This window comes from Amia ocellicauda, chromosome 21, assembly GCF_036373705.1.
Source record: "Amia ocellicauda isolate fAmiCal2 chromosome 21, fAmiCal2.hap1, whole genome shotgun sequence".
Classification (NCBI taxonomy): Eukaryota; Metazoa; Chordata; class Actinopteri; order Amiiformes; family Amiidae; genus Amia; species Amia ocellicauda.
In genome coordinates this window covers 3,942,259-4,014,347 of record NC_089870.1, presented here as the reverse complement: position 1 = coordinate 4,014,347, position 72,089 = coordinate 3,942,259, and the positions used below count along the sequence as shown (strand labels likewise).

The following is a 72,089-nucleotide window of genomic DNA, read 5'->3' as shown; positions in this document are numbered from 1 at the left end:
CATAATGTATTGGATCCCAAAATTACATTTGGCCCAATCGAAGAACCTGTACGTCATGTAAATGTCCTCAGTGACATGATAGAAGCATTTTCAGACCCAGAAACAATCACCAGACCACTGTTGGTGATGTGCATTCTCCCAGATAATTCTGTTGAACCAGGAGCTGGTTCGGGGGTTCTCAGAGATACCTACAGTGCTTTCTGGCAGGAGTTCTATGAACTCTGCACCCTAGGAACAACACTCACTGTGCCATTGGTCAGATTTTCTTGAGAGGGTATCAAGATGTCCACTACCTTCCCATCAAGCTTGCACCACCTTTTGTTGAGGAGATGCTATATGGAGTAGTGTACAGCAAACTTAATAGATAGCTTTCTTCATTTTGTAAGAACAAGAGATCCTGAAGCAAGCCTTACAAGACTTCACTTCTGTTGACTACGAGGACCTCATAGAGGTGCTTGACAACTATGAATGCAGAAAAAGAGTCACTGCTGATACACTTTCAGCAATTTTGATGGAACTTGCTCACAAAGAGCTTGTTCAAAAACCAATGTTTGTCATTGACTGTTGGAGGGACATCATAAAACCATGCATTGCAGTGGACTATGAAGAACTGAAAAGGCTCTATGATGACCTCCATCCAACATCAAAGAAGGTGTTGAGGCTGTTGGCGTTCCCAGCTGAGATGACAGGAAAACAAAAAGAAGTGGAGAATCACCTGAAAAAGTATATCCGGGAACTAGATGATGAAAAACTCCAGGCTCCAATCGTATTGTCTCACGCAGCATCAGCATCGAATTTGAGATGATGTCTGATTTCAGTCGATGGCCAGTTGGACGCACATGTGGCATGATACTGCAGCTGTGTGACCACTATGACAATTATCCACAGTTTCGTGCAGAGTTCAATATTGTTCTGGAGAGCAATATTTGGGTGATGGACATAGTCTAGTTTATGTAGCAATGTGAGGTTTTGAAAAATTGCAGGCTTTTACATTAGAGAGGAACACGAGCAGTCATCCCCTCCATCTACAGCCCTCTTAGACATGACGGTATCTTTTAGCTGGTCATTTTTCCATTATGTGCGTTATTTCAGACTACATCGACGCTACAGCTTATCCTATCCTTAGAACTTCTCCTGAACTATACCTATCTCTGGCCTAACAAAAACCAGAGGAAAAATACACCTCACCTCATCTGCTGTCCAAAAGAAACATTAGGAAGACAATGAAAACAATCAACTGTGTTGTCAGATACACAAACACAAAAATACACTGTAGTGCTTTTATGGTGTTAATTATGCAATATTCCTTCACATTTTATTTACATTTTGTAAATTTTACATTTACATTGTTGAACATTTCCAGTGTTTTATTACTACCTCTTGTGTTTTAAGGCTATACACTGCACATTTCAGATTAAAATGTTTATACTCCCCATGCACTTTTAGCTTATAGCTTTACCATGTTGTGCTATTCATCTCCAAATCATTTTGAAGGGAGTTTTACTTTTTTTTTTTCATTGCTGATGCTCTTAACACGTACATTTACTTTAACATGTCTGTTGGACATACAGGGTAATTAAGCAATACTTTGTTACTAAAACAACTTGTTTTTTGTATTTGAAATGTCCTTTCAAGTCTGGATGAGCCACAATGGTTTATTAAAAGAGGTTAATTAAACTAACAAACTTCAATTTCTTATAGTGTGCCCATAGAACTTAATTTAACCAATTAACACACACACACATTAACATAGCTAGGAATACATATACTCACATACACTTTAAATGTGTCCTCATGTCTAAAATCCATGAATGTTGTTGCGTATGTTTGCAAAGTTATTTTACTATTCAGTGTGCTTGCATGTTGCATTATTTGTTTGTAAGGATCAACTATTCAACTATTCACATACCATATGCGATTAACTCTATCCTCATTTTTTTCATAACTTAATACAGAAAGCAAATATGCAAAAAAACTGTAGTGCTGCTGTTCACAAGTGTACAAAGCCTGTTCAAACTACCAAAACTAAATATGTACACCTGGTAGAAGCTGAGTAATATTACAGTAACTCTAATATCCTAGATACTATTTATTATTTCCATTCTCTGCAAGGTGTACAATTCTGCTGCGGAAAATGCATCTTTAGGAGCATCCCATCCTTTTTCCTGCATTAGAAGACAGCATAACTCAAAAACAGTTTCATCACAGGGGTACTGACTTTTAGCTACACATTCCTCCTTACACACAGCCACTTCCTCTATGTCAACTGGCTTGAGTGTGTCTTCCGCACCATACATTTCTGGGAGTGTATACATCAAAACAGGACGGCCTGTAATCACACCATGACCCATTGGTCGGATTTTGTGAGAATTCCATGTTCTCACCACTTCATCAACTTCATCCTGCACAATAAACAAAGAAATGAGTAACCAAGGTTAGAACTGTGTCTCTCTGCTGTTATTCTCTATGGGACAATGGTCCTCTCTCTCTCTCTCATATATACACTCACCTAAAGGATTATTAGGAACACCATACTAATACTGTGTTTGACCCCCTTTCACCTTCAGAACTGCCTTAATTCTACATGGCATTGATTCAACAAGGTGCTGAAAGCATTCTTTAGAAATGTTGGCCCATATTGATAGGATAGCATCTTGCAGTTGATGGAGATTTGTGGGATGCACATCCAGGGCACGAAGCTCCCGTTCCACCACATCCCAAAGATGCTCTATTGGGTTGAGATCTGGTGACTGTGGGGGCCAGTTTAGTACAGTGAACTCATTGTCATGTTCAAGAAACCAATTTGAAATGATTCGACCTTTGTGACATGGTGCATTATCCTGCTGGAAGTAGCCATCAGAGGATGGGTACATGGTGGTCATAAAGGGATGGACATGGTCAGAAACAATGCTCAGGTAGGCCGTGGCATTTAAACGATGCCCAATTGGCACTAAGGGGCCTAAAGTGTGCCAAGAAAACATCCCCCACACCATTACACCACCACCACCAGCCTGCACAGTGGTAACAAGGCATGATGGATCCATGTTCTCATTCTGTTTACGCCAAATTCTGACTCTACCATCTGAATGTCTCAACAGAAATCGAGACTCATCAGACCAGGCAACATTTTTCCAGTCTTCAACTGTCCAATTTTGGTGAGCTTGTGCAAATTGTAGCCTCTTTTTCCTATTTGTAGTGGAGATGAGTGGTACCCGGTGGGGTCTTCTGCTGTTGTAGCCCATCCGCCTCAAGTTTGTACGTGTTGTGGCTTCACAAATGCTTTGCTGCATACCTCGGTTGTAACGAGTGCTTATTTCAGTCAAAGTTGCTCTTCTATCAGCTTGAATCAGTCGGCCCATTCTCCTCTGACCTCTAGCGTCAACAAGGCATTTTCGCCCACAGGACTGCCGCATACTGGATGTTTTTCCCTTTTCACACCATTCTTTGTAAACCCTAGAAATGGTTGTGCGTGAAAATCCCAGTAACTGAGCAGATTGTGAAATACTCAGACCGGCCCGTCTGGCACCAACACCCATGCCACACTCAAAATTGCTTAAATCACCTTTCTTTCCCATTCAGACATTCAGTTTGGAGTTCAGGAGATTGTCTTGACCAGGACCACACCCCTAAATGCATTGAAGCAACTGCTATGTGATTGGTTGGTTAGATAATTGCATTAATGACAAATTGAACAGGTGTTCCTAATAATCCTTTAGGTGAGTGTATATATATTTGGAGAGAGATAGAGAGCGCTATTCTCATAAGTAACCTATTACCCACGTAAGCACATATGCGTACTATTACGCACATAGGCACATATACAGCACGGACGAAAACAATTAGGGTGTGCATTGCTCACCGACACATGAGGATGATGATTTGTATATTATGAAAGCTAAAATGAAAGGTATGTTTACCTGAATAAGGTTGAGGAAACAGAACTGGATAAGACTTTTATCCAAGAAATCACCCGAGAAGTATCCGTCATGGTGGAGTCTTTGGAAAAGATTAATCCAAAACTGTGCACTTTGCTTCCTTAAGATGCCCCACCACGACTCAATCCTTTGATTTGCTGTGCTGCGTCCATACATGAAACTCGCCTGAGACGTCGCATCCGCCTTAGCTCCACGCCCTGAGGATCGATCAACTTGATAAGTTGTCTTATTGTGTCTTGAGATACAACATATCCTCTCTGTATCGCCCGCAGGTGTAGCCATCGATATCCTTGCATCTGGCCATCGTTCGCTAGTTCACCTTGCACGAATGAAGCCACCTCGTCCACATTTGATGCATTCTTCCTTCTAAACAAATTCAACTTTTGGCACAATCTTGTCAAAGTCCTAATGCTTATGATTACATGATGCCTATGTGCTAAAAGAGAGAGAATTTCCTTATTGTTAAATCCCATATTAAAGTAGGTTTTCACTACATCCTCTGTAGACGGCATTATGACAAGACTCAGATGCCATATGACGTTTTAGACCTTATTAAAGTGCTGACTTTATTCTCTAAATTTCTATTTTAATCTTGGAATTCCGACTTTATTCTCAAAACTTAATTCCGACAATAAACTCGGAATTCTGACTTTAAAGTAAAAATGCTGACTTTATTGTTGAAATGTTATTTCGACTTTATCCTCGAAATTTCTACTTTAAACTTGGAATTCCGAGTTTATGCTCGAAACACAGGGGTACTTTTTTTTTTTCCGTGGCCCTAATACTCTTCCGTACTACCCAGATACTTCCAAACCACAAAATAATACCTGCATATCGTAAAAACAAAAGTCTAGTTTCGTTCATAATAAATGTCAAAACACAAACCAAAAACCCAAGCCCAAACCTATCTACTTCCGTCAGCTGGCCTACATTACAAATACAATATATAAAAATACACACAACATTCCGCCAGGCATCTCACACACAACCAAAAATGTCATATCTTATTCAATGCAAAACTTGTAACTTAAGGTGTATAGGAGAAACAAAAAAAACAGATCACTACCAGAATTAGCCAACACATTTACAATAATAACAAACAAAAGGATACACACATATGCATAGTTCAACATTTCATACAACACCATATACAACAAATGACAGTCACAGGATTAGAAACCGATCATAACTTGAACACAACACAACAACAAACGAGAGAAAGACATTGGATTCATAAATTAAACACAATCTATCCCCAGGGACTTAATGAAAGATTCTAAAACAAACCTTCTTTATTATTCATTCATCCTTAAGCATATTCAGAATTGACCAAATCCTAACCCAAACCCCAAGCAATCACCTTAACCTTAACCCCAATTTACCCCATGTTAAACAGATCCCTCTATCTCAACCCTAACCCTAAATTCGGATGCACTAACCCTTATCCCAAACCCTGGCCCCAAAACCCTTATATTAAACCATAATTTCACAATATACCCACAAGCCCCAACCTAGGCCACAGACCCCAACAATCCTAAAATTAAACCCCTAAATCTAATGGCCCCAATACTTCTATACCTAACCCTAATTTCATCATAACAACCCAGATCTCCTAAACCTATGCCTCAGACTTTAAGACCCTATAACTGAAACCCTGAATCTAATGGATGGCCTTACCCCAATCCTAACCCTAACCCAAAATATAAATGCCACCCCTATTCCTATCGTTGACCTAGGGACTTGAACCCTAAGATTTAAAAACCACCAGGAACAAACCATCTGTTTTTGGAGGGGTCTCATGTGATGAAATTCAGATGTAACATTTAGTCCCGATATGTAAAATTAGGAATGGGATTAATTCATATGCAGCTCCTTACCTTTTTATTCTTAGAAACTGGTTATATAAGATATTTTATACACATGGTTATTAAGTGACCTGAAGGAGGGTGTAAAAAACACTTGAAATACTAGAGAATGTAAATTTAATTATTTAGGCACGTATATCAGGCTTTTAGGCTGTGTGTCTTGACCACACTGCACCAAGCTACCTTCAGTCACTTGTCTCTCCATACATCCCCTCCAGACCACTGCGCTCCTCCAGTGCCAGAAGGCTAACTCCTCTCCACTCTCCTTCCTCCAGAGCCCGCTCCTTCTCATCCCTGGCCCCTAAGTGGTGGAACGACCTGCCCACCGAAGTCAAAACAGCAGAGTCTTTGACCTCATTCTGGCGCTTACTCAAGACGCATCTCTTCCGACAGCACTTGTAATATTAGTCCTCTATCCCTGCTAGATAGCACTTCAGCTTATTATGCTCCTCGCATTCTTGATTGTTTTCCTCCTTGCTCCCTTTCCCGTAGCCCTCGTGTGTAACCCTACATCTTGACAGCACTTAGCTTTCACCGTCCAGGATGTAGGAAGTCTCTTACTGTACTTGTGTAAATTGTAAATTGGAATTTGTAAAATGTATTATTTTGAATTGCTATGTTTTAGCTAAGTTGAATTTGTAATGATTGATGCCTTGTACTTCTCTGTATTTTTGCACTTATGTTGTAAGTCGCCCTGGATAAGGGCGTCTGCCAAGAAATAAAAATAATAATAATAATAATAATAATAAAAATCATCCCCTACTGTTTTAGCAGGATGAGAACAAAATATGATTGAAAGCCTCTCATTTGAACATCAGAAGAGAGACAAGGACTTTGTCTTTACTGCTCAATACTCTTTCAGGTGCAAATTCTGTTAGACGTTAGACAGGAAAGGCAGCTTCCAGCTCTGACTTGATCGTACACCGAAGCCCCAGGGTACAGAGGCCACCCCAGAAATACCTCCGCAATGATGCAGCCCAGCAACCTATCGATGGCTTGATTGTAGGGCAGGCCAAGGATGATCTCTGGAGCCCTGCAGAGACAGGACATAAAGAAGCAGTGGGTCAGTGTGGATGAGGCAAGAAAGACGTGATTTCAGACAGGTTTTATTTCTGAGAATGCACAGTTTGCGCATTTTCATTAGTCGTCAATGTGCCTCTTTTAACTACGTTTAGTGAAACTATGGGAAACATACTTTCTGTTTGGAAAGATTAAAAATTTTGATTTGTCATCCACATTCTTTTTTCTTCCCCTGGTCTCCTATAATTAAGTTCACTCCCATATTTTACAGACACTGGCCATATTGTGCTTAACAACTATACATCTTCATGTGTTCCGTGCAAAGCACATTAAGTAAACACAACAGACTGAACACACAGGAGTATTTAGAAAACGCAATGCCGCGTGGCCTTACCTGAAATATCTGGTCTGCTTGCAGGCAGAGCGCACTGCCTCCGAGACATGGGTGGCCAGACCAAAGTCGATCACCTTGACTCTGAGGGGCTGCCTGGCCACGTCCACCAGCATAATGTTGTCAGGCTTGAGGTCAGTGTGGATGATCCCCAGAGTCTCCAGCTTCCTCAGGGCAGTGGTGACCTGCTGCAGGATGGGCCTGATGTACTTGAGGGGCAGGGGCCGGAAGCGGAGGACGTTGTACAGATTCTGATCTAACCATCTCAAACACCAGGCACAAGTGGCCCTTGTACCGGAAACACTCATTACCCCGGACAAGGTTGTATTGATCAACTCCTCAGTGGTAAATTACATTAAAGTAAAATAAAATTAACCATTTTATTCCCTTCCCCATTTTTACCACATATTAGCACATATTAGCATAAAATTGTCAATGAATCTGTTAACAGTTCAATTAAGTATCCATTTAAAAACAACGTGAAATGACAGATTCAAACAAACCAATCTTTTAGCATTTGTACTAAATGTTGTGAATCTGAAATTGAGCCTGAGTGTGCATGTCTTTTCAGAGGACAGGAGCGATTTTCTTTTCTTTGGATTGGGTTGTAATGTTCTCTAGGCTTTTCTTACTGGAGCTCATGACCAACGCATGTTATATTAAAGGCGATAGTGTTGTGTGTCAGCTGAAAGCCTTTATTGCCCAAACTAACAGAAAACAATTAGACAAAATAAATTCACATTGGAAAATATCTATTATCCTGTACTCAAATGAAAGGCTCAGTGAGCGTGCTGTTGGCCTTCAGAACGTCAGCTAAAATTCAGCCAAAATGAAACTATCCTAAAGAGAGATTTAGGATATAGTGAATCCTGCAAATTTTGTGATGGGAATAGTTTAGATAAATTCAGGTAAGTATAAAAACAAGCAAGCAGAATATACCCGTGAGAGAGAGACATTTGAAGACTCCATACACAGGGCCATAGCCAGGGTCAAATTCTAACTGAAACCATGTGGGCAGGTCCAGGAACCAACCCCCCCCATTATTGATAAAACAATGTAGAAATTAGGAATTGCATATGATGTGAGCAGAGACAATCATTGTTATTCTCTTGAATATTCCTTTTTTGTTGGACACATTTGTAGGCATACATCACCATCCACTGAATGAGAATATAACACACAAAAACATCCAATAGATTTATTAGGTACATTATTTCCAACAGCAAAGGGAGCCCTATATTTCTAGGGTGTAGTGTCACAGTGTCACGGGTGGTAGTGGCACTACAGATAAAACCAACCGACCACGCCACCCCCCCCCCCATCAAGTTTACCTGAGGCGGGGGACCTCGACCACCCAATATTGCCCGCACAGGCAGACACGTAATTATACACACAGCACCGGAGGATAGCAGATACAATGTACACTTTATTTGTACAATAATAAGTTGAAGGTACAAACTCAACCAGGGATAAAAACCTATAGAGGGCAGGCACAGCCCAGCAGGCAAAATACATTAGAAACAATGTTGTTTCAACGTCATATTTCAACGTTGAATATACATTGAAAATTGATTGTATTTGCAAATGGAATCGATGATGATGATTCAACGACGGATCAACTTGGAATAATCTATGTAGATTCAAGGTTGGATAGGCAATGTTGAAATTTCATTGAAAATTGGTTGTATTTGCAAATGGAATCGACGTTGAATCATCAACGTTGATTCACCATTGAAAATTCAACGTCGATTCCATTTGCAAATCCAATCAATTTTCAATGTTTATTCAAGGTTGAAATATGACGTGTTGTTTCTAATGTAATCTAATGTATACAACATTGAAATTTAGTTGCAAATTGGTTGCATTTGCAAACGGAATCAATGTCGAATTGTCAACATTCCTTCAACATCAATTTAATCAGCAAATACAAACAACCACAGAAAGAGAGAGAGTGAGAGATAACGGATAACATGATTAATCTGGGGGGAGAAGAATAGAAAACAACTTCTTGGTGTTAAATATACAAAAACGGCAGAGGAAAAAAACACAGGATGAACGTAGAATGAAAACTCCAAACATTGTTTGTTTGGCTGAAATTACTTTATTGTCATGTGTTAGAAGAAAGACAGTTCCCTGCACATATTGTGTAGAAAATAACACAAAACGTGTTATATGCCCCGTTTCCACTGGCGGACACGTCCTTGTTCTCCGGGTTCCTTGTTCTGTCTCTCGCTCGCTCAGTCCTGTGTCTCTCTTGACCTCCTTGATCTCGACCATAGCCTGTGACTGTCCCGTGGATGCATATGTAGAGGACTTTTGCGTGCTGGCAGCCGAGGTGGACTTTAACGAGGTTTGCCTAAAGGACCTTTTTCGTCGGGGGCTGAGCGAGCCCATAGCCTTCTTGCTGCCAGCAGGTATATGTGACTTGACCCTGGTCACGTACATTGACGTGGCGCTGTGGTTGTGTAGCTCGGCCTTTACTGTTGGAGTTGTAGAGGAAACCCTGTCCGTCCAGCCAGAGGTCCCGAAGAAAAGAAAAGAAAAAGGTACCTGCCCCAGTCCCGGCCGCGCCCGCCGCGGACCCAGAGGTCCCGACCCCAGCTGCGCCTGCCGCCGACCCAGAGGTTCAGTGACTCAAGATTCAGTGGATCAGGGTTCAGGGGTCTGCGTGCAGAGAAAGATCCTGGCTTGGTTTGACAAGTGTGACTCCGCTGGGCTCTCGGAGCCTGCAACCCCGCAACCCATCTGACTGATTGTTCATCCATAGATGCATTTGAGTGCTCAGAGGTCAGCGCCCTGTGCTCCATGGGGAGTGAGGACACAGAAATCGTCGGCAGTGCCCACCTCTCATCTGACAGCGCCGAGCAGGAGAGCCATCTGATGCAGGGCTGGAGAGAGGGCTACAGTACACTGCTCTCAATGCACCACAGGAGAGGCCAGCAGCACAGGGGTCCCCAGGGGTCCAGGGCTCCCAGCAGCTCCCAGGCTGCAGTCCACATGGCACAGGGTAGGACTGGCAGGAAGTGCAGGGCAGAAGAGCAGGGGTACCTATGCTCTGACTACGCCCAGCAGCAGAGCCCACATTGTGGCCCTGCAGAGCTCCCGGCCGCCAGCCAAGATGAGAGCGGGCTCAGCAAGGCCGGCTCCTCGGTCAGCAGTGTGGGGCTGGTTATCAATAATAGTGCTTACATGGACCTCAATCAGAGAGAGGGTGGGCAATGTGCCGCGGTACAAGTGTGCTGGCTGTCTGCGGTACTACTACAGTATAGCCTAACTGCAGGTCCATATAAACCTGGGTTGGATAGATGGCTACAGTTGCAGGGTTTTCTATCGCACACTGCTTTCAGTCCACCAGAGCAGAGGCCAACAGCACACAGGGCACTTCCAGCTTTTCAGAAGCCGGCTTCAAGCCTTTTTCAGGCGCTTTCGAGGTGCTTTGACAAGGCTTTTGCTGCGCTTTTAAGGTTCATTGTCAAGGCTTTATAATTACCTTGTAGCTTTAGGTCAATTAAACCGTCTTTTTTTATTTAACCTCAATCAAAATACAGCAGCCATACCATTCAGCACCAATAAATAACCCAAATAAATACAGCTACAATGAAGAAAAGAAACAATTTTAAAAACACTGGCAGCAGCCACTGGAATATGCTTTTTTATTTTTTATTGTTTCCCCTTTGACATCTTCCTTGACTGACAGCTAACAGTGTCATGATTCCCAAGCACTTACACTCTATCCCCGCTAGAGGCTGCCATTACCCTGCCTTTTCTATCACTTCTCCCTGCTCTCATCTTTCTATTATCCTATCAACACCCTTGTGCACTCTTGTTATCACCCTCTGCTCCCATTCACCCTGCACCTCCCAACCTTGTTTACTGTGCCCGTTATAATCCCCTCACTTCCCTCAGTCTGGGTGAAGTTTTGAGGGTCCCGAGCATTCTCCCCGAGCACGACACTGTCTCTCACTTGCTTGCTCTGTTTACCTAATCCTGACCCTCGTCTGTGACCACGACTATGTCTGTGCCTAGCCCTTGATTGCCCTGATCTACCACCTGCAGTTGGGTCCCCTGTTCCTGTGCCCCACGGTTCGTGACACCGTGACAATATTTCACAGAAACAGAACTGACCCTTAATTTAATACCAATTATTTTCAAAATCTCAGAAAATTCACAAATAAGCTATGCAGCATGTATAAACAACAGTTTAATTATTAATTTCAAAGGCCAACCTTCATCCCTAAGTGCTAAACCTATACCTTCATAGACACATGACTTTCTGATCATCAGGGAGAGATTATAAAACTTTAATGAGCTATCTGAAATAAACCAAGCAACGGAGATTTATGTATTATGATTTTTGTTAAAATAGCATATTTAGATTAATATGCATTGTCTTTTAAACCTCAATATCTGTTTACAGTACTTTGAAACTTAATGGTCTAATTGCTCAATCTTTCTGAAATAAACTTGCTTTTTGGTACCTTTATGTTTGAAGATATGCCAAGATAAATGTCCAACAACCCCCTTGTAATAGCAATCCCAAATGAGCTCAGGTGTAACCAATCACCTTCAATCACACACCAAGTTAAGTGGCCTCCACCTGTGTTAAACTGTAGTGATTCACACAATTTCAGGATAAACTCAGCAGTTCCTGTAGGTTCTCTCTGCTGGGTAGTGCAAAGCAAAGACTCAACCATGCGAACCAAGGAACTTTCAAAAGAACTCCAAGACAAACTTGTGAAAAGGCACAGATTAGGCCTTGATCAGAGAGGATAACAAGAGGCCAATGGCAACTCTGCAAGAGCTACAGGCTTTATGGCTAAGACTGGTCAAAGTGTGGATGTGACAACAATATCCCGAGAGCTGCACAAATCTATCCTGTTTGGTACCACTTTGAATCCTGTTTCAAGTATGCAAAAAAACAAGGAGAATATCAGGAGATTCTGAAAACATGTGGCAAAACGTATTTTGGTCTGATGAAGCTATAACAACACAATTCCTGTGAAGCACGGTGGTGCAGCATCATGTTATGGGGATGTTTCTCATGGGACTGGGGCATTTGTCAGAATTGAAGGGAACTCCCTCAGCCGTGCTCGGGCGGCCTCCCTCTCCTCAGTCATCATCCTCCTTGACCTCTCTGCAGCATTTGATACTGTTGATCACTCCATCCTCCTCTCCTGCCTCGCTGACCTTGGGGTCTCTGGGACTGCTCTCACCTGGTTCTCTTCCAACCTCAATGACCGGTCCTACCAAGTGACATGGCGAGGCTCCTCATCCACCCCCCATCCTCTCCTCACAGGCGTTCCCCAAGGCTCCGTCCTGGGCCCGCTCCTGTTCTCTCTCTACACTCGCTCCCTGGGTCCCCTCATCGCTTCCCATGGTTTCTCCTCCCACTTCTACACTGATGATGCCCAGATCTTCCTGTCTTTTCCCTCTTCTGACCCTCTCATCCCCTCTCGCATCCCTTCCTGCTTGTCTGCTATTTCCGCCTGGATGCACTCAAGCTCAATCTCACCAAATTGGATCTCCCATTTTTCCCCCACTCTTCCTCACCTTCTGCTGACTTCCCCATCTCAATCCCCTTGGAATCCACCACACTCTCTCCTTCTTCTTCCGCTAAAAATCTAGGAGGCACCCTCGATCCTACACCCAGCACATCACCACGCTGACACACACCTGTAGATTCTTCCTGAGCAACATAGGCTGGATCCGTCCCTTCCTCTCCGACTACTCGACCCAGCTACTCGTCCAGTCACTGGTCCTCTCCCGCCTGGACTACTGCAACCCCCTCCTGGCTGGCCTGCCTGCAACTACTACCCGCCCACTCCAGCTCATCCAGAAATCTGCGGCTCATCTGGTATTCTCTCTGCCACGGTTTGCACACGCTACTCCACTGCTCCGCTCCCTCCACTGGCTCCCGATACCGGCACGCATTCAGTTCAAGACATTGACACTCACCTACCGCTGTCTCGACCACACTGCACCAAGCTACCTTCAGTCACTCGTCTCTCCATACATCCCCTCCAGACCACTGCGTTCATCCAGTGCCAGAAGACTAACTCTACCTCCTCTCCACTCCACTCTCCTTCCTCCAGAGCCCGCTCCTTCTCATCCCTGGTCCCTAAATGGTGGAACAACCTGCCCACCGAAGTCAAAACAGCAGAGTCCTTGACCTCATTCTGGCGCTTACTCAAGACACATCTTTTCCGACAGTACTTGTAATATTAGTCCTCTATCCCTGCTAGATAGCACTTCACAGTTTTTATTATGCTTCTTGCGTTCTTGATTGTTTTCCTCCTTGCTCCCTTTCCCGTAGCCCTTGACTGTGACCCTACATCTTGACAGCACTTAGCTTTCACCGTCCAGGATGTAGGACCTCACTTACTGTACTTGTGTAAATTATAAATTTGGAATTTGTAAAATGTATTATTTTTAATTGCTGTTTTAGCTAAATTGAATTTGTAATGATTGATGCCTTGTACTTGTACTGTATTTTTGCACTTTGTTTGCACTTATGTTGTAAGTCACCCTGGATAAGGGCGTCTGCCAAGAAATAAAAATAATAATAATAATAACTGAACCTTTTCACCCTGGGACAGAGGAGACTACATGGGGACTTGATCCAAGTCTTCAAAATCATGAAAGGCATCGACCACATCAAACCAGAGGAGCTTTTCCAGATCAGCAGGGACACACACACCCGGGGACACAAATGGAAATTGGGCTTCAAGGCATTCAAAACTGAAAACAGGAGACACTTCTTCACACAGAGAGTAGTCACAATCTGGAATAAACTCCCCAGCGATGTGGTAGAAGCTCAACGTTTGGGAACATTTAAAAATAGACTGGATAGGATCCTTGGATCACTTAGATATTAATGGACACCAAACGAGCATGATGGGTTGAATGGCCTCCTCTCGTTTGTAAACTTTCTTATGTTCTTAATGATTAAGGATAGGCAGGGCCACCTATAATCTAGTGTCTAGTAATGCGTGTCAATTTCAGATTAAACAGTTAAACAGGAATGAGAAGATATTTCTTGGCGTGGACAGATTTTATTTCTAAAATTGTCAAACAAAACTGTTTAATGCAGCACTCATTTATATTTAAGAAAATACTAAATAATATTACACATTCTAAAGTTTATGACTCAGAGAATAACATTTCTAATTGATTTCTCAAATGTCATGAATAATAAACTCCAAACTGTTAAACTTATCTGAACTTCGTCGCAGAGAGGCAGGCGCAGGTTCTAAAGTTCTTTACTTAGTAAAGTTCTTTAAAGAATTCTTCGTACGGCTCAATCTCCTTCTCCCAGTTAAACTCTTCTGTTGCCGGCAAATACAGTGAGGGAAAAAAGTATTTGATCCCCTGCTGATTTTGTACATTTGCCAACTGACAAAGAAATTATCAGTCTATAATTTTAATGGTAGGTGTATTTTAACAGTGAGAGAGGATCCACATTTGTTGTGCCCATTAATCCAGTTATGGATTTGCCAAGTTTTAAGGAGAACGTCTTGTCAAACACGTCAACATTAGGCAGCTCGGAAACTAAAAGATAAGGATTACACACAGTAACCAACTTTTGGAACAACTCATTCATCCCCTATGTGGCAAACATGGTCAAGATCTTCTTCTGCCCATGAAAAACATGAATTTGATTTAATATCACTGCAACTAAACTGTTGGCCACACATTGTCTACAACTATTTTCTAAAAATAAAAACTCAAAAATATCAAAAATATGTATTTTTTTCCATATGGCAACCATCACAGTAAATTGCCTTTTTGTTTGATAAATATTGACCCAATTCTTTTACACTTTCTACATACACAAGTTTCCTATTAACAGATACAATTTATATAGAGTGTGGAGTAGTCATTTTAGGGGGTTTCCAGACCAGTGCTGGGCACTCGCAGTCCTGGAGGGCCTGTATCCGTCCTGGCTTCTGTTCCAACTGTTACCTAAATTACTGAATTAGACCAATGATTGGTAATAACTGGTCCACCAAAGACATTCAGGGCGAAATGTGAACAAAAGCCAGGAGGGACACAGGCCCTGATGGACCAGCAGTGCCCACACCTCGTCTGCACTTTTGACCACAGCGTCACAAGTTCAGTCCCAGGTGTGAGGCATGCTGCTACTCTACATTTTTCCAGTAAAAACCCAACTGTATCAAATCAGTAACTGTATAAAAAACAATGTGGTATATTGTACAGATTGTAAGTAACCCTGGATGAGGCTATCTGCTAACAAAAAAAAAAATCAAATTACTAAAAATCAAACAATTTTAAATATAATGAACTATTACAATAGTTTAAAACACTTTACTAGTAGTGTCATACACATTAATAATTATAATTATATATAATTGTTTTTTTAGTTATAGTTTGCGATTAACCAATGTACTACCAATAAGTAACTGCTTTACACAGTATTTATATCATTGTTTAATATTGTTTTAATAAATGGTTAAATGATTACATGTTAGAGTTTGAAACTAAAATTACAAGAAAAAGTTGTGCTGTGGGTGTCCTTGTTTTGCACAGGAATTTCAATTTAAACATCTTGGGATCACAAAAAATAAATATATATATATACACTCACCCAAAGGATTATTAGGAACACCTGTTCAATTTCTCATTAATGCAATTATCTAACCAACCAATCACATGGCAGTTGCTTCAATGCATTTAGGGGTGTGGTCCTGGTCAAGACAATCTCCTGAACTCCATACTGAATGTCTGAATGGGAAAGAAAGGTGATTTAAGCAATTTTGAGCGTGGCATGGGTGTTGGTGCCAGACGGGCCGGTCTGAGTATTTCACAATCTGCTCAGTTAAATGGGATTTTCACGCACAACCATTTCTAGGGTTTACAAAGAATGGTGTGAAAAGGGAAAAACATCCAGTATGCGGCAGTCCTGTGGGCGAAAATGCCTTGTTGATGCTAGAGGTCAGAGGAGAATGGGCCAACTGATTCAAGCTGATAGAAGAGCAACTTTGACTGAAATAACCACTCGTTACAACCGAGGTATGCAGCAAAGCATTTGTGAAGCCACAACACGTACAACCTTGAGGCGGATGGGCTACAACAGCAGAAGACCCCACCGGGTACCACTCATCTCCACTACAAATAGGAAAAAGAGGCTACAATTTGCACAAGCTCACCAAAATTGGACGGTTGAAGACTGGAAAAATGTTGCCTGGTCTGATGAGTCTCGATTTCTGTTGAGACATTCAGATGGTAGAGTCAGAATTTGGCGTAAACAGAATGAGAACATGGATCCATCATGCCTTGTTACCACTGTGCAGGCTGGTGGTGGTGGTGTAATGGTGTGGAGGATGTTTTCTTGGCACACTTTAGGCCCCTTAGTGCCAATTGGGCATCGTTTAAATGCCACGGCCTACCTGAGCATTGTTTCTGACCATGTCCATCCCTTTATGACCACCATGTACCCATCCTCTGATGGCTACTTCCAGCAGGATAATGCACCATGTCACAAAGGGCGAATCATTTCAAATTGGTTTCTTGAACATGACAATGAGTTCACTGTACTAAACTGGCCCCCACAGTCACCAGATCTCAACCCAATAGAGCATCTTTGGGATGTGGTGGAACGGGAGCTTCGTGCCCTGGATGTGCATCCCACAAATCTCCATCAACTGCAAGATGCTATCCTACCAATATGGGCCAACATTTCTAAAGAATGCTTTCAGCACCTTGTTGAATCAATGCCACGTAGAATTAAGGCAGTTCTGAAGGCGAAAGGGGGTCAAACACAGTATTAGTATGGTGTTCCTAATAATCCTTTAGGTGAGTGTATATATATATATATATATATATATATATTAATAATAATTTTTTGGAGCGTTCCCAAGATGTTCAATCAGGATAACTTCGATTAATCGGGTCTATTAATCAACTAATGAATTGACGATCAATATTTTCTCAATTTAATTTTTATTCCTTCATTATGACTGGCAATGATACGGTTAACACTATAAAGCGCCGATAGCTCTTTCAACGCTGTGGCATAATGGATGGCAAACAATCACAAATGTAGTATTTAAATAGAATATTGACATCAAACATTAAAACGATTGGTATAAATAACAAAGCGCTTTTCTATAATTGAACACGTCACTGCACAGTCAAAACAGTAAGACAAGTGTTTATTTACTGCGTAATCACTGAGTGTTCACTCAATCTGACTACAGTTGTAAGAAGACACTTGCTATGCTAATGTTATGCAATACGTCTGTTTTTCACGCACATGAAGGATTGTAGACTGTAGGTGGGGTAAAGATTGCGACTTGAACTTGATTTGCGTTTATGCAGCTAACGCTGTAGGCGTGTTTTACACTAGATTGTTTCTTAAATATATGTGTATTAAGATACACAGAGTAATTCAAATGAAATCGTTCATCCCTGCGCTTCTATAGTGTTACATTATAAAGGCGAGTCACGCAAGAGATCACAAGAGTACAGTACAGTATCTGCGCACAAACTGCAGGGTTACAGCCGCTAATAGGAAAACTACAGTCTAGCTTTGGATTCAGAAGGAAATATTGAAGACAAAGTAAAGGTAAACACATTGGTTTTCTGTTTCATTTGAAATAAATGCTTTTCTTAAAAGGGCAGTGTGCGCAGTTCACAGTATCATTTGCGAGCAAACACCATTTGGGGGAAGGAGAATCCTCTGCCGTGTTTCGGCTCAACAGTATTTATTTTTGGATTATAATTATTTAACATAACTCTCAAACGTTAAGACCCCATGTCAAACTGAATAATTATTGCTAAAATCACACGCATTGGGCGGGCGATAAATAATCTGTGTGCCCCCCACTGTCACGCATTTTCGATAAAAATTTCTATGATTAAAAGAAAAAAATAAGAATAATATACATTTCGATTTTATTTTTCTTACCATTGCGTTGAGCATTGTTATAGGCTACTGTAATATCAATGACTAGTATTTACTACAGTATAACCCTGCAGCACAACCACTTAAAGACCATGAAACTTATTTTAATAAATGCCCGATTAATCGACCGATTAATCAAAAAATGGCTATCGATTAACCGATCTTTTTTTTTTCATGGTCCTGCAGTAACGTGGTATTCCCATATCCCTAACAAACACAAATCCAGTTTCACATATTTACATGGGAAAGTAGCTCTCAAATCGGGAAATAGGCTACACATATTGTGATGAAGCCGCTTTGCCTCTCATCCCTTAAGCAGGAAATGTCCGTGCATACTATTATTGCTATTGTTTTCATTTGTCATTTGTTTTACTGTTGTTTTTGATTTGTTTGATTGTTCAATCTAATGAAAGTGTTCGTTAGCATTATACATAACTATGATAGCGGTATGGCATTTACATAATCAATACTTATCTGGTTTGGTTACGTGCGAGAGGGGTTTTCCTGCCCGGAAACCATAGGAGGATCACGTCTTAAACAGCATTTTCTTTTCTTGCAGCGTTGAATCTGGTAGGGCATTTGTTTGGTTTGTTTTTCTTTACTGGTATGTGTAATTTCTTTTGTTTGTTAATGTTTCCTCTTGGTTATTTCTTTATCATTTTGTTGCGGTGATGGGCTTCTAGTGTCCTTTGATACGAGGGCAATTTGCATCTCGCGCGAGGACTATTTCCTGTTTAAATGCCTTGCTCCACTTCCATATGTGTGTGTGTGTGTGGGGGGGGGGGGGGTATCGTGTTGATGTGTGTTTTATATAATATAATCGTACCCAACTCTCATTAATGGGAATAATTATGCTAGTTTTATGTATGTAGGTTGTAATTCTACAGTTTAACCCGGTGTATTTGATATAATGTGGGTTATTTATTTATTGCCTTGTTGTTAATAGCAACTGGGTTCTCCTTACTATGGATTGATTGGTTTAATCCAAAGCTATAAAGGTGTGGTTATTACTTTAGACTGATCACTAGGGGGTGGATTTGAGCTCACAAGCAAATTGGATATGTTTTTCTATGTGTATGGGTGACTTGATTGATATACATGGATTACAAATACAATTTGTGTTTTTTGTTTTCATTAGCTTTCAGCCATGTTTTGTTTTGTTGTGAACTGAACTTGCCACCTAATTACACCTGGGCTGCTCGTCCCGATTATTATAGGGGATAACTTCCTCATATATATATATATATATATCTATATATATATCTATATATCTATATATCTATATATCACACTCACACTCTTTGATTTAGTGATAACATTCTTACCAAAAAAACTTTCCCATGCAAATATGTGAAACTGGATCAGTGTTTGGCAAGGATATAGTAATATAGTACCAGGTAGCCTACATACATACAGTACTGTGCAAAAGTTTTAGGCAACTGTGAAAAAATGCTGTAAAGTAAGAATGCTTTTGTGGCAGGTGGGACCCTTTAAATGAGTGTGCTGACCGGTCCCCTGATCCATGAGCCGGGTTTGAATGCCTCTAGCGCTTAATGCGCATGACCTTGTTTAAACACTAAGGTAGCCAGGTGGGGTGCAGATGCGCAGAGAGAACTGCATGGAGAGACGCGGCAGGAGACATTATATAATCTGCACATCTAAACAAAGGTAGCAAAGGCGAAAACAGTGTTTTATGTGTTTGTGTTTTTATCTTTTATATCTTTAATTAATTCGTCTATTGTATACATTTGCAGGACGGAGTCGGAGCGTGTTAATGGCCAGTGTTGAGACGGTAAAACCTCCTTTTTGGATGATTGAATGGGAGTGTTTAGGTGGTTGTCACTGTATATGAGGGGATATTGATTACAGTGGTTTTCGAAGTGTTGCACTCACTGTTTCTCCCATATAACGTGTTTTACTGTTTTAATCTATTTTATCGATGGAATCGTTATTTGCACATTAACTTTACATACACACATGAGCGCTGGATACTAGCGGTACTGTAGACCCGTGTTGTATTGAGAGTAAAGTTGTGATCTGTCTCAGTAACGGGTCGGACGGAGCCGCACTAATCAGTTTTAAAGTCACAGTTCATTGTCTGTATGGTCGTAGCTGTGTCTAACAGCTGAGCTGGGACAGCTGTCTTTGGGGAAGCATTACTTGGTGTGTTTTTAGTTTAGATTTTTAGTTTTTTTTTTTTTAAGGTTTTGGTGTTTTTTGTCAGTAGTTCTTTGGTAACACGGTTCGTGGTTTGATTCACTTGTTTTCAATATTATTATTGTTAGTTTTCATTTTGCACTATGGTAGCTGTTCTTCCTCAGCTTCGGTTTTGAAGAGACGTTTAAGTAATAACGGGAAAGTTCAACTTTTACTGACCAGGCTAAACTGGAGTATTAACTGGTTTTTATTTGTATGGTTTTAGTCTTGTCTTTGTAGTTTGTTTAAATAAGTATTTGTGTATAGGTACCATTTTACAGTGCGCCTACTCCTGGTTTATTCTTTTAATTGAAGTATACTTGTTGTGGGGAATCTTGGTTATTAATCTGAAACGAGAGGTCCCTCTCTTGCCACACTTTCAAAAATAGACATGTTAATAGATTATATTTATCAATTAACTAAATGCAAAGTGAGTGAACAGATGAAAAATAAAATCAATATTTGTTGTGACTACCCTTTGCCTTCAAAACAGCATCAATTCACGGTCAAGTGAGTTCTGACTTATAACACAGTTCGTTGCTCAGACCTGTTGTATGAGTCGGTTTTCAGCGTAGATCGTAATTGTGTTACTGTCTTAAGTCATGCTCAATTCTAAAAGTTGTAACCATAAGTTAGGCTATATTTAAACCCATATTCTATACAGTACATACAAGAAAAATCTATGGAAGAAAAAAAAAGATCTCATTCAGGCATCTCTATTTTATCATATGCAAATAAATGGACAATTTATCTTTATGATGTTTTGAATGACTTTGATATGGCAGATGGTAAGGTTGGGGCACTGTGGCACCAGAGACCTGGGCTCGATCCTCACTGTGAATAGAACCTCAAATTATAACGCAACGTGACATATTCACACAGATGTGCTTGGCTGCCCGCTGCTATATTGGATCTTATCGTTATGTACTAGCACTATCATATTGTAGTCACTCTCCGTAAGAGGCCGTGGCCATTTGGTGTTGTGGTAAGCCTACTGCAATGTGGCGTGGGAGACCCTCACATTATCTTGCCATATCCATACAGATATGTTTGGCTGCTGGTAGCTGTGTTGGTTTTATATGTATGTATGTACTGAACTGTTTAGTGTTGTGGTAAGGTTGCTGCACTTGCCATAGCATGACCATAGTCCTAAAGTATGTTAAATATGCCATATCCCTACACATATGCTTGGCCCCCTACATTGCTGCTTGCAGCTATATTTATTATTATGACCAACACCCCCACCCCCATTAGGACACTGTCCTCCACATGCAAAATACAGGCTACATGTCTGTCCAGCTCAGTATTGTGTACCTCTTGTGCTAGTTTGTGCTCTGGGCGTATTGGGGCCTCAGTTGATGAGAATCAATACTCCAGACTGTTCACATCAGGAAGGAGCAGTTCTGTTGGTTCCATGGTAAAAGGATCACCCCAATCTGAAGCTGAACTTTCATCACTGTAATCATTGTGGGAAGGAAAGAATGCACCCAGCATTATCTGGCCAAGGGAGGCATAAACAGATGATGGGTGAATGGTTTTGAGGCCGGCCTTATAATTGGTTGAAAGTCCTGAAGGAGCGCTATCAGTTACAATGTGCATCCAAGTCAAGTGAAACACGTCCTTGAGGGGAAAGAGCGTCACAGGTCTCAGAATTGGATTCCTCCATATCGTACATGTCAGCGCGTAGATTGGTGACCGGAGAGAAATCAGGAGGAGGGTCGCTGAAGCAGATGGCCTAGAGCAGGGGTTCCCAAAGTGCAGCCCGGGGGCCAAATGCGGCACTCGAGGATGTTTGGTGCCAACCTTCAACCACCCCTTTTCTGAACCTTTACTATATTTTTACAATTCATGAACATTTTCTGTTACAAATTGTAAATAATAAAACAACAATTAAAGTTCATAAATGTTCCCTTACAGAGATACAAATAAAAAGGTTTGATTTGAAGATTCCAGTTGAATGAAAATAGTGAAGACAGTTCAGGGTGTGCAAACTCTCGACTGGCATTTTATTGATTTCTAACAGCAGTTCAATGAAAGGAAGGATTGGGAATTCAATCTAGGTGTTCAAAAGTCTGTTTCAGAAGAGATGTGACAATGTGACTAAAAGGAAGAGAATTAATCCCTATAGCCCGTCAAATGAATAAGCCCCCCCCCTCCGCATCTCCTTTCAGAGTCACCAATTCCACTTTTTTTTTATATTGAAGAGACTTGACACCCACAGCTGATATTGTCGGTAAGTTCCTGTAGAGCCTCATCAAATTCACTTTGCAGTTAGTATTTGTTCTTTTTCTTGTTTTTAAACTAAACTATAATCCACTTCACTATACATCATACTGACTTCATACAGGCCGACAATAGGCAAAGCTGAGGGGTTTATCAGTCATTTGAACCCTAAGATGCAATTGTAGCACCAGCAATAAAGGGGCAGCAACAATGTGGTTGCCAAGAGCACCTATGTTACCTCCCAGCACACTGTATTTATTTTGTTCATGAAAATACACTGCTTGAGCTACAGCAGCAAAGGCATTGTCACTATAGAAGCTGAAGGATTACACTTGTGTTTATCAGGTAGGTGCAAAACTAGAAAACTAGCATTTCAGCAATAGAGCCCGTCGATGCCGGCTCTAACGTTTGATAAATGACCGTGACTGGAGTTATGTATCCCAAGCTGAAGGTTTTCGACTTCTGAATCCTGCTGAATTTATGAAACGGTGGACTAATTGCGTCTGTGCTGTGGATTTGCTGTCCAGTAGCTGTGAAATGAGTATTCATTCCAGACCAGCGTCAGAAAGTAGCTGAACAGTTGTTGCGTTTATACAGCGGTTGGTGTGTCTTTTGCTCAAGGTAGCCATTGAACTGCCAGATGTATTCTTCCCCTGTGGTTTGTAGGTGTACTAAATATTTTCTTTTCAGGGTCACCAGCTGGATCGCTTGTAGTAGATGAGGATGGGGAAGTTACCCCTCCACTATTGGTCTGTCCCCAAGAGCAATGGACACATGTCAGTGAGGACTTTTGGGGTGGAAAGTAACCCAAGACTGAATACAAATAAAAATGGTGATTTCCCCAAAGTAAATCTATTTATCATGTTTGCAAAAACATGTCTGTGCACTTTTTTGTTTAAAATGAAAATTACATTGAAAGACATTCATAGCCAGATTTTTCTAATAGTGATACTGCTGAAAATGAAAATCTTTTTCTTTTCATTTTCATGCATCATTGCACTGCACTCCAGAACACAATATTAAAAATGATCATGAAAACAAAAGGGACAAATCTATTTGTATTCATTTTTGTATTGTTCCATTAAATAGAACAAAGTAATAAATAAATACATAAATTTAATAAATACCAGGACTACAGTATTTTAGAGAGGATGAATTAATATCTCAATTATTAAAATAGACTTTCAAGGAACAGGGAAGATGAGCGGCTTCCTTTTCAAGCTCATCCATACCCAGCAGTGCTAAACCCACTGTGCCATACTTCATGGTGAATCCTTGTCACGGTCAGATCTGTCATTGCCCAAATGCAAATCAGTCTTGACATTCAGGATGAAGCAGATCTTATTTAAACCCAAATGTCGCTATCAGAAAACTAAGGTTAAATGTTACTGGGCTTGTATTTATGATGTTGAACTGGTTGAGTGGAAGTAAACTCCTTTTCAATAGTTCATATATTTTTTGTTTTATCTTTATTGAAAAAACAACAACACAGGAAGTCGTCCACAAAAACAAGGCTTACTTTTATCTGTTTTTCTACTTCTATTTACAGACGCTAGGTCACGTTGACATGTGGTGTTCTGAGAGAATAGTTTGCCTTTAGAATATTTCTAGGAATGTGTCTGAGATATGAGGCAGTGACAATGTAATATAGCCAATTGTTATTAATGAAATATACCGGCATGCCGAATTTCATAGCAACACGTCAAATAGTGCAAAAACAGAAAATGTGTTTTATGTTGGGTAGCTTATACACAAATAGCCTATGGGTTTATATAGTAAAGCTCATTACTAGATCAACTTCTTCCAAATAATACTCAGTGTGTAAGCCGTGTGTGATTTGATTTTGTGGAAGACGCATTACACTGTAATTTGGTGAGGTTTCTTTGTTTGTGTGCACTTTTCCCTTTAACATTTACAGGTACCTACCACATAATAATAAAGGCATTCAAAAGCTAAAATAACAGAACAAAACACCAAGCACAAAACAGAGCTGAAACTGGTGCACCAGAAAGCACTAATATTTATACAATGGGCGCTGTTTGTTTCTTAATGACAAGGCTTTGAAATATCTCCCTGCTCTAAACACAGTTAGTAGCATTGAGATCTTCTTTACCATTTACTTGCTATTAGAACAGCTTTTCAAATGCCATTTACAATAGCAGGTTCTTTTCATTATTTCAAATGAACTGAACATGTTTTATTGCGTATGGAAACAGGTATTTTGCCTTTTGCCTCCAGCTGCAGTTTGTACCTAGTGACAGCAATAGATTCACTACCCACTTACTGTAAGCAATATATATATATATATACACACACACACACATATATATGCAATCACATCTACATTATATTACACATACATTACAAGTTCTGAACTGCACAGTCTACATGCTGAAAATGCAGAATTTCAGTTGCAATTGCTATGCATTTCACCACAAAACCACACACACCAAAATAGAAAGATTGACTTAATGAATTATAAAAATACATATTGAGTCTTCATGTTTGTGTCTTTAAACCCAAGTCCCTTAGTCAGTCTATACCTACAGTTCTTACATGCATGAGACGCAGCTGACCTACTTTCATATCTTGACTCCCTGCAAACTGCTCCTCTGGGCAGAAATGTATGTGTGACTAGACAGGAGCCAGTATCCATGTCTGCATGTCTGTGTGTACAAACATGCGACTCAGTCCTTCAACCAGAGAGAGAGAGAGAGAGGTAAGAAAATAAATAAACACCCCACCAAATAAGTACACCCCCCACCCCCCAATAATTTATGCACAGCTCAAATAAAATAATAGTCACATGTAACACCCATGCATGCGGTTACACCCAGTGCTCAAATACTTTTTCCCCTTCCTCCTTATTTTTTGTCTAATAATGTCTTTAGAGACTGTTTGGCCGGTTTTATCAAAGGGGTCATGTAGGAGAACGTGTCAATCAAAATTAGAATAGAGTATTCTCATTGGCTCCTGATGGAACACAAGATCAAACGTTCACTTTAATTTTTTTATTATCTTTATTTTGAACATCTGGCATATGAAGAAACGTGGGGTATTAGAGAGAGGGGCAAATTTCACTCTGCTGATTGATTATTATTGTTGGTCAAAATTGCACCATAGTGATTCCTTAGATAAAGGAGGGTTTCCAGTTCTGCCTTTGTTATATAATGAGAATGTTTCTTTTGCAATTGAACGGTGTATAGCTCATTCATACAGTATTTTACTGCAGAGCAAGAGGTCTATGCTTCAATTCCAGGTGCCACCTACGAAAACATGCTGTTATGAGTAAAATGAGGTTCTTCAATCAGTAAGTTGCCTTCTCGTAAGATGGAATTGAATGGTGTTAGTAATGATGGTTCTTCACGCAGGGCTTTTGATATTTGTCTGCATTATTACATGTGTGATTATATTGTGCAACTGAAGGGGGTATAGCTCAGTGGTAAAGCATTTGACTGCAGATCAAGAGGTCTCTGGTTTAAATCCAGGTGTCCTCTATAATATGACACAGGATATTTATAGGTTGTTTGTTCTCATCTGCAGCTATACACACATGGAATGAGTCTGGAGAAGGGTTGAGATTAAATACTAAGGGGAAAGTGTAGCTATAACAGCAAGGATTCTATACAGACCCTGTATTACTTCTGTTTAGAAATACTTTTTTTCTTTTCTGCATTCACCCTGAAAGCAAAGTGTATTTAAATGTAGTGGTTGCTAACGGGACAAGACTGGACCCGTCCTATGAGCTGTGTTTGAAAACCGTCGGACTCGAGTTGCTGAGAACTGCAGAATCCCACCGACCCACTGGAGCCGCTGTCTGGAGGCGAGTCAGCACTGATCAATAGGATCTCTGTGTTTAACGTTGTGTGGGAATTGTAAATGAATATATGATTTCAGAGTGAAATAAATCAAATCATGAGATCTAATTGCCAGGCAAGGGAATTTTGCGAGCACGCGGTTGTTTGAAACCCACTCTCACCTGGTGGATCGCCGTTTTGGCTTACGCATTTTTTGTATTTTATTTATTTAATTGAACTAATGTCTAACAAATTATTCGACTTTTTTCTTCCTGTAGAAAATCACTACAATCACAATACCTCAGGCAGGGCCGGCACTACCTATAGGCAGAGTAGGCAATTGCCTAGGGCCTCGGCCTTGGAGGCAGGGCCTCCATAACCGTAACATCCCTATACGTGAGTCCAGGGTTTCCCAAACTTTATGGGGGGCGCGGGGAAAGAGCTGAACAGGTAAAAAGTCAAGACGAGACACAAGAAATCCCTGAGGGCATCTGACAACTGTTGATTGCCGCCCAGCATAAATCGCACTGATAAACTGATATATTTTTCTACACTTACATGCATTAAAGACAAGCTGTACTGTCACGACTCACAGGAGTGGAAACTGGGTCTCGGTTATTGGATTCTTCCATATCCAGTCCTGGCCAATCAGAATAGAGGATTGTCAGGCAGCAGCGTCTGTGAAACCGCTGATTGGTAGTTTCACATCAAAATACACAGCAGTTTATATGAGGTGATAATTACAGTAAAATAAATACATAAGACTAACTTGCAGCTCCAAAATGTCATCAAGTGGAAACGAGCTCGCCAGGACTCTGCTGCAATATTTTGGAAACACATTAACAAAAAATACATTAAAGGCGAAATAATGCAATGTGACAATTTTTGCAATTGCAAGAAGTTCTGAACTTTATTTTAAAATACTCATCTAACACAACAACTTTATTAAATAAATTCAGAAACATACCTGTGCGTTCAAGTTCCAGTGAAAACAAATTATATAGCAATAGCTGGCTGTGTGTGTTTTAATAATATTAGTTTGTTTGTTGCTCTTCTTTCCTTTCTGCGTAGATCTGCAGAATTCCACTGATCCCATTGGCGGAGTCGCGCAGATCTGTCATTGTCAGCCAATCACAGACAAGAAATAACAAATCCCACCCTGCCGTCAGTCTTCATTACAGCTACAGACAGAGGCAATCAGCCGTACAGGGTTTAAAATACAATTATTATTATTATTATTATTATTATTATTATTATTTTTTTATTTATTTTTTTTTTTTTTTTTAACTATCGAATGTTAGATTCACTTGACGATAGTGCCCATCTTTAATGAATAGTTGAAATTTTGAATATTCGGTATCATCCTATATATTACATAACTAGTAAAATTTTATAAAATGTCAAGAACCGGCCCTGACCTCAGGTGAACTGCAGGTTTGTGTAAAAGCTTACAAATACGTTGCTAAAAATAAAAATCTCAGTTCACCCTACAAATATGCTTAACATTTCTAATGACCTGGGGTCCTCATTCAGCGTGCATTTCCTCCGTCTACTGCTGAATTAAATAAATAAGTATACCTGTCTTACCTCAGTGTGCCAGGCCCAGCACCCACACCCCGCCATCGTGATCTGCTTCACAGAGTCGTCTTTGCCGCTTTCTTGTCGAGTCCGCGGCTTCATTATCCACCCAGTGGTGCAGCGCTGGTAGGGCGGGAGCTCTGAGGATTTTGCTCATGTAATGGTGATCGATATAAGCCTATGTGTTTACAAATAAGGAAACAACAACGTGAGATATCCCTTGAGAGAATAATGAATTAAACATGAACCGCATACACAGCGTGTTTCTGACGTCATTCACCCTAACAGTGCAATACAGCTGCTTGTAAACTAAACCATTCAATACATGGGACGGGGGGACGCATATGATTAATAACAATGAAAAATACATTCAATGTTATGTTATTTGAATCACGTAGCCATTTTATATTTATTTACAGTAATGATGAAGATCGTGTATTATTGTATAAGTGATGTTATTTATCTTTGATTGTTAAATCAGGAGTCTCGGTGTGGACCGGCCTGGACCACTGTCTCTCCCGGGAGCGCCCGGACTACAGAGTCTGGGGAGACAAGGGCCCAGCGCTGCGGCAGGAGAGCGGAGCGGCACAGTGTGGAGTGAGACATTGTACTGCACAGAGTATTGTGTATTTGTTTTAGTGTTGAAGGGGACACAAGAAAAAGGAAGTATTGGGTTTGTAGATATTATGGACCCTCCTTGCCCTGTTGTATCTCTTGTCTGTGAAATGTGTGCATACAACTGTGGTGGTCCAGAGCTGTATGTTACCTGTGGGGGAAGGGCTAATTGATGCTAATTGAACATTTATGGTCAATTGAGATCGCGATTGACATATTTCGATGTCTGTACCTTATTTTGGGTCTTGTACTTATTGAGCTTTTATTGAGATATTAAGCAGGTTATGGGTGATATCATCTTGGGTGCTACTGGGTGCCACTATACGATCAATTATGATCAGTGCAATAATAATGGATGTTTTAATTGATACTATACATTTTGCTTCCATGGGCTTTCTCTTGGCTGAGGGTAGGTCATTAGGATAATGACACTGGGGATCCCTTCCATTCAATATAATATTAGGCATAAGAATAATAAAATAAATTAATATGGCAAGGATATGCAGGTTGATTGGGAATGAATAGTGCTGCTTTATATGACCATATCTTAAAATATAACAATTTGCAATCATTTGTTACTTTGAATCAGGTTCATAACATCCTATAGGTATGGGGTAGAATCCCTGTATGACATTTGGTTTCTCCAACTCTAAAAATGCTGTCCATGATGGTTCCAGTTCGTGTTTCATAGGAAGACATAGGATTCTGCTGCTGTCAAGGTGAAGAGAGCAGCCAGCCGTGTCTACCTCAACATTATGGAGATGTTGGTGATGGACTGCCGGCACTGTCTCTGGAAAGATTGGCCACATCCGTGAGATCCCCAAGGTGGTGGTGAGGGAAGTCCTCAAAATGTATGGCTTTGGGAGCTTCAGACCATCTTCCAGTGAGGTACGGACATTACCGATCGCTGCGCACAGTATTTATTTATTTCATGGCAGACACCCTTATCCAAGTGCAGTAATATAAATCAATACAGATTTGAAATTAAAAATGATCTATTCAAAGTTGATACCTGCCCAAACAGAGATCTTGTGTTCTTCTGCGTCAGGAGAAGCTGTCTTGTTTGTAATGCAGTGCTCTTGCTTCACATTCACAGGAATTGGAGACAGCAGACAAATCAACTGAGATAGCTGACAAGAATGAGTGTCTGGCCATGCTTATAGGTAAGATCTAAAGAGAATAAAGTGCTATAGCTGAGGGTGGGGGGGTATATTCATAGAAAATTCTGAGATCATTGTTATGGTTTATATGGGGGGGAAATTGGATTTATGCACTAGATGGGCCTACCTACCCCCAACACTGTCACAATTTCAATCAGCTTTGCATGAGTTTTGTTTTCCTTGACAGCACCTGTAATCTTAATTCTCCTCTTTCCAGGGTTGCAACCCTTTAAAACAAATCTTATCAGGACCTTTTCAGGACATTTCAGCCATGTTCCATGATGTTATTGCCATTTCTACCTACCATATCCTAACGCCTTGAACATGTATTTGAATTGAATTAACCACAATTTAACAACGTTAGTTATTTAATGTAATGATATTACTTCTGAGATAATACCTTTCAGAAACTTTCATGGGACGAGGCTATTGATTTTTACAATGCGTTCATAGACTACTGAACATTGTTACAGTAACCTTATACAGTGTTGTCAGATCACAATTTAGCCTTAAGCTAATGTACCAGTCTGACAACAGGAATCCAATGTTTACTCAGCGTTCAATAACATACCACAGATGCAAAATAATAAAATTGCACCAACTGCACTGCACATAGCTCTGATGTGACTATTACCTATATTCTGCTCTTACTTGAACTACTTCAAACTGTCCCTCAATAGAATTATGCATTTTATTGTCTACTGGCTCTTCAGTTATCATGCTTTAATTAGGGCTGTTGTATAGTGTAAATTCTTGCTCTTACGGCACGGTTTTCGTAAAACACGCACATACATATATTACCTATATGGTGACTAAGAAACAAAAAGGTAAATGTGCTAGAGTTGCCCAGTCAGAGCCCCAACCTAAATCCAATCGAAATTTGTGACATGACTAGAAGATTGCTGTCCATCAACGCTCCCCAAGAAACTTGACAAAGCCTGGACTGTTTTGTAAAGAAGAATGATCAAATATTGCCAAATCTACTTGTGCAGAGACCGATCCCAACAGACTGTAATTGCTGACAGAGTATTAACTCAGGGGGGTGGAGACTTAACCAATTATGATGTTTCATTTTTGTATTTTTAATAGTGATTTTAGGTAAAACTCTGGAGTATGCAGCATTGATGAGGAATAAAATCCTAAATCAAATGCATGAGACTGAGCAAAATGTGAAAAAAAAAAAATAGTACTGTAAATATATATATATATATTTACAGTACTGTGCAAACGTTTTAGGCAGGTGTGAAAAAATTCTGTAAAGTAAGAATGCTTTCAAAAATAGACATGTTAATAGATTATATTTATCAATTAACTGAATGAACCAAATCCATATTTGGTGTGACCACCCTTTGTCTTCAAAACAAGTCGGAGGTATGGTTTTTTGGCTGCAAGTCTACCATGAAGGCCACTTCTGACCAGACTTCTCAAGACACTAGATGGATGTACCAGGGTCCCACTGTTTTCTGCCAATTCTGAGCTGATGGCACTGCTGGACATCTTCTGATTGTGAAGGGAAGTAAGCATGATGTGTCTTTCATCTGCTGCAGTAAGTTTCCTTGGCCGACCACTGCGTGTACGGTCCTCAGCGTTGTCCGTTGCATTGTGCTTCTTCAAAAGAGCTTGGACAGCACATCTGGAAACCCCTGTCTGCCTGGGAGAGACCTTGCTGATGCAGTATAACTACCTTGTGTCTTGTTGCTGTGCTCAGTCTTGCCATGATGTATGACTTTTGACAGTAAACGGTCTTCAGCAACCTCACATTGTTACCTGAGTTTGGCTTTTTTTTGTATTCCTCCTACACAGCTGTTTCTGTTTCAGTTAATGATTGTGTTTCAACCTACATATTGAATTGATGATCATTAGCACCTGTTTGCTATAATTGTTTAATCATACACCTGGCTATATGCCTACAAAATCCCTGACTTTGTGCAAGTGTACCTAGAAGAATTGACGCTGTCTTGAAGGCAAAGCATGGTCACACCAAATATGGATTTGATATAGATTTTTCTTCTGTTCACTCACTTTGCATGTTGTTAATTGATAAATATAATATATTAACATGTTTATTTTTGAAAGCATTTTTTCACACCTGCCTAAAATTTTTGCACAGTACTGTATATTGAACATATCTGTTAAATAAAGCATTCATCTGTGGAACTGTGAGTTGGCCATCAAATCACCATATATTTTCAAAGTCTGTTCTGTTCCAATCTCTGGTTCCTCCATCAAAACATTTTCAGATTCACAAAAGGAAACCCATCACTTCATTCCACTTCAAGTGTTCCAAGTGTTCAAGGACGTATCATAGAAAGTTCAGCAATTATTCTCCTTCCACAGAAGCAAGTTCCTAAAAGCTTTGAAACAGTATTTCTTCGTCATTGTTGGTATTTAGCTTTAAATGTATCAAAGTACACCAGTCATTTTGATTTCTCTTACTGCTCTCAGTCCAGCACTTGTCATTTATTTGAAACATCACCCACCAGTAGCACTAAACCACATCGCTGGGGAGTTTGTTCCAGATTGTGATGCCTCTCTGTGTGAAGTAGTGTCTCCTGTTTTCCATCTTGAATGCCTTGAAGCCCAATTTCCATTTGTGTCCCCGGGTCCATGTGTCCCTGCAGATCTGGAAAAGCTCCTCTGGTTTGATGTGGTCGATGCCTTTCATGACCTTGAAGACTTGGATCAAGTCCCCATATAGTCTCCTTCTGTTCCAGGGTGAAAAGGTTCAGTTCCCTCAGTGTCTCAGTAGGACATTCCCTTCAGACCTGGAATAAGTGTGGTTGCTCTCCTCTGAACTGCCTCTAGAGCAGCGATATCTTTCTTGAAGTGTGGAGCCCAGAACTGTACACAGTATTCCAGATGAGCTCAAACTAGTGCATTGTACAGACTGAACATTACTGCCCTTGTTCTCAGTTCAACACTTTTGACAATATACCCTAACATTGTGTTTGCCTTTTGTATTGCTTCCTCACATTGTTTAGAAGAAGCTGTTCTTCTGGCTCATGGTGCCCAACACCTTACTGAGACACTTTATGTTGTTTTTTCCATTGTCACCCATCTGTATAATTATACACACATACACACTAATAGTCCTATACTATAATATATACTTATAATACCATTAGAAAATAGTTATAGTAAAATATTAAAGTAAATGCAGGGGGTGGAATAAAAAACAATTTTGTCACATCTTTAGAAAGCTTAGAGTCTCATCTTTCATGGGATACCAAACACTTGGCGAACAACACAACAATGAAGAGATTAAGAGAACATGGGATTAAAGAGAAGCACATGGATTTGGTGCCCTTTTAAGGTCACAATGCAACATCTTTCTGAATATCTGAGATGTAAGGGGCTAAATTTTGTTTAACAAAACAATTCCATGATTTCTTCTTTTATCTCCAATTGTTTATTTGCTCTATGCTTTAATTTAGTACATTGAGACATTAAACTGCAAAAATGTCTATAACAAATTGACGTGTTCATACAATTTTGACTGGTAGTGTACATTTTTTACACTTGGGACATATTTTAAGTCATGAGGCAGTGGATAAGCATCCCTAATGTGTGCCTGTTCAACTCACGACAATCAGTACAGACATGTAGATCCCCAGATTTGTTCCATACAAGCACTAAAGGCGAAGCCCACTCACTGTTTGACTTCCTAATAATGCCCTTTTCTCCATTTCATCAAGTACTTGTTTCTCTTCTGTTTCGCATTCTGTGAACAGAGCCTCTAGCTTCACTACAATCTAGTTTGTTCCTTGAAAAGATCTCTTCCTATTTATCTACTAGGTCTTCAAGTTTGTCTTCCACTGATCACTCACTTCACAAGAATGAATGAATTTCTCGGAGACTAAACACCTCCATATGAAAGTTGGAGAATATGACAAAATACAAAAGTTGACATTCTGTAATTTACAGTTTTATTTACAGTCAGCAAAGTTCACTTTCTTGTGGCCCACGTGGTGAGCTGACAACTGCCCATAGTGCCTGGGGTGGGGGGGATGGGTCTCCTGGTCCGTGTGGTGACCCGAGCCCTGCCCATAGTGCCCAGGGCGGGGGGGATGGGTCTCCTGGCCCGTGTGGTGACCCGAGCCCTGCCCATTGTGCCCAGGGCGGGGGGGATGGGTCTCCTGGCCCGCGTGGTGACCCGAGCCCTGCCCATAGTGCCCAGCCTGGGGGGGTTGTAGAGGTGGACATCCGCTGCCGGCGCCTGTGCGTTGGAGGGGGTGATGTTGTCCGACTGCCTGTTGTTCTCCTCTGCTGCCACAAGTTGCTGCGCCTGTGCAAAGTCACGAAAAAGAGTCTGAGAGCGCCTGTCTGCAGAGTTGACACGAAACCAAACCCGACCGACAGCAGTCCATCCATCTCCACATGTCTGAGGGTGTTGGATTCAAGCAGAGCTAATTATTTGACTGCAGTAGCATTGTCTGCCTTCCTTTCACCCTCCTAAATAATGACGCCCACACAGATCGACCCTTTTCACTCCTGAACGGAGAGGGAACAATACATATCTATCTCTCTCTCCATACCACCTCCTTTATAACTCCAGCAATACTCAGTGCCAGTTGCAATACTGAGGGCCGTACCAAAGAGCTGACATGGTCACTAAAGTGAGAGATGTGGCCCTAGCTCTGAGGGGTCTGCATGAGACCAGGAGTCAATCCTTCTGGATGACGGAATCAGCTCTGAATATATAGCTTTTGAGATGTGTTATAGAGTGGCAGTCAGTGAACTGAAATGCTAGAGACTAGTATATAATTATCGGTGCAGACTTTTATAGTGATATTGTGACTATACAACACTTTTTTTTAAATTAAAAGTCAAATTCAAAATGAGGATAAACAGTAACTGATTTAACAATTACACTAAAACATCATGGGTGAAATAAACACCTGTATTAACCAGTTTAATATTAGCTTCATCACTCAAATGGACTTCCTGGAGACACATGTTGCTCAGTCTCTCACACCTACATTATCACTCCTGCAGGACAGACAAAGGGGAAAACAAAGAAAAAAACTTTGGGACTCACCTTGGGTGCTTCGTTGACCTGGCTGTTGTAGGTCATGCTGGAGGCTGCGTTGACCTGTCTGTTGTAGGTCGTGCTGGTGGCTGTGTTGACCTGGCTGTTGTAGGTCGTGCTGGGGGATGTGTTGACCTGGCTGTTATAGGTCGTGCTGGTGGCTGTGTTGACCTGGCTGTTGTAGGTCGTGCTGGGGGATGTGTTGACCTGGCTGTTAAAGGTCGTGCTGAGGGCTGCGTGGAGCTGGCAATTGTAGGTCGTGCTGGTATCGACCCGACTATAGCACACCTCCATGTCTTGGGCACAAGACATGACACTAGGCGAGAGGAAGAGATGTGTTAATATAAGTATCTCCACGTTCTGAGCACTAGCTTTAAAATTAGTGTACGGTTGTTTTTAACAAGTACAATTCAGAAGCTTTCCTGGTATTGACGGATTGATATTCTTATTTTTCTTTCCCCACAAAAGACCCCATTGCCAAGATGCATATTCATCAAGTGAAAACACAGTGTCTCTGGAGATTCAGCTCCACAGCTATTCCCTGCCTATTACAGGAGACACAACACAAGGTGGCTTTTAAGAGCACACTCTTCAACGTTGGCAGTTTTTGTCTTTTGTTTTTATCCGCACCCCTATTAAAACATACTGTGTGCTGGGGAGGAACTCAAATAGATGAGTCATAGTGACGAAGGGATGGTTCTGGACTTGGACAGGGGTAATTCTGTCCTCTGGGTCCATCGACAGCATCCTCTTCAGCAGGTCAATGAACTGCAGCCGGTCTGCCAATTCTGCCATCAAGTCATTCCCATCCAGATCCATTGGCATATGGACCTGTGGAGTCAAATTAGAGGAGTTAAGATTTCTTCATAATGCCTGTTCTTTCCCAAGACAGTTATACCTCAGTAAGAGTGCAGTAAACTGTAGAGTGTTCAGTTAAAAGCCTTTCAATATCTGTGACTCAGTCTGTGACTCGTACCAATACAACTGGAGGTTTACTAGACCTTTGCGAAATGTGCCAACGAATACATAGGAATGTATAAGTGAAAATGAGATGCCTGCACTTCTCCAGGTGCTAACACAGTAAATATGACCCAGTGTTTGAGGGGCTCCATACCAGCGCCATGCCATCCAAACCACTGGACTTGTACAGCCGCTGCTCCTTTGACTGGATCCCCGTCTCTCCCTCATGCTCTTCTGGCGTCTGTGTGTTAATATACAGATAGGGACATTTACATTTTATTTTTTAAGTTTAGTTTATGTTTTAACAAGACCAAATGTGTCTCTTTGAATGCTATAGCCTGAATGTGTTATAAGGTCTGACCTTAAGTCTCCACAGGGAGTTGGCCGAGTCTCTCTTAAAGAACTCTCCTGTCTTCGTCCCAGCACTCAGCAGGTTCTCCGCAGGCAAACCCTGCATCTCAACTATGTACCGGATCTAGAAAAACAAAAATAAATCAATCAAAAGCCACTGAGAGTAATGCTGGAAAATCAAAAACCTGTTAAAAGTTCAATCCTTTCCATCTTCACCTGTGCTGAGCATAAATATAAATATATATATAAACACACATATCAGAGAATGTACTAGAGAATGTAAATTAAATTATTTGGACACACATATATCAGGCTTTTAAAAATCATGCCTACTGTTTTTGCAGGAAGAGAACAAATTTTGATCAAAAGCCTTTCGTTTGAACATCAGAAGAGAGACGAGGACTCTTGTCTTTACTGCTCAATACTCTTTCAGGTGCAAGTTCTGTTAGACGTTAGACAGGAAAGGCAGCTTCCAGCTCTTACTTGATCGTACACCGAAGCCCCGGGGTACAGAGGCCACCCCAGAAACAGCTCTGCAATGATGCAGCCCAGCGACCACATATCAATGGCTTGATTGTAGGGCAGGCCAAGGATGATCTCTGGAGCCCTGCAGAGACAGGACATATAGAAGCAGTGGGTCAGTGTGGACGAGGCAAGAAAGAATGTGATTTCAGACAGGGTGACTCTGTAACCAAGGCCTGCTTTAACAAAACCCACAGCGTGGAAAACATGAGGAATAATATGAATTTGATGTTCGATCTCACATTGTATTATTTGGCTTTACTTCTTGGCATATTTCCCTGGTTTCATTTGAAACACCCCTCTCTATAGTAATTGTATTGTATTCTGACTCTATATTAACTATATTTAGTATAAACATTTATAAATGTTGCATCTTTAGCTGCTAGGGTGTCGCTGAAGTTAAGGTCAGTACATGTTTTATTTCCGAGAATGCAGTTTTTTTTTCCTCTGGTCTCCTATAATTAAGTTCACTCCCATATTTTACAGACATTGGCCATATTGTGCTTAACAACTATACATCTTCATGTGTTCTGTGCAAAGCGCATTAGGTAAACACAACAGACTGAAGTATTTAGAAGGAGTATTTAGAAAACGCAATGCCACGTTGCCTTACCTGAAATATCTGGCCTGCATGCAGGCAGAGCGCACTGCCTCCGAGACATGGGTGGCCAGACCGAAGTCGATCACCTTGACTCTGAGGGGCTGCCTGGCCGCGTCCACCAGCATAATGTTGTCAGGCTTGAGGTCAGCGTGGATGATCCCCAGAGTCTCCAGCTTCAGCAGGGCAGTGGCGACCTGCTGCAGGATGGGCCTGATGTACTTGAGGGGCAGGGGCCCGAAGCTAAGGACGTCATACAGATTCTGATCTAGCATCTCAAACACCAGGCACAAGTGGCCCTTGTACCGGAAACACTCATTAGCCCGGACAAGGTTATATTGGTCGGGGTTCTCTCTGCTCAGCCTGGCCAGGATGGTGGCTTCAATCAGGCACTGCCGCTCATAGGCGGGTTTGTTCTTCAGGATCTTGATGGCCACGATCTCATCGGTACGGTGATTCCTGCACTTCACCACCTGGCCAAAGACGCCCCGGCCCAGGAACTCCAGGACTTCATACGGGTTTCTCTGGGAGCAGAGCATCTCATGATCCACCAGCTGGTACTCATCATTATCCTCGTCCGTGGCAACAGGCGCCCTGCTGCTGCTGGTCCCCATCTCCTCTCTCCTGCGCTTCAGCTCGCAGCTCTGGGAGGTCTCGGGCAATTTCACAGACATTCGTCACTATGTTAACGAAAGAAAGAATAAACTTGTAAATGTACAGTAAAAAATACTTCATCTAAGCCTTTACCCCTGACAAAGATGGATCTTACTCACCAAAGGGTTTCAAAACTCGGCTCAAGAACGAAATGTATAAATTACCACCGAAAGATAGATGTTTCACAGAAGGAGATCTTCACTGCTGTGTTGATCAGACTGGAATGGAGTCAAGTCAGTGGTGAGACACTAAAGCATACTCTGGAAGTAGAATGACATTATGATGTCATAAAATTGTACTACTGATGTAGTAGAATTGCAAGGCAGTCTGATGGTGGGGGTGATATTGTGATGTCATGGAATTCTACACTGTGAATTCTACATTCTACATTGCAATTAGGTTGATTGAAACCAGAGGCATGCTATTATGTATTGTCATAGTTTTTGGTCCAGTACAGTTTGTATATATACAACAAGAAATCCACAAACTTTAGAAAAGGAACACTCTTCAGCAGAAAAGTAAAATAAAATTAACAACTCACCCCCATTTTTTCCATTGGTTTGGTTTTACCTGCAAGCGTGGAGGAAACAGTATAGATTAACCTTATCAATGAAATATTAAGGAGGATTCTACCAGTATTTTAAAATGAAAATAATGTCATCCATTAAACTAAGTTTGATGAAACACACAATCATTTCAATTTAACCCTGTTACATTACTCAAAAATATCTGTGGAAAAGGATTGGCAGAAGTCACCTTCAAATCTGATTCAGGTGTCTGTTTCAGAGAGAAACGATATGTTGCAAATCCAACCCTGGTTATCTGAAAAAGGAAGCACTGCCCAAGGGGGAGGGGTTGCTGCGCACTTCCGTAGGAACCCGATCAAAAAACGTCACTCTATCAAAGCTGCCATTGGCCCCTCTGCACACGTCACTCAGAACTGGTCCCTTCCCACTTCCTGTTCTATAAAACGTGATGTCTGCGCAAGTTCATCCTCGTTTGCCAGGAGCATGACTCCTGCACGACCTTGCAACCCTTGGGCAGTGCTTCCTTTCTCAGATAACCGGGGTTGCATTCGCAACCTATAATTATCTTTCAAGTCGGAAGCACTGCCCAAGGGGGAGGGGTTACTGTATAACAAAACCATCGCAAGGGAGGAGGCACCGAGTTGATAAGGGACCCTGCCCCGAGGTGACTGCTAGGGGGCCTCGGCAACACAACTCCAGACAGTAATCTCAGGGGCCCCACAGGGCTGCAGGACCGCAGTCATGTTCTTACCGGGAACTGTCTAGAATCAGCATATACAAAGTGAGGCTACAGAGGTTAACTCTTACACCCTCTGCTTACAATAGCAAGGCCGGCTGCTCTACTAGTGCAGGTAGGAGCGAGACCGTAATCTACTTGTACATATCTGGCGCGGGCAATCAAGCAACATGTGCGGCCTCCACGCATTATCATGGAACTGGACCCCTGATCTAATAGGTGCGGGGCCATAGACCCACTGAAACACAACATAGTACCCAGCCTGCACAGTACACAGTCACAGAGTAGCCGACGGGGCGCAGGAACCAACTCATGTGCCTCCCACGGAACACAGGAGCAGTTGACGCCTGTTGATTAGACCAGCTAGCGCAGGGCAACATTAGCTCTACTGTGCTGACAAATTAACTATGTACACAGCGGAACACAAGAGCCCATAAGTGCTTACCACTGAGGACAGCAGCAGCGGACTCTATTGCACACAGCCAGAGCAGGCAACAGACCTGCTGACCAAGGAACTATATAGTGAGAACAACTCGAGCGCCATCAGCTGGGAACAGCGGCAGTGAGCTCCAGTCTACACAAGCTAGAGTGGAGCCACAGTCCTGATGTTTACACGTTATATATACAGAGTGGGATACAGACCAGATGAATGTACCACCGCAACAATGCAATAATGAACAAACTATATACAGGGCAGCCTCGTAAGGCAACATACCTGTAGGCCGCATGACAGACCCTTGGAACACATCGACAGGCTGTCAGCAAGTCCAGGAGCAGCTTGCGTGTGTGCTCGACTGGAAGGCATAGTCCGGTGGAAGGGAAGACATGGTTCAAATAGCTCTATCAGGATGTGCTTAACAGGGACAGACTGGGAGAGGAAATCAGGAGCCAGAGCCCGTGGGCTACTGGGGTTCGACTGCAGCCAACACCGGGTTCCCAATGGAAGGGACCGGTCCAGTCACATACAACCTGTGGAACCGGACCAATGTAAGCAGCGAAACCCAAGCTGCAGCCACAACAATGTTGTCCAAGGGCGCGCCTTGAAAAAGGGCCCAAGACGTGGCAACGCCTCGAGTCAACTGGGCCACCAGGAGTTCAGGGTCTGTAATGCTGCCGCTAGGAGGTCCAGCAGCCTCTGGCACGAGCTCTCAGTTGGAAGAGGGAGAGGCAACTCTCTCTGGTTCCAGGGTGGCGAGCATGGCAACAGAATCAAAGTGCAGTCCAAGGAACTGTGCATGCTGAGTTGGCGTCAGGCGGCTCTTTACTCGATTGACCCAGAAGCCCAATTCGGAGAGATGGCCTAGAATGAGGTTTGTTTGGCTCTGAACCTGCTCCCTCGAGTGAGAACAAACCAGCCAGTCTGCTAGGTAATTGAGGACGCAGACCCCCTGGCAACGCAAGGGAGCTAACACGATGTCCATGCACTTGGAAAAAGTGCGAGGGGCTAGCGACAGGCCGAAGGGCAGAACAGCAAACTCGAATGCTCGGCCCTCGAAGGCGGAGAAACTTCCTGTGCGCCTGCGCAATGGGGATGTGAAAGCAAGCATCTTTTAGATCCACCGTGGTGAACCATAGGAACCACATTGAGTTGCTTTCAGTTATTACTCACAATAATTTAGTAGATGTATGGAAAGCTTCTAACCTGCATCATAGACAATACACTTGGGTAAAGAGTAGTAGTTTTATTTCTTCGGCTCGACTGGATAGGCTTATATTTGTAATTATCATCACAGACTTTTTCTGAATTGTAGAATTGTTCCTACATTTTTATCTGATTTTGGATGCTGCTTTTAAAACACACAGCCCGTAATGGAATTTTAATAACAATCTGTTCAATAATGCACATTTTGTAGAGGTTTTTAAAGTTTTCTGGCAGCGCTGGCTTCAACAAAAGGGCGATTTTGTGTGATCTTATCTGTGAACCAGTGGTGGGATATTGGGAAAGTACAAATAAATGTAGTAATGTCACAATATGTGTCATCCTCACTCCACAATCCCACTGTTTACCACCAGAGGTCATCCCCTGAATTCTAACGTCTTTCTCATTCACCAGCAACAATTATTCAATTGACATTCCGCAGCACCTTGTGTTGTCATTTCTAAATGTTTCTCCTGTTGTTTTTTTTGCGTGCGTGTGCCTGTGTGCGTCTGTGCCGACAACTGTTTCTTGGATTCCCTCTTCTGCCTTGTTTGAACGATCTCCTGATCTCCTGCCTGCCCCCTTGACGGCTCTTTTGCCTTTTCTCACGGATCCTGTTTGCCAGCTCTCGACCCTCGCCTGTTTCGACTCTTCTTTGCCCCTCCTAGTCTGCCATTACACAATAAGTGTGAAAGCAGCTCTGGCAAAATTGGAAGAGGACATTGAATCTCTCCAGAGAGTCATAGAGCTGGGTGCCGACAGTAGGCTCCTTATTGACCTGAATGAAAAGAGGTCCCGTTTTCAGGGTTTGGCAGAGGCTGATGCACCAACAATGTATTTTGTTTGGACTCGAAGAAAGTTGCACAGCTGAAAATCATTTGATGCCTGCGGACGCCGCAGGGCATAGAGCAGTGTGCGCCGGCGCAGGTGTGTCGGTATGCAGTGGGCTTCTATAGTGCTTTGTATGAGGCGCAGGCAGGATGGGATGGGCAGCAGTGCAGAGTTTCACACAGGGTCTTCCATAGCTCCCTGCAGCCTGTGTGGCCCAGCTGGAGCAGCCCATCTCACTGCAGGAGCTCAGTGCTGCCTTGCAGGGCCTGAACAATGGAAAAGCTCCAGCACTGTGTAAGGGCTTCTGGTGGAGCTCTATAAGGCTCTGTGGCTGAAGAGGGTGTGCTGGACGGTGAGCTGCCATTGAGCTGCAGGAGAGCAGTTATTATGTTTCTCTTTAAAAAAAGGATGACTTATGTTCAATCCCCAACTGAGACCTATGTCGTTGTTGTGCTGTGACTTTAAGATCTTGTCAAAGGCTCTTGCCAACTGTCCAGTTACAGGATCCCTAATGCATCCAGACCAGACTTACTGTGTCCCGCATTTTTGGATAACATTTTTTTGGTGAGGAAGCTACTGTTCTCAGAGGACTGGGCGCTCTTGTGCAGAGTGGGGTTGGCTGCAGCTGAACAGGCAGCTGTTTGTGACAGACATATCTCAGTTGGATCTCAGAGGGGTTCCACCTTATTACTGTAGTGTCTTGAATGCATGGCAGGTAGTGCAGGTGCAGAGAGACATGGAGATGCTGGGGGCTCATTGGCTTTTGAGAGAGCCGTTGCTGTGTAACCCTGCACTGCGGCTCCCTGTGTTGGAGTCTCAGCACTGCACAGCAGGCTGCTTAAGGTAGGTGTGACAAGGCTGGGGCAGGTTTTGATGGGGAGGGGGGGGTGGCTGGATGAGTGTGGAGGCCTTGGCAGGAAGGCTGCAGGTGCGCTCATTGTAACTGGTAGGGGTGCTGTTGTCCTAGTTGAATGTGGTGCTGCAGGAGTGGGGGCTAGGTGTCTGGGGGAGATTTTGATGGGGTGCAATAACCCCCGATAGAAGGGGCCTCTACCTGAGCTGGAGCTTTCCCCAGCCGTCTCTCTCTCTCTCTCTCTCTCTCACTTTTGAGTTTGAGGTTTCTGTAACAAACCATTAATTAGTTATTGATTTTTGACTGCCTTAAATGCAATGTTATTGACTTTATTTCTATTAAATAAGTAGAATTTTGATTCAAAATAAAGGTTGTAAAAGTATGCCAGACAATTTTAGAATGAATCACATGATTTGGTTTTGGTGTTTTTTTCTACTGCTTTAAATGGCTATTGTAGAATGTCTGTTGAAGGGTCTGAATGTTTGAATATAAAACTAACTTTACCTCCATCTCCCATAGTGCCGCACAGCAGCATAAACATCATCATAACATTTAGGTCTCGTTTGTGCAGCACAGATTTCTGAACTGCGTAAATCTGTGCAACAAGAACTCGACCTAAAACATGTTTATACCGAAAATAACATGAGCGCTCACACTTTTTTGGATTCATTTGTAGAAGAATTTTGGGATCAATTGGGATAAAAGTGTGAAATGTTTTTTAAGTGCACAATAAACGCACTCTGGACGGTTTGATCTTATTTTTAACAGGTTCTGTTTTATAATAATTTAACTTGACATTACAGTTTTCATTGGAGACAATCAGATTCAAACTTTCTGAAACTACGGTTTGTATATTATAGTGGGAACCTTTTTATTTCACTTTTTATCATGTCAAATATTTGTACTAACCTTATTGTCCACGAGAGGGCAATGTCGTAATGATGTCAACATAAGCAGAAAAGCACATTTGTTGAGCTTGAGCTTGAATTGCCCAACAGGTTCCAACTGCTGGACACTGAGTTGGACAGTGATGGCTCAGAGGGTGATTGGGGGGCAGTTGAGCACCAGAGCACCATGGTGCCCACTCCCTCCCAGAAGAAGGAGGTAGTTATAGTAGGAGACTCAATTCTTAGAGGTGTAGATCACACAGTGTGTTCTAGTGACATGGAGACCCGCATGGTATCTTGCCTGCCTAGTGCTCAGGTTGCAGATCTCCCTAAACTAGTTGACAGGCTACTGGCCAAAGCCGGGGTTAATCCACTGGTCATGGTCCACATTGGAACCAATGACATAGGAAAAGGTAGGACAGAGGTTCTGCAAGACAAATTTAAAGAGTTAGGAACAAAACTAAAGAGCAGAACCTCCACGATAGTTTTCTCTGAAATACTTCCGGTACCACGTGCCAGGCCAGGGAGACAGGCAGAGATTAGAAAGTTTAACACGTGGTTGAAAGCTTGGTGTAGGGAAGAGGGGCTTAGGTTTATGGAGCATTGGTCTTTCTTCTGGGATAGATGGGACCTGTAAAAACCGGACGGTCTACATCTAAACAGAAGGGGGGCTAATGCATTGGGAGAGCGTATGTGCAGTGAAATTGAGAATCATTTAAACTAGGAACCAGGGGGGCAGGGAGCTCTGACAATGGGAGATGTTCCTCTAAGGAAAGAAAACCAAGGGAAACTGCTAGTAGGAAAGTCCTGAAATGTTTGTACCTCAATGCCAGGAGTATAAGGAACAAGATGTTAGACTTGGAAGCCACAGTGCTAGCATGTGACTACGATGTTGTAGGAGTGACAGAAACATGGCTTACAGAAAATGATGGGGATGAATACAAGTTGGAAGGATACACACAGTTTAGGAGAGACAGGCAAAATCGAAGAGGGGGTGGGGTAGCATTATATGTGAAAAATGACATTGAGGCAGAAGAACTTGTATTAGATCCCAGTAACGGAACAGAATCTTTGTGGGTGAAACTTTTGAACAAGAGATCTGGAGGATTAGCGGTAGGAGTGTGTTACAGGCCACCAAACTCAGATATTCAGAAAGATGGTGCATTGTACAGTGTAATCAGGACTGCATGTAGCAAGGATGTGGCTGTTATAATGGGGGATTTCAATTTCCCAAACTTAGACTGGGAAAGCCCAGTGGGGACTACAGAAGCAGAAATAGAAATGGTTGAGATGGTAAATGACTGCTTTCTAACTCAATTTGTCAGGGAACCAACCAGAGAGAGTGCATGTATTGACTTGATCTTTTCAAATGACCAAGATAGAGTCAGGGGGACAGCAGTTAGAGAACCAATGGCAAATTGTGATCACAATATGATTAGCTTTAAGGCATTCTTTCAAAAAACAAGGTCCAAGTCTAAAACAATGGTCTACAATTTTAGAAAAGCAAACCTTGAAGGTATGAGATGGCACTTAGAAGAGGTAGACTGGAGCACATTGGATACAGAGTCAGTTGAAAATGGATGGGTATATTTTAAGAATATACTACTTGAAGCTCAGGAGCAATTTGTACCAAAACTTAGCAAATTGAGGACCAAAAAACACTGGCCAAAATGGTTTAATAGAGGTATGCAAAAAAATATCAAGAGGAAGAAAATGTTGTATAGCGCATACAAAAGGGATGGTTACGAAACAAAATACATTGAATATGTTGAGCTGCAAAGAGATCTTAAGAAAGGGATCAGGAAAGCAAAGAGGGAAATAGAAAGAAACATAGCTCTTGGAGCTAAAACCAATGCAATAAAGGAGGAAGTGAAACAGATAAAGGGCAAAAATGGAGGTATCTTGGAAAACGAACAAGATGTGGCAAATGTTCTAAATGAGTATTTCACAGAGGTTTTTACAAAAGAAAAAACAGATGACATGCCACAGGTTGACAATCAGTCTAGTCAAACCCTAAGAGAGATCAGGATAAATGAGGAGGAGGTACTAAATATTTTAGCAGAATTAAAAACCAACAAATCACCTGGGCCAGATGGGATATTTCCAACAGTACTTGGAACTCAATTATTCCAAATGACACTTAGAACATACCATACCAATCCACAAGAAAGGGGACAAAACTGAGCCAGGAAATTACAGACCAATCAGTCTCACCTGCATCACTTGTAAAATGTTGGAAAAAATGATTAGACAGAAAATAGAGGAGCATCTTAATGAAAACCATATTCTTGGAGATAGTCAACATGGGTTTAGACAAGGCAGATCATGTCTTACTAATTTATTAGAATTTTTTGAACATGCAACTGCAGCTGTAGATCACATGAAAGCATATGATATGATATACTTAGATTTTCAAAAAGCTTTCGATAAGGTTCCACACCAAAGACTGATCCTCAAATTGGAAGCTGTAGGCATTCAGGGTAATGTAAGTAGATGGATTATGAACTGGTTGATGTCTAGGAAACAGACGGTGTCGATTAGAGGAGTTGCTTCTAACTGGAGTGAGGTTGTTAGTGGAGTTGCACAGGGATCAGTACTAGGGCCTGTGCTTTTTCTAATCTATATTAATGATCTGGACTCTGGGATAGTTAGCAAATTTGCAGATGATACTAAAATAGATGGCTCAGCAGATACAATCTTGGCAGCACAGGCTATTCAGAGGGACTTAGATAATATTCAGTTGTGGGCTGACACCTGGCAGATGAAATTCAATGTGGACAAGTGCAAGGTATTACATGCAGGTAACAAAAATGTCCACTATAATTACACTATGGGAGGTACAGATCTAGATGAACTAACGCATGAGAAAGACCTAGGAGTCTATGTGGACTCCTCACTTTCTCCATCCAAACAATGTGGGGAAGCAATAAAAAAAGGCAAACAGAATGCTAGGGTATATTGTCAAAAGTGTAGAATTTAAAACAAGGGAAGTAATGTTAAGACTGTACAGACCTCATCTGGAATACTGTGTACAGTTCTTTGCTCCACACTTCAAGAAGGATATTGCTGCTCTAGAGGCAGTTCAGAGGAGAGCAACCAGACTTATTCCAGGTCTGAAGGGAAAGTCCTACTCGGAGAGACTGAGGGAACTGAACCTTTTCACCCTGGAACAGAGGAGACTTCAAAATCATGAAAGGCATCGACCACATCAAACCAGAGGAGCTTTTCCAGATCAGCAGGGACACACGCAGCAGGGACACAAATGGAAATTGGGCATTCAAAACGGAAAACAGGAGACCAAATATATTTTTATTTTCAAAAGTGATGTACAATAAATTGATGTTTGTCTTTTTTAAATATTTTTTTGCTGTGTGATATTTTCACAGTCAGTGAAATCAGTCAGTACAATTTTTGCGGGACGCACCACCATGATTTTCACCAAGCCAAACTAATTTGTGGTGGGCACCTGATTAAAACAGCAAGGTATGTGGGTTGGTGCTGCCCTGAGTTAGGACAGGTTCTAATGTCAGTTTTATCAATACCAAGTCATTTAGCAGACAATTCTAGGGTGATTTATATGTTTTATGAAACTATCCTAAAATGTACTACCTGTAAACAACATAACAACAGATAACAACATCACTACAAAAATGACATTTGGCCTTAATTTGCATGACGTAGCGTAAACAGCAGCTCATCCCGAGTGCAATAAACTAAAACCATGTAAACCCTGAGAGGGAGAGGGTCATTTCATCTTTGACTCAAACATATTGTGTCGAGTAAGGTAAAAACACACATGTAAACACTGCCATAGTCATTCTGCCTTGCATGCTGTACTTGCAAGTGTCATTACAGGCATCGATAATGCAGAACTAAAACATTGTGTTTGAACAAATGACTAACAACATCTATTATTGGAACAGTCCCTGCAGCAGGTCACGCATGTTGTGCTCCTACTCTTTAATTATATTATTAATACGTCTTTTTTAGAACTGTAAAGATTTTACACACAAGAACGGGCTGGTTTTACTTCAAAAGATGAACTAAATGAATCAAAACTCCAAATTTGTCTCATCCATCTCTTTCGTAACTCCAAAATGACACTGTGGAAATGAATTCGGGCACTTTGCAATGGATCATGTATTATAATTGTGATTAAGGAAACAAATGATAAAAAACTGTGTGACTGCTGAATTTGAAAACAAACATTCTTGACAGGTATTCTGAATATTCTGCTATTCTCCACTCTCACATGTTGATTAATGTGAGGTGAAGGCCTGGGCACCAGCACTGCCAATGACCTGAACGATCTGAAGTTGTTTGAGGGCCTGCCTTCGGAAGCAGCAAATTAAACCTTGGACTTGTTTCCAAATTCCAGCAACACAAATCACACGCAAAAGAGAAATTCATAATATTGAATGTCTCTTTTTTTTGGCACCCTTCAACGTATTTGTATTCGTGACTTTTGCATGTACTGAAAGTATATCAATTTACTCCTTATCCACAGTGCCTCGATTTACTGCAGTGATTTTTCACATTTGACATACAGGAGGCTGCTGTATGGTGTAAATATGTGTTAATCAGTTTAAATTGGATAAGTAGAATATTAATTTCATCTCCAGGCAGATTTTCACATTTTATTGCACTCCAATATTCCAGCAAGAGTGGAATGTCTAACATGGGCTGTAAAATACCAGGTGACGGATAGCTTTATACTTAAATCACATCAACCTGCATACAAAAGCCTAATTGTTTGTTAGAATTTGCTTCTATCACTTGACAAATAAATGACATTTGTGAATTTGGTACTCTGCCTGTGTGTAACTCATCCTGTGATTGTCAATTTTTCACCAAGCTACTTATTATTTCTAAAGATCTGTTGGAATTTGAAACGACAATAATCCACCTGTGAGAAGATATTGAAGAGACTGCACGTCAGATCAAGACACTGTACTTCTTCAGTGAGACAGGATAAGGAAGCAGATGTTTACCATGTCTCTTATAAAAGCAGGTCACTTCTTTAGTGAGGCAAGCCACAATGGTTACAGTCAAGCAGCTCTCCTCTGCAGATCCACTTTTTCTGCTCCTTTTGCTTGATATTTATCACAGGTGTTGAGTATTACATCTGCACTCAGCACTGACACACACACACACACACACACACACACACTCTCAACACAGAGAGGAAGTGTGTCAGGGTTTGCATTTTACACAGAGCCCTCTGTAAGCTCATCTCCAAACACACAGCAAGAAGTGCAACCACACCTGGAAGCAATGAAGACAAACGGTTTCCAAAGTTTGCCTGCCATGGTCCTTTTCTCCATTTCCCTTTCGACATACATCAAGAGACAACTGGTTAAATTAATTTGCAGTAAACCCTGAAAAATGTCTGGGAATGAAGTAACTGTACATTCCCGTGGCATCAATGAAAACAGCAGGTCATGGCAGTTTGGTTTCAGTATTTTTTGTGTTTTTATTGATTATCAACAACTGACAGCTCATTTCAATAACACACTCAAACTCATTTGTATTTTTTTAAAACAATACCTTTGAACATCCTAAGGCTCGTGTTATTGCACTTTAAAAATATAACTCCCCACATGCACTCCTGCCAAGACTTAGTCAGTTTAAATACAGCTGAGGGCAGCTGCAAAGCAGGGCAGTGGGGGGCCAGGTCCAAGAAGCTGATCAACCCATCTTAATAGGGCTGAAGAGGGAATAAAGTAAAGTAGCACTACACTGTAGCACTGTGCATTAAAAACAATAGTCCCATGTGTTTAGAAAAGGCTGTGTTTTCCTTAAAGCTATGTGTTGTGCCGTCTTGGGAAAAGATACATGTTTTGTCAAATTTAAAATGCAATAGCTTTCCCAGCTAATACAGGTGCAGTAGTTCAGACAACCCCCTACAGAAGTAGGTGGAAGAAGTAGTAATTGAAGTACTGGGAGTTATCTTGGCCTTAACCCACTTGGCTGATGGCCATCGAAACCCCCCACCACATACACGTGGAGCCTGTGGAGATGGGGGGGGTGTTGTTCTGAGTTTAAGAGGGGCGTATTTGTAGCGCTATGGGAGCATGCTAATGGTGCAGGAGAGAGGAACGTGTTTTGTGGTATTTATGATTGGTTGAGCTTGAAGCAGAGTGAAGTGGGACTGGGGGTTGTCCTCTTCACGGATTTTAATTTAAAACTCCATATAAGCTGTCAGCAAAATTAACGCATACAATACACCATCTATCATTGCCTAATGTTTAAGATATAAGGAATGCTCAGTGTTACGTTTACTTCAAGCGGATTATGATAACATCAGAGAAACCATTCTGAAGCTCAGCGCAAACACATCATCTCCTCACCAAGTCCCTCTCCAGGCTCAAAAAAGACACATGCTGCACAATCTATCGCACAGTAAGTATCTACATTTCATCATAACGGACTCACTGTAGTCCATTCAGTGGTCACCCCTCACTCACGGGAATGCAAAATGCACCTTTCAGTTTTAAGGCATGGCCCCATTCATGAATAAAAACAAAAATAAAAACATTTTTAAAATCAAAAAGACCGAAGACAAACATTGTGTAAACTACAATTTGTCTGAGCAGTAGTGCAATTTAAGATCGGAATAAAAAAAAACAAGAAAAAGGATTTAAAATATAAAAGATAATACATTTGTAGTTAAAATAAAATAAAATAAAACAGGCAACGCTCATTTAAAAAAAAAAAAAGATCCATTGATGCAAAGAGTGGTTTCTCAATGCACTCTCTCCAGCCCAGGTCCCAACGGTTTCTCTTTCACAGTATAGAGCAGGCCCTACAGTCTGAAAAAGCACACCTCGTCCATAGCCATCTGGATCCTGAAAGACAGAAATAATAATATGAATTAAAAGGCCTTTTTTATATACAGAACTGACCAAAGAACAGCCTTCATTCGGAAACTAGACCAAAGGGAATCACTGTGTTTAAAATGGAAATATCTCAGTTTATTTTATTTTCCCATGGTCACCTGAAACGCCATTTAATAGTGCATTCTGTGGGTTTGAACACTGCACGTGGCATCAATCCTTCTAAAAAGAGGATATGGTCCATGAAGGGGGTACATTTTCCTCTGAAAAGACCGTGACATAATTATACTGCATTCAGCAGATGCTGAAATACAGAAATAAGCACTGTACACCTGTGGGAAATGTCTCAGATCAACCTTCTATCAATATAAATACTAAGGGGTGGATCAGCGAAGGAAAGTACGAGATTAGATCAGTGGTGAGTTACCCAACAAGACTGAAAGATAATTAATTCACTACAGTACCGACATAAAATAACAAAACAGAAACTAAAAACATAAAAGGAACCAGAGAATGAACAGAGAGGAACGTACCGGTCAGTGGGGTATCCTCCTTCGCACAGGTTCACGAGGGCGTACAGATGCCTTAGTGCATACTCATACTGAAACAGACAAGAAACCAAGTCACATGACCCTTCTAGGGATCAGAGTACCTGCACAGCCAAACTGGCAAAGACCCGGGATTCCCCCCTCCTTTATCTCACTTCCCCTCGCTTACACATGACAGCAGGGAATGAAAGGATCTGCAAACTGGCAATCACAGTGTTGTAGCTTGATTTGTAAAAGCCTTTTGCACTTTTACTGTGAAGGGAATTTATGTAGAACATGATCATCAACTGTAGGCTGATACTAGCCAAGACAAAGTGAAAGAATAAATTAAGAGGAGTTAATAGAAGTAGGTCACACCACATACTTTTCATTTCGCGTTAAAGAGTAACTTTTCATCTCTCAATACGCAAGGGCCGAGATTGGTTTCTCTTTCCATCTCACAAGAAGGCTGGGCTGACTGCTGGGATATTTTTAAACTTGGGGGGCAGTGGAGTGTATCGACCACAAAGGCAGTTCTTAGGGTACCTGGGGCGTGTGCCAGTTGAAGCAGTTTTTCTTGAAGTGCTCCACTGCGGGCTGGTAACACTGGTGCTGCGTCAGTTCCAGCCTGTCATTGAGGATCTGCTCAGTCTTGTCCTTGGAGTTGGTGACCATCATGACCACTCTCCTCATGGTCTCTCTCAGCAGCTCCCTGGTCTAGACACACACAGACATGTAAATCCACATACTACAGTAACTGTTTTCCTTGTAGTCTAATTTGTTTGAACTACAGGGTTCATACAGCTTTTCAAAAGTCAAATTCAAGCAGTTTTCAAGTACTTTCAAGGTGCACGGTCAAAGCTTTTCCTGCACCTCGCAGCCTTGGTAAACTAAACCTTCTCATCTAAAATGCACACTTTGCTGCACTGAACTAAGCACATGAAATTATAATTTCACCACACTATTAGATGTTACTATGCTGTAACACCAAACATGTTTCATGAGCGCCTTCATGTACACTTGGCACCTGTGGCTTAAATCAAGTTGATATTAAATCAATGTAAATCAATGTTGCAAATCAGTCAAAATTAGTGAACACCAGTACACAGTAACTTCAGTCTAAATTAAAGCTTTAGTGACAATTGTTTTAAGCATGCAAAACATAAAAACTACATCAATACTTTTCTTTATTGAACTTCCATGTACATTCAATGACCAAATGTAAAATAGAGCATAACAAAGCCAATCCATGTATATTCAGTATGCTCACTTACTGTCAAAACAATCATCATTTTTATTCTCTTCAGTTCCTATATCCTTAACCTAGTAAACGGTGACAGTCTTTATGTTATGGAATCTCCCTCAGCTATAAATACTTTGCATTAGTATCTGCTGGTCTATAATTTTTAATTTTTTAAATGGAATTACACATTATAATAATTGAATACGAATACTAAACCATCAACATGTGCACATACCGGCAATATATATATTGTAAATACCTTGTACTGGACAAATTAATTTTGTTTTTGCTAGGGTTAAGCGATTACCTAATTTTAGAAACGTTTTAGTTTGTTTTTGCCTTGTGCCAGTGCTGAATGACACTCCTCCCCTATGAAAGTATCAGCATCTCTCTCGTTTTGTTGCGGTTGTTCTACTGGTATGCTTATTCCTTTGCAACTCTGAAAAAGCATATTCTATCGATCTATATTTCTACTAATTTAATTCTAATTAAATCAATGTTAACTGACTGTATTTCGTGTACAATAATCAATCGAATGCACATATGCAACAGTTATTCTTATTATTCCGTCTCTTGGTTGAGGTTGTGCTTACTGCTGTGCATGTCTGAAAAATAAAGGCTTATTCTGTCGTATTCTAGTACTTTTATGTTTATTTTGTCAAATTTACATTGATTATTGAAATACACAAGCACAATTATTATATTATATACTTGTAGAAAACCTATACACTATTTTTTATGTCTTAATAATACACAAAGAAAAGTTCAGCAACTTAAGAAAAATTCAAAACTCATGCTCGACAGTGCGCCCACACACATGACGCTGATATGCAGACACATGACTGCGCACAGAAAGAGGGATTGTCAGCAAACCAAACACATGCCTACATTGGCCATTCCCGTCTAGAAATTATGGAAAATTCCCTGCTGTTTACTTTTGGCATAACTCGACCGAGTGAAAACTAGAATCTTTTTCTTGTAAACCTTACAATGCTGTCCACAAATGTGGACCTTTTTTTAACCATAGTGTATAATGTATATTAATTTGTATCGAGCCTCCTCTCTTTAAAACGGCAGCATTCCGGCACATTTGCCTCACTGGGCGTCTCAGCGGCTCATACTCAGCGCTTCAAACAGGATCGTACTGGCCAAGGCAAAGCAATCAACTGGCTCTCCAACCACTGTAGTTATATCCCGTTAATTAATTTAATCAGACTGCTGATTTATTATGACAGTGATTAACAAATTTAAAAAATATATATATATTCACAAAATCCCAGCACATTCAAGCACTTTAAATTCAAGCACTTTCACAACCTTGAAAATACCACCTTAAAATTCAAGCATTTTCAAGGATTTCAAGCACCCGTACGAACCCTGGAACTTTATGCTTCGATGTATGAGCCGTGATAGCGGTGACTGTGCCTCAGGATTAGGAGACCAGCCAAGGCCTACTGTTCTTACCTTCAGGTGTGTGTTGATTTCCATCAAGTAGCCCCTGGCCTTGGGGATGTCATTGGTGGCCATGAGTTTCCTCTTGAGGATGGCGAGGGGGACGTCGGGACTGGGGATGATTTCAGGGTCCGCTATGGGCGACAGGGTGAGGGGGGTGGCAGGCTGGGTGTTAGCCTTCCCACTGCCCTGGAACTGCATCACCTTCATGTGTGCCAGCGTCTGTGACCACCAAACATACAGAGATAAAGTTTTAACCGCACTGTTTTACCACAGACTCCTCAGGCGCGTAACTGAGGTACTGAAGGCGCACAAGCGATAGATCGGACAAATGAACAGGTGTGAAATGTCTCGGCTGTTTTGTTCTCTTTTCAGCCGCTATGTTCCTACTGTTTGTGCACTTCATGTGATAGACAGAGGATAAGTGTCTCATTGTTTTGAGGATTATAAGCCCACAACAAAAGGATGTGGTGAGAAGTTTTCACTTCAACTGCTGCCTGTTTTCAGAACCAATTTATTTTAACAACAACAAAAAGATGTACACATCAAAGGTGAACTGAATGTGTTTGTGTAGTCTTGAAGATCAGGCTACTTGAAAGTGAAAAACAAGTGTGCTCTAGATCTACTGTAAAAACATTTTAAGCTTTTGAATCTTTAATTTACATAAAGGCCACACTGCAAAGTTACCATGTATCTTTTGGCCAGGAAAACGATATCTTACGATATCTGAGTCTGAGTCATGCAGCACCTTACAATTTTGGCTTAACTAACATTTCAGATGGACTATTTCTACAAGACACTGGGTCTGAGACCGCTTCAGAAGGTCAATGTTTAATACTAAGTGTCACTCGCCTTGTTTCCGTACTGCATAACGTGACTGGTGTTTGTAAGGGTTTTCACAATCTTGAACTGCTTTATGAGGGTCTCTTTGCTCAGGTCCTCCTGTAAACAAAAAGAAATCCCAGGTTGGGTTACAGTGTATAGTTTAAGGGACTGACACACGATACAACCGCTGTGAGTAGTAACACAATATGAGACTGGTTCCCTCAAAGTGCTTTCACCAGAAAAGCACTGTCCACAGAAATCACCCAATCAAATCAATAATGAAAAGCTATGAAAACAGACTTTTAAAAGAGTTTAAGGTTTAGGTTCTTAAGGACTTTGGTAAACAGCTGCACAAACTGCGAGCGGTGAGCACAAATCCGTTCACAGGCTTCACAGACGAAAACACAGCTTTTTCTGTCAGTCAGAAGTACTGGCTCTGAGCACCAACACGTCTTAGCTTATAGTAAAAAGAAAACATAATAAATGAAAAGGCCACTCACCACATCTGAATCTTCCATCCAGCTGACACTGTACACGTCTCCCAGGTAGGTGTCTCGCTTGTCATCGTAGTAGCAGGCGTAGGAGGACTCGTGGGGGTTGGACGCTGTGGTGGCGTACACTGTAAAATAAAAAACACGAGCTGATGACATGGCAGGATCGGCCCCAGCCGGGAAGCTTGTGATCGCGAGCAATCTGATTTCTAACAGGTTCAGTGGTCCATCACCTTTGGAATGGAAATGAATTGCCTGCAGCTGAACATGATTTTCTGAATACACAAAGCAGGAAGAGTGGAGGAACTTGTGTGGAATTGGGGATGGAGGTTCGAAAGAAGAAAAAGTGTTAGCGTTAGAATTAAGTTAATCACAACACAGTAGGGTGTTCAGCGGAGAGCATGTTATTTAATGATACTAGTGAAAAAGGCACTCAAATTAGGAGGGGTGGAGTGGGGGAGGTACTTGCTCAAAGTACAGGCCTGAGAAGACTTTTGTAATAAACACAAAGGATCACCTAAGCAGAAATAAACAGAACCTTGAACGGCTGTAAAAGCCCTCAGCTGGTTACAATTTGAGGGAGTTCGTAGGTCCTGCAATTCAGCTGAATGGCACGGTCATTACCAGTCCTCGTGATGAGACACAATGAGGCCTGACCTGGGCAAACGACTGTGGGATTCGCTGACTTGGCAGAGGTGGGGATTAAAGAGGGGAAGCATAATCGGTTCTGCTGTACGCGCTGGTGTTTCACAAGCGTTGGGTGGCGAGTCTTCCTGTCATGGGCTCATGACAGTGTCCACACGTAAGAAAGAGGGGAAATGAGGAAACAGCTGTTCACAGAGTGGCCAAAACAGCGGTGAGACCGAGAAACAAAAAAAAAGAGAAGACAGGAAAGATGACCTAGTGATTAATAGGATTCAGCTATAATATCATACTGAACTGAGGCACGATTCCCTGAAATGTGCAAGTTAATCATTAAATGTATGGCATACTTGGATTTTGCTATCAGATTGTAAGCAAGAGATACACGAGCTTCTATTTACAGTTCCATTTGAAATAATTCAGTTCCCTCATTTGAAACAATATGATTTTTGGCGATTCAGGGAATTAAATGTTAAACCACACATATTTATCAAGGATATTTTTTCAGATGTTGTTGAACACTGATTCAACCTACAGAATACTGTACCGTTACTGGATGATCAATCTCAATTATAACTATTCCTTATGTAACATTTACATATTGTGTTAATAATATTGTAACCCTTTTACTGCAAACAAGCCCTGACATGTTTTTCAGCTACTCACGCACCATCAATATCAGTTGGCAGGTGATTCATCATTGATCCAGATTCGCAGGCTTCAATGTAAAACACCATCTGCAAATCAAAAGCAAAATGAGCAGTGCATAAAACCTCTTGCACTTAATTCGCAGTTTTTATTATATTTCAATCACAAACCCCAGGTTCCAAAACAAAAGCAATTAAAATCAATAAATACATTTGAAATTAAACTAAAAAATCACATTGAAAATGAATATTACATTTTGGGGTCAGAAATGAGTTAGAACACTAATGAACTCTTTCAAAGTGATCAAGACTCAAGGTTTGTGAAGGAGGTCAATTCTGGTAATGAGAATTACTCATTATTAATTTAGGGACGTTACCGTTCCAAAAAAAAAAATATTGAAGCAAAACAGAAGTTAGGCAGTTGTGGTAATTAACAATTGAAAACGAGAATGAATGTCTATCTTCATGGGAAAGAAGACAATTTCCCCTAGCCACTGAAAGATCACAAAACAGTAAAAAGAGCTCGATGCAGCACTGCCACTAGAGGGCCCAGACGTTTCTGAAGAAGGAAAGGTGAGGAGAGGGTCGTTTTGGATTCATCGTGATATTCAATCTCAGGTGCTTTTTCATGAAAGAAATTCAACATATCTGTGGTTACCTTTTGGTATTTCTTGTTTTTATGCATGTAGGTGATAGTGTCTTGAAGATCTTTGACATGGAGCTTGAAAAAATAAAGCACAACATATTTTGTTAGTGATAAGGTTAAAAATGAAACTTGTCATGTAACAACAGAAGGAAAACCAGCAGTCACAAGACGATAGGACGAACAGCATTCTTGGCTGCAGTGATCTACCCTCGCCTCAAGTGTTTTTAATGACTAAAAAAAGAAAAAAAAAATGTACTTCCTCTAAAGTTTCTCTGAACAAAGCTCTCTATCACTGGTGTGCTGATTGTACTAGTCGGTACCTGTATGTAGGGCTTTATGGCAAGTAAATATAAAGTTGCTTACGTCATCATTTGGGAAGGCGAGCAGACCTGGAGCTCCATGATCAGTGAAATAAACAAACACATGATCCTTGGGCCCACTGCCAAGGGGAAACAGATTTAAAAAAATACATTAAAAAAAATACAAGTCATGTGATTTTACAGGTGAACTCAGCACACCATTATCTGAATGTGGAAGCAGTTTTTTTTTTTACAGAGCAACACAGAGTGATGAGGCAGATGATTTATTATGATTCTTGTTTTAATTCTGACTGACTTTGTGTCTGACTTCAAACTGACACTCTAGGTCTCTGTAGACATTACAGGAAATGGATTAAACGGTCTGCTATTTTAAATAATGCAAATCAACGCCCCAGCTACCTAGACAGCAAATGCGGAGTTAAAATCACGTGGCACTGGCAGCAAGCAATATGAGATTGTCTGGGCATTCTGAAGCCTGCGCCACATTAAAATCCATCCCTCTTCACCTTTTCCACATTGCGCCTCACTGAAATATATTATTTATTCAATCACATGGAAAGTACAATAAAACTAGCCTGACCCAGGACACACACACACTTAACAGGATGCCACAGGAGTACAGAGGACAATGCTAGGAAATAAACTGCTAACAGAAGCTGCCCTTCAGATTCTCCTGCCCTCAGTTACAGTACTTGCCTCTTCAGCACTTTTCCAGAGCCCACTCCATTCACTGCCTGCGCGTCCCCTTTCAACACAGCCAAGAAGTTCTGTGGGGTCACATCCTTTGGAAAGGAAGAGATTTAAAAAGAAAAAAATGCTTGAAACAGGAAAAAATAAAAACAGACAGAAACAAAATAATAATAGTTCAAGAATTACACAAATGAGTAACGCTCAGATAGGCAAGCATTTCCAATAATGCAGTGTCAGTTTACTTTGTACATTTATTTTACTTCAGAGGTTTTCCTATTTGATGAGATGTAAATGTATACTGTTGGCACAATACTCACAAACAGAAATCTCTCTTAAACCCCCTCCTTAATAAATGAATATATACAAGCCTTACATCCCCAATGTAATCCTTGAGCACTCCTTTATACACATCAGTGCCGTTGGGCCTGTTGATCACAATACCTGGGGTGGGATTCCTGAGAAATTAAAATAAGACAAAAACATTTGGAATTAGTTTGGCTGGACACAATCTCCTGGAAACCAAGAGGTTTTCAAACAATAGTAGTGCCATTCTCAAGGCAATACAACAGAGGTAAAAATCAGAATCTGACATGAAATGCATGTTGCTTCGGTTATAGCTGTCATACCCCAGTAGTTTCTTTTCCCTTTTTTGATTGACTTCTTCATTTAGTGCTGTTCACATTAAAGACATCTGCCGAACTGCAAATTATGCAGTTTATACACGTCACTTCTTATAAATGAAGGTTAATTTGACAGATTCTGAGGTTTATACAGTAGAGACACAATGTTTAGGCCTACGTGTTTATTCAGACAAAGTCACAAGGTTCCACTCTTCTGAGATTGTATAAGCTATGGTCAGATACAACCTATGCCTGTAGTATAATGTCTTAAACAAACACATACAAAAGAGGCAGTGATTAATCATGAGTAGCAAAAGCACCAGTCTCTTTTACAACACTGTGGAGCAGCGTCTACTGGAATTTTGCCAGAGGGAATTCCCAAATTAAGATTTATATTGGTAGAAGCTATATAAATGCTTTCTACACTAAACATAATCTTTTTGATAAGATAGAATCTGATCCATCAATGGCTTTAGGTCAGTTTGGAATCTGGTCAATCTACTGGAATCTCGTTAATATCCAGGGTGGGACATAAAATAAAACGCATATAAGAAATAAAATCATACATAAAATATGATCACTGCAATAATGTGTGGAATTAAACTTACATAACTCAACATGATATGACAAGAGTGATTTCATGTATCTGCTATTAACATAATTTGGTATGGGAGCAAAGGTTTTGTGCACTGTTCGTTTAACACAGAGCAATTTGTCCTTCATTTGTTCTTCATTTTGCGTCTAACCTCAATGTCATGGATGGTCTTTGTGCTGTTGGGTGTGAAATTCTATAGATTGATCCGTTAAGCCTTAGACAAAGGGATGTGTTTACAATACAACAAACACTGATGCAACCACATACAAGTGCAAAGTAAAAGCTCATCTACTTCAGGAAATCAGCATATTAAAGCTGTCCTACTGAGATCCAGGTACATCAGACCCTGGGTCTGGTTGCATAAAACTATATTAGACTGGTCTAAACTGTTAGACTGGTCTTAATTTGACAGTTAGACCAGTCTATGCAAGTTAGTCAGTTGCATAAAAAAATAAGACTGACTAAGACTTGGGGCCAGATTAAATCAAAACTTTGACCCACCCGCTAATAGAAAACTAAGTCTAGACCTTAGTCTATATTTATTCAACTGGCCCCTGGTCTCTTCTGTTATCAAATCAAAGCAATATCACAGCCAGAAGCCTGGCGAAGACCACCCCTAACTTGAGGTTCGACAGCAAAGAACGAAATATTAAGGAGGCAGAATCTTGTTCTAAGCTAACAAGAACAATGTACAAATTCTCTCTCCCATAACAAATATAAGAATGCAAATAACTATGCAGCAATCACAGCTTTAGTTTTAAGCACGAATGCCTCTGAAGTAAACTAGGAACAGAACAGGTGGCTATTTACAGCAGTGTAGCACATTAGTGCCCATGAATAGAGCTGGTTCTCAATGGCCAAACCACACAAAGGAAACTGCCATGGAGAACTGGTGGAAAAAATTTGCAACAAGCAGCACAATGTCTGTCTCCTAACGCATTATTAAGAAAACAGCCACCCACTTCTGAGCTGATTTCTGATACAACAGCAATGTGACCTTTAATAAACAAATAGAGTCCAGCCTTGTAGCTGATAAAATCAGGATTGTTATTGCTGTCATGCTCCCAATAGAAGTCGGATACAGATTCCAAAGGCAGACCACTGTTGTAGTTTTTTTTTTTTTTTTTTTGGACAACTTAACAGTTCAATTGGAGCCTTGTGACCTAGTGCCTGAGGTCTCAACTCACACCATCACATTCTGAAAATGCCCCTTTGCGTAGACAAATACTTCTGCAAATCATTCAGTGAGGAACATGCCAGCAAATCTGTCCATAATTACGTAGGAAAGAATTCAGAGGTAGCATCCTTAACAAATGGGAACTTCAGGCATGTGTTTGAGTCAACAGGACAGTGTTTAGTGTGTGTGACTATACTAGCCCAAGTACTTACTCTTCATTATGTGCAAGGTCATCGTACATCATGACGATAATCTGCTCATCGGGAATGCCATTTCTATGGACAATCTGGTAGGCGTGGCAAGCATCAGCCTACACCAAAAAGAAAAAAAGAAACATCTAAACCAGTGGTTTTCAAACTGGTACTGGAGTACCCCCTGCCCTGCTGGTTTTTGTTCCAGCTGAGGTTTTAATTGCTTAATTGAACCCTTAATTGACCTAACAAAGCAATATACCGTTCAATTAAGCAATTAAGACCTTGGTTGGAACAAAAACCAGCAGGGCAGGGGGTACTCCAGGACCGGTTTGAAAACCCCTGATCTAAACAAATTGAAATGTGGCAGAACATTAAAAAAAAAAAACAGTTACTGTAGTGTACCACGTGAAAACCACAGTAAAGTGTAGGAAAACAAAGTGAAATTACAATGGGACAGAAACCCAAGATACAAACTAAGGGAAATAATGACAAAGGAAAGTAACCTACATGCATTGTAAACCAGTTACTGTGCATGTTAACAATTGAAAACTTTTATTGCTCCACCTACACTCCTTATATTGCCTGGCAGTGAACTACAAAATGTAGATCATTGACTGGAATCCTTAAGCTCCTTCTTTCTTTTAAAAAAATCACAAAAAGCCCACAGTAATTTTATTTTAGAATAGAGGAAGTTTATCACATGCATGTACTGTTTTAAGCAACCTGGAATAAAAAATAAATTATAATTTCCTAGAACAAGACGCGTATTAAGTTTAGAGTTCACATACTATTTTTGAGTCAAGCATGGCGGACTCTTTGGGGCGGGGGGGGATGTGCACTGTAGGTGCAAAAACTACCGAACTATTTAAAGAAAAGTAAACTTTGTCCTTTTCAGCAGTTTATCTCAATGTAAACAAAGACTTGGAAGGGAAGATAAAATTAGATTTTCTTCCTAGCAGCAAACTTGTTGAAACAGATTTATTTACATTTCACAACTCTAAGTTGATTTCAAAATAAGTATTGAAGAACGTCACTCAAGCAAAGTAATTTAATCAACACTAACAGCCTATGAAGTGTGCTTATCACAAAAGCCTCTGAAAGTGCAAGTCACTCTTCACAGCCGCTTGCTTCACCCCAATAAACAATTGTGCTAAATCGGTTACAGATATTACAGCTCTAAATGTTTACACTTTTGATCTTGCGTTAGTGACCTTTGGTGGTATAAACTGCTATTATATGGATCTGTTACACAGCTTTTAGAATATATAAAACCGTCACATTGATTTCCATTAGGAATCAGTCTTGAGTGCTTATTTGCCTTCTGAATGCGAAGGCTTAGCTTAGCCAGTGTTACTGATGCTTTATGGGAACTGAACTGAGTGTTAGCATCTGGACAAAATGGAAGGCATTTATAGCACTGAGTTGGACAGACACGTGAAATGTCTGGACATGTTGCCATTTTGGTGCAATAAGTTATCTAAATGCAGACAGCTAGCACTCCACATTGTGCTTATCACACCACCTTTACGGTGATTGTGCCAGTCTTTTTAATCAAGTTTTTAATCCCTCGGCTTATTGGTATATTTTTCTGCGGGAAACCCACGAACAGAAACCTTTTTATACTCGGAAACAACTGCAGCTCAACAGTTACAAAAAAGCACTAGTTCCCTCAGAGTAAAAGTGTAAAGTGGGTTGAGATAGTGTACTTTAAGTTGCCTAAAGGTGATAGGGTCATACCTCCAAAATCACCCTCTCCCTGAACAAGTCTTTTGTAACACTAAACACGTAGAGCTGTAGAGGTGGAAACTACAGCTGCCAAAATCAATAGGCTGAAATGTCTATGAGCAGGAGTCGGAGTCAGGAATCAGATGGTTTATTACAAAGGCCTAAATTAAAACATACTTCTGCTTTTGGGTTGACTATTGGGTGAAATGTCAATTGGTAACTAGAACAACAGCCAGAACTGATAACATATCATATTTTTTTTACAATAGTCGAAGAGCGGTGTGCTATGGGAAAACTGGAGACATGTAGGAAGATATCTTGTATTGGGGCTAATGAGTAACGCAGTGTGCTTGTATTTTGGGATTGTTTTGTCTCTGCAAAGCCACACTGACCCAGGTCCATGGGGTCTGGATGAAATTTGGCTCACAGCACACACTGTCTGTCCTGGATACAATTAAAAATGTTTCTGACAATAGTTTCAGAAACTATTGCAATTGCAAGTAGAAAATAACTAAAACATGCAACAGCCTTGAATAAGATAGCACGGGAGGCGTGCCTAACCGACTGGAGAACAGCGCTCCCCATCCATTCTCACCTGGTGTCTGTAGTTGTACCAGCCGTTGGAGCCAGCAACGATGACCACCCAGTGTTTGCCGCCATCTTCCGTGTCTTGCAGAGGAAGAGCACTCACTGCGAGGGCCAGGCTTAGGCCCAGCAGTGCTACTGTCTTCACATACATCCTGATGCTGCCTTAATACAATCCCTGAAACAAAAGACAATTGTTTTTTTAAGACAAAACATGAGTAGCCAACCTTGGCTGGTAGTGACCTGACGTTAGTAGCACAATTCTATGGGAATCATTTTTCCTGCATAAAACGCCTCTTTGTTTGGTATTTCTGATACCTGATGATAAGGGATGAATGTGACTTTTGGTACAGACTGGTGCTCAATAGTATTTGTTATTCCCGGTCTCCAGAGATATCCTCTAATCTGAGAATTTCACAAGAATCTCCTGTCAACCCCAATGACACTGATTGCTGTGGGGTTGATTATCTCATATTCAGACACTTTGCCCATTATGTTCTATATAACAATGTTAAACACAGGAACACAATCTTGAACTTATTTAGTAGAAATGTTATCAAGTATACAAAACAAATATTATAATGGAAATACGTTCATTGTAATATTTAACGTGTAATTACTGTTTTTACCTTACCTTAAAAACAATGACATTTATTATTAGTAGCCGTAGTAGTAGTAGTTGTATTTGTCTTGGAGTTGGATACAGTGATATATGTCATTAAACTTTAACCTCAATATCGCAAGTCTATGCAGTATTTTGATCGGTTTACTTTATCCACTGCGTCAAAATGAAACAATCGATCATTCGTTTCGTTTTATGGATTTATATTTATATATATATAAGTTGTTTTTTTTTTTAAAAAAAGATGGATGGATAATCCGGAATTATAAAATGATGTGTACATGTGTCTGGTGTGCCTCAGTGATATGGCGCTGCAGTAGTCCATCCCATGATTCTAGGTGGGGTGATTCATGGAAATATCTTGTCTTGCGACATTGTATTTATTTGCTCAGAAAGGAGGATTAATACAAGTGGCAACATTATACAATTATATAATTGTACAACGATGATTTCAGAGATGTGTAAATAACCCATGCGTTTCTTTCATCTAGTTTGCATTTTACAGAAGGGTTTTATCTGATCTAAACATTAGCATAACAAATAACCCTACCCCCTCTACCCAGCCTGCCCTTTCCACAACCCCCAGACCTGCCCGACTTGTTCTGTGTTATGAACATGGTGTGACGTTATGCAAATCATACGCGGCTATAATTATCAATAACGAACGATTTAGGAAAACATCGCCCTCCATTCAAAACGCGTGAAATCACAACACACACGACTCAACCAAGTGATGATGTACAAGGATTTCAATCATCTTCATATTTGTTTCGAGTTACTTTACTGGGGCAGGCTCTGTGATGAATCAATATGCACAAGCTCCATGTTGAATGAATGCTGTACAATACAAACCGACATGCAGGTGCTATGGACTGAGCTGCTCTTGTTTACCAGCCGATGGGTGACTGGCTGCCTTCCCAACATCTCTGTCGACATTCCCAAAAACACAACTGCCTACCATTACACAGTCAACACAGTGGGGCGCAAAGTGTGCCCCTGCCTGAACCATTTCCATACACCCAAGCCGTTTTCGCGGATAGAGGATATTTAAAGCGCTTACCTGTTATGCCCTGCAGAGTCACCACAATAACACGGGATTTACAGAAACTGTGTTATAAATGTACGTCAATGGAGGGGGGGGCAAGCGTGACGTGAATACCAGCCAGCCAATCCACATGCGCCTGGGCGGAGCCTTACTGTAAACGGCATCCCAGGCGCTGGGACAAAATAACATTACAGAACAATTCAATGTTAGCTGATTGAATTGTACAGATTCAGTGTTTTAACCCATAAGGCTATCATTCTTGTTCCAACTATGTGCAAAGAAAGCAAGAGAAAGAAAAAAGATACACAATTCACGTTTACAAAATTGTAAGCAGATAGAGTTCTAAGAACAGGAGGGATTTTCACTTGACCACCAGGGGTATTTTCTAGGCATAGGAAAAGTTCCACTAGTAAAATGTCACAAATGTTATTACTGTGTAAACCTCAACACATGTATGAGACCTCTGTTATTCAGAAACATACATTCAACAGTTGTTCAAACAAATACAAGATTTTTTTGTTGTTGTTGTAAATAAATTGTTGCACCTTTTTTCATTTGGAATACATTCGTTTAAGGGTATTGCCCATGAGTTTATTATTATTCACAACATGTTATGCCAAAGATTTATATATTCAATTAAATAACCTATTATTCTACTAATAAAGCTGCCCTGTAATCTACAAGTAAATCATTCAGTAATATCGAAATATCTGTTTGTTCACTGATAAACTTTAAAATCAATAAACTAAAACGTCCTAAATCCATAATTGTGCAATTGTACATATTTATACAATCGAACATTTAGATTGAATTGTATTCTCAATTAAACTGTCTTCGTCAAAACACATTTTGTATTTTTTTAAATAATAGTAGTAGAGAAATACTGCCTCTAAATTGTGTACGTTATCCCTTTTAAAGTAATGCATAATGATGAAGGTTAGGCTATTTCTAATACTGTAGGTTACTCTAACTAAGCAACATGTGCATACTATCATATTTGGCCAAATAAAAGGTGCTAAAGCAACCATTATTCATTTATCCACAGGGGATACATGTTCAGCATTTATAACCTGTTCTGATTTCCATTTAAACTTTACAATTAAAGCTTCTACACCGGGAAAACTATTATACTGTGTATACCAGTCTTTAACTGATGTCTCATCTGATACATTATTTTCAATATGGGTTATAATAAGACCTATATATGTCATGTGCCTAAACTCTATGCAAACACAACACAGTTCCCATTTTCTCACAATGATATGTCTATCTCTGCACTTTTTGGCTGTCTTGTGACCATCTATTTTACCAGCACTATACAGTTTTATGATCTTGTTTATTGAGCACTGCGAACCGCCGGTGGCCTCGCCTGGTGGACTGGTTGATCATTTCATGACTGCATTTAACCTGGTAGCAGATCACTCGTGACAGTCATCACTCATCAGTTGTATCTCTTCCGATTTTTTTCAGTTTGTCTTGTGATGCTACCTTGGAAAAAGCTACTGCAATAATAATAAATATATAAAAAACTGTCATTCTGTATCACGCATAAGACTGATACATGCTAAATCTGAATTGTATGTTAAAACGGATTGACAGCTATGCACCTATAACCCAACCGTTGCAATCTTAAAAGCCCACACAATATGAACAGAAATTTGGCAATGTGTGATAATCCGAATATATTTGAATGACTGAGCTGCAGAGGAATGTATATATATATTGTGCAAATTACGCAGTGTGTAGAGTAATTTCCAAAAAGTAGAATGCAGTATACAAGAAAGGTCTACTGTGTAATATATTCATTAGGCCATGTGAGGTAACGCACTACAGAACAATATATCTAAGAGCAATATTCCTATAGAACCATCAATTAAAATAAGTTCATTACCTTAATACATATAAGAATTCATAACATTACAAATAAAGCATTACAGTCAATAAGTTAATTGTAATTAACAACTTTTAATCATATATAAGTATTTTAGACAGCTGTGCTCTTTACTTTTTCCAATACAGTTTCCAAGGCTAGTTATTTATTCTATACCGCAAACCTTGAATATAGTTAAATATTAGCAACGTCTCGTTAGCGACCCCTACCGCAGATACTGACGCTTCACCCTCTGCCCAGAGTTCATTTCAGTCAGGCGGCGCGGAGGGCACTCTGTTTTGGGTCCTTGCGCAGTAGTTCCTGGTCCACGTCTCCAGGATCCTCTGGGATCGCGATGATGGAGGAGGGCTGATGACAGCAGCGGATGAGCGAGTCGTACCAAGACCAAAAACCCTCCAACTGCTGGAAATCAGTGACTGTCACCGCTGCGTCTTTGCTGCTGGTGATACAAAGAAACCGTTATAGCTCCTGTACCGATTCGGATCCGTGTCGTAACAGGTAAGAGTAGAGGGCGCATTGGCGACAAGGCCCGTAGCAAGTCCACGGAGGAGACCTGCAGGGGATTCCTCTGCCGATGGCTTTCTCTTTATTTATTTTTCTTTCGGGAACTGCAGTTATAAACGCACTACTGGATTTAAAAAAAGACTGATTAAAAATATATAAAAACTTTAGAAAACTGTAGAAACACGTTATGATCATGCCTTCATCAATAGGAAGCCACAATGTTTTCTATTACTGTTACTATGAACTTTTCCCATTTAGGACAATTTCGCACCTGTCGATGCCTTAGCTTGTTTTAATCTCCTAACTGTAAAGGAGTTTTACACATTGTAACCCAAAGCCAGATGGAGCTGTTTTATAAGCGGGTCAATGTTTACATTGCAATCTCCATATGATAAAAGCTTACTGTCAGTGTTGTTAGGTTAAACGAGATACCAGAGAAATACACAATTGCAGACATTTTTTGTAGTAAGTTAATAATAATAAATAATCATAAAACATTAACCTCAGGCAAGTGGTCATCCAGGGTTGTTGTAGCATATTCTATGGCAGAGGCCCCAGTCCTGGGGGGCTGCTCCAGCCACAGCTCTTGGCTCCTTAATTGGTCTAATTAAACAATTAACTGGATGAATTTAACACTTCTATTCAGAATGTTCTGTGGGTTCAATGTTTTGAGTAATCAACAAATTGTAAAATCTCGGCTATAAAAATAAAATTTGAAAGCTTTAGATAAGCCTGCTTGAGTAAATCATGACATTAAGTAATTGGGAGCTCCTGGAACAAAAACCAGCAGACACTGTGGCCCCCAGCACTGGAGTCTGACACTCCTGTTCTATGGAGTTTATTACCAGGTTGGTATGCAGCGGTCTGGATTATTAATTTAACTATGTGAATATGTCTGTCTGTCTGTCTGTCTGTCTGTAGAAGAGTCCAGAATGTCTTGGTTTACTGAACTTGCGGGGAAGGCTGAGGACTTCCTGAACAAAGTGGACCAGGGGGCAGCCACAGCTCTGAGCAAGCAGCAGCAGCTTCTACAACTGCAGCAGCAGCAGCAGCAACAGGGCAGGGGAACAAACTCCTACAACCCCGAGGACTCTTATTCCGATTACACCTCCGCTTACCAAAAGCAGGATGCCCACCTCCCTCCTCCTGCTGAGGCCCCCAGCTTCATATCAGCAGTGGCGGGCAATATCAAAAAGCAGAAGGCAACTCTCTTAGCAGGGACTGCCAATGTGTCTGGGGCACCAAGGACCTCTGCAAGCACCCATACCCCCACCAACACTGATGGAGGCTCCTCCAGGCCTTCCTCTCAATTTGTGCGGCCTAAAAAGACAGAGCCCGACGACGACCTGCTGTTTGATTTCCTCAACAGCACGGACAAGTCCTTGAATGGGAAGCTGGACGCCAAAAAGGACAAGCCCTGCTCCTCTTCTCAGGGCCTGTCTCGGACTTCAAGCCTGGGCTCCATCTCCATCAGCACCCAGAGCGTCAAGACCTCAGAGGAAGGTTCCAGCAAAGACCCGGGCCAAGGTAATGGAGAGGAGGGGAGGGGGTTCAGCAATTGAAATGAAAGGATGGTCACTATAAAACCTTCCTGGTATCTCGCAGTATATCAGTAGATTACATTTTCATGTCAGTATTTGACTAGCCTTTCTCTTAAACATTTTCTGTGATTTCGTGGACCAACATTTATTGGAGAAAACGGTGAAACACTAAGGAATATAAAGCTATAAGAAGAGTGCCACTGTTTATATTTGTATATAATAATAATAATTGCAATAATTTTAATAATTGGAAGTGTAACCGAGCATTGCATTTTGTCTTTTTTGTAATAACCTTTGCAAAGGCCAGAGGATCTGTGAAAACAGCCTGAACTGGCTTAATTTTGCAATAGTGCTTCTCTTTGTATGTGCTCTTTGTTGGCATTTTAGCCTGATTGCTTACTCACCCACAGTTATGAATCCATGGAAACCTTTTTAATTCTGTGAGTCAAAAGAATTTGAATTCTTCATTTCGTTAGCATAGCACAATTGCTAGGAGCAAATGGTCGAAAAACGCTGACTCTCAAAAGCTGGCTAGATCTTTTAAATACTTAAAAGCTGGGACGTTAGTCATTTGTAGTCTTACATTACTATAAATAGTAAATAAGCAGCTCAATAACTTTGTTAATTTACTGGTAATTGTGAGAAATTAGTTTCCACATACTTCCTTATTTACAGACTATTTTTGGTTCTGCCTGTGCTCTCTGTGTTTTCATTTGCGCACAGCGAGCGTATACTTCAGTCGACCTCGTCACAGCTGATGAAATGCATAGTTTGGCGAGATACTTCTAAAAGAAAAATGTTTTACTTTAGATTTTATATAGACTAGTTTTTTAAGTTAAGCCCCTGGCTCTCATACTGTGCTATTTCTTCCCAGACACCCCTGAGAGCTCTGACTCAGGCCTGGCAGTGCCCCAGGAACCAGCTAAAGAGGAGCCGCTCGCCCCGGAAATCACAGCTCCTCCTGTGAAAGATGATGGGCAGAGCCAGGTGCTGTCCAGCCTGCGTCTGGAGAACCAGCTGCTCCGCACCGAAGTGTCCTCTCTCAACCAGGAAATGGCTGTGCTCATCCAGAGATCCAAGGATACGCAGGAAGGTAGGAGAGTGCAAGGCGTGCCAATCTTTAGTCCATTGAAGGCCCTGAACAGGCTGATGGCATCTGATCTAGTGCTTCATTGTGCAATATTGTTGGCAATTTATATACAATCCTAAAACATTAATTAAAGTAAACATTAATTTGTATTCTATTGTAACAATTGAAGGCTTCAGAAATCAGGGCCTTGTCTTTCTTCTTTCAATTAATACATCTTGTTAGCCTACTTATTTGCCCAAAGGTAATGCCTACAAAGAGCTTAAGAAGCACAAAGATCTAAGGGATTCAAGCTCACTTTCATGGTCTAAATAGATCACGTTTTTACTGCAAAAATATAGTGAGGTTTGCAGGTAGATTTAGTCCAGGCCCTAGTTGGCCATGCGACTGCCCAGACACACAAGAAAGAGTGTGAATAAAATTGTGACCGGATTCCCATCACTGTGATTATTGCGTGAGCTGCAGTTATTTCTAGAGTGTTTTCGATGGGGTGATGTGTGCGTTTCTCCCCTGAGAGACCATTGTATCTTTTTCCCCCCCAGAACTGAACAAGGCCCGGGCCAGGGTGGAGAAGTGGAACGCTGATCAGTCACGCACAGACCGTACCGTAAGGGAGCTCCGGTCGCAGGTGGACGACCTCACGGAGAGTGCTTCCGCCAAGGACGCGCAGCTGGCAGTGCTCAAAGTGCGACTGGACGAAGCTGACCAACTGCTCAAAGGGCGAACTGAAGCCCTGGAGAAAGTACAGAGTGACCGCTCCAGGTGAGAGGTGTGGTGTTTAGGCTTTCAGGAATAGGCCCGTCTTCTATAAAGTCTAGTGCTTTAAGTGAATATGTATATTAAGTTCCATATGGAGATATTTGGAGTGCATTGTAGACTCTGTAGCCCAACACTAAAGTTCAACCACCCTTTTTCTGTTCTTCTGTTCCTCTGTTCCTCAAGGATCCTCCAAGACCACAATGAGGGGAGCAGCCTACATAACCAGGCCCTGGAGACCTTGCAGGAGAGAGTTCTGGAGACCGAAGCGGCTCTGAAGAGGGAGCAGGAAAGCTATCGCCAGATGCAGGTTTGAGCTCTTACTCGATGACCATTCTTGTATTACATACAGCGCACTAACACTTATGTTACCTTATGTGGGTGACACCACGTTCCTGATCAAGCGTATGAGCCATTCTTGTAGGTTTGAGTTCCTTGTTCGTGAAGAGCCTGAAATACAGATCTGGGCATCCACAGGGTTGTAGTCACGGCTGTACTGTCCCTCTCCTGTTGTTCCTCAGAGCGAGTTTGCTGCCCGAATGGGGAAGGTGGAGGGGGAGCGGCAGGTCCTGTCCGAGTCCCTGATCGCAGCTGAGAGGAAGAGCGTGGAGGACAAGAGGAGGCTGGAGGAGTCCCAGCAGCAGGCCAAAGTAGCTAAAGCAGCAGCAGAGATGGCCAAGCAGGAGCTGGTGGACTACAAACAGAAGGCCTCTCGAATCCTGCAGGTCAGTGCAGCCCAAAAGGCTTTTTGTTGGGACTAGGAGTGTGAATTTAGATTGGGCAAATTTGATAAGCTTTTCCCTTGGCAGTATGTGTTAATAGAACTGTACTTCAGTAGACAGGACCTCAGTTTAAACTCTCATGTCACGCACTGGCCATACAAGGCCACATTCACAGCATCCAAGTTTTCCTACGATTTTTCACCAAGTGTTGAGTTTCCTAGACTCTGATTGCCTGAGACCTGAGACTCAGGGTTGGTAAACCAGCAGGCAAGTCTAGTTTATATACAACATGGACTTCAGCCTTCCAGCGAAGAATTAGTGGCAGACTCTGGTCTGACTGACCGTATGTAGCCGTGCTGTGATTGACTTGCCATGCTGGGCAGTGAGATGCTGTGCTGTGTGTCAAAGTCCAAGGAGAAGCTGATCAGCAGTCTGAAAGAGGGCTCAGGCCTGGATGGGCTGGACGGCCACAGCCCCGGTGCCGTGGAGCTGGAGGAGCTGCGGCACGAGAGGGACCTGCAGAGGGAGGACAACCAGAGACTGCTGGGCCAGCTGCAGCAGCTCCGCTCTGAGATACAGGTTAACTTGTTTGTTCACCTTGATTCGGTTTCTGTAGTCTGATTACTCATTATGAAATGTTTAACTCTCCACTTCTGGGCACAATGATGAAGGTTAAGAGCGATGCTTCCCTGCAGGTGACTGAGCTCCTGAATGTAACATCAGTCACCATGGGGATACCTGTATTAGTATTTACTCGGTCATAAAGAAATTCTTAACAATTAACATAATGCTTTCTGATATTATATAAGAGTTGTATCTTTTTATTTGGGACAATGTAAAACTTGTATGATTGGTGTAGCATATGGAACCAGAATTCTAGTGAAACACACACAAAGATATATTTGTGCATATGTGTGTGTGTGTGTGTGTGTGTGTGTGTGTGTGTGTCATACACTCACCTAAAGGATTATTAGGAACACCTGTTCAATTTGTCATTAATGCAATTATCTAACCAACCAATCACATGGCAGTTGCTTCAATGCATTTAGGGGTGTTGTCCTGGTCAAGACAATCTCCTAAACTCCAAACTGAATGTCTGAATGGGAAAGAAAGGTGATTTAAGCAATTTTGAGCGTGGCATGGTTGTTGGTGCCACACGGGCCGGTCTGAGTATTTCACAATCTGCTCAGTTACTGGGATTTTCACGCACAACCATTTCTAGGGTTTACAAAGAATGGTGTGAAAAGGGAAAAACATCCAGTATGCGGCAGTCCTGTGGGCGAAAATGCCTTGTTGATCCTAGAGGTCAGAGGAGAATGGGCCGACTGATTCAAGCTGATAGAAGAGCAACTTTGACTGAAATAACCACTCATTACAACCGAGGTATGCAGCAAAGCATTTGTGAAGCCACAACA

General features: G+C 41.2%; 3 protein-coding genes, 1 non-coding gene and 1 pseudogene across 4 annotated transcripts in view; 2 read left to right on the top strand and 3 right to left on the bottom strand.

The window, feature by feature from the left end:
* The window catches only part of LOC136717377 (homeodomain-interacting protein kinase 2-like), a 10,833-nt pseudogene extending 2,980 nt beyond the window's left edge, over positions 1-7,853 (bottom strand).
* An 18,126-nt stretch (positions 7,854-25,979) lies between these two features.
* trnac-gca (transfer RNA cysteine (anticodon GCA)) lies at positions 25,980-26,051 on the top strand. Its single transcript has one exon. It is a non-coding gene; the product is annotated as a tRNA-Cys (tRNA).
* A 7,599-nt stretch (positions 26,052-33,650) lies between these two features.
* Positions 33,651-38,423, bottom strand: LOC136717372 (homeodomain-interacting protein kinase 2-like). The gene is made up of 7 exons (XM_066694990.1): positions 37,180-38,423; positions 36,528-36,651; positions 36,055-36,168; positions 35,848-35,934; positions 35,380-35,564; positions 34,743-35,049; positions 33,651-33,989 (listed from the first exon to the last, which is right to left on the bottom strand). Exons 1-7 carry the CDS (start codon positions 37,836-37,838, stop codon positions 33,651-33,653), a joined length of 1,815 nt encoding a protein of 604 aa, XP_066551087.1. The 5' UTR covers positions 37,839-38,423.
* A 10,316-nt stretch (positions 38,424-48,739) lies between these two features.
* On the bottom strand, positions 48,740-64,275 carry lgmn (legumain). The gene is made up of 14 exons (XM_066694078.1): positions 64,189-64,275; positions 62,517-62,684; positions 60,215-60,312; positions 57,984-58,065; positions 57,617-57,702; positions 56,964-57,039; positions 56,613-56,675; positions 55,978-56,044; positions 54,675-54,793; positions 54,202-54,291; positions 53,362-53,571; positions 51,201-51,371; positions 50,661-50,728; positions 48,740-50,139 (listed from the first exon to the last, which is right to left on the bottom strand). The coding sequence occupies exons 2-14, from the start codon at positions 62,658-62,660 to the stop codon at positions 50,097-50,099; spliced, it is 1,317 nt and encodes a 438-aa protein (XP_066550175.1). The 5' UTR covers positions 62,661-62,684; positions 64,189-64,275; the 3' UTR covers positions 48,740-50,096.
* Positions 64,276-66,350: 2,075 nt separating this feature from the next.
* golga5 (golgin A5) overlaps positions 66,351-72,089 on the top strand; it is an 11,092-nt gene continuing 5,353 nt past the window's right edge. The window contains exons 1-7 of the mRNA XM_066694334.1: positions 66,351-66,562; positions 67,490-68,095; positions 68,984-69,202; positions 69,739-69,958; positions 70,139-70,262; positions 70,474-70,677; positions 71,083-71,253. Of these exons, the coding sequence (XP_066550431.1) occupies positions 67,501-68,095; positions 68,984-69,202; positions 69,739-69,958; positions 70,139-70,262; positions 70,474-70,677; positions 71,083-71,253 (1,533 nt within the window). The 5' untranslated portion in view covers positions 66,351-66,562; positions 67,490-67,500. The remainder of the gene's footprint in view (positions 66,563-67,489; positions 68,096-68,983; positions 69,203-69,738; positions 69,959-70,138; positions 70,263-70,473; positions 70,678-71,082; positions 71,254-72,089) is intronic.

Excerpts from the sequence above, each read along its gene's own strand:
- LOC136717372 (XM_066694990.1), bottom strand. The coding sequence starts at position 37,838 with ATGTCTGTGAAATTGCCCGAGACCTCCCAGAGCTGCGAGCTGAAGCGC. Across the intron at positions 36,169-36,527 it reads GGGCTTCGGTGTACGATCAA|ATCCGGTACATAGTTGAGAT; the intron begins GTAAGAGCTGGA and ends TTGTTTTTCTAG. Across the intron at positions 35,935-36,054 it reads ACTCCCTGTGGAGACTTAAG|ACGCCAGAAGAGCATGAGGG; the intron begins GTCAGACCTTAT and ends ATTAACACACAG.
- lgmn (XM_066694078.1), bottom strand. The coding sequence starts at position 62,660 with ATGTATGTGAAGACAGTAGCACTGCTGGGCCTAAGCCTGGCCCTCGCA. Across the intron at positions 57,040-57,616 it reads TCTGGAAAAGTGCTGAAGAG|TGGGCCCAAGGATCATGTGT; the intron begins GCAAGTACTGTA and ends TCCCCTTGGCAG. Across the intron at positions 54,292-54,674 it reads GGATGGAAGATTCAGATGTG|GAGGACCTGAGCAAAGAGAC; the intron begins GTGAGTGGCCTT and ends TTTTGTTTACAG.